Here is a 66,483-nt window from a genome sequence, read left to right as displayed (position 1 = left end):
CCTAAATGTATGCAGTTTTGCAGCCTAAAATTAATTTCAAAATCTTAATCCAATTTGCCTTTGACAGCTTCCAACACAAAGCAATTTACCGACATCAAACTGACTCAATTGCATTTATTTCAGTCTAATTACCTCGATTTTTTTAATTTTTTTGCCTTCTTATTACACCTGCTTCATATTTGCATTGTGCATTTTCAAACCTTTTTTCAACTCTACATCGCAAATCAACAGTCAAAGACTTTTCAGAAAAAGCTATAAGTAATAAAATTATTATTATATTACTCATAAATCACATTAAAGCATTATTCACAGTTTGTGTTTGTTCATTTTAACTCTACATATTTACTTATACCGATTCCGTTTCATGTCTCGTTCACATTTTCTTTTGACTTTAATTCAAGTCATAATAATGCGACAGAATGTAAAAATAAAAGAAAAAAAAATTATGAAATGTGAATGTTTGAATGAAAAGGTGATAATAATTGAATAAATAATTATTTTATGCATGGTAAAATAGGATGTACAGCAGAAGCTTTTCCATTTTTTTTTTTGAAGTTTTGATCTTTTTTGTGGAAGTCCCAGGAATGCAATAACTACAATACTTTGTAGTGCTATGATCAAGCAATGATTTTATATTGAGTTTTTTGAGTCAGCAGAAAGAAGAGATTTGGAATTGGACATTAAGCATAAGATTTTTGATAGGTAATTTGGTCGTTCGTCTGATTTGTCTCATCCAAGTAGCAATAGAGAACGACGCAAATGAAGAAGACTGTGTCATGGATTCTTTAAGGCTCCATTAGTAGAGAATTTGGGATGGTACAACAGATCATCGATCGCAGTGTCGTTTCTATAAGCAAACCCAACATTGTATTCTATTCTATTCCATTAAACCTCTTTTGTTAACATCAAATCGAACCCGTTCCCATGTGGCATCATAATGCCCTAAAAGCTCCTTGACAGATCTGAGCAGAGCATTATTTATTTGTGTCGCTAGGACAATGTAATAGCTAGTTGACTTCAGATCCTTATTAGAGTTTTACAGAGTTTTAGAGAAGGAAATACACATTTCCTTACAAAAATAGCTCGAGTGAGACTCGAACGCTCGTCCTGTTATTTATATTTCAAGTGCTGATACCAATTGAGCTACCGGGGGTTATTAGTGAGCTTGACACAATGCATACTTAAACCTACTTCTTTTAACAGTGCTTATTGCACAGCTCTAATCATTGCATTGGATTAGACCACAAATACAACATCATGTAATAGAAAACTTGTCGATCATCAACGATAACTCCAATGATATTGTTTAAAGTAGATTATAAGTTTAAATACTCATTATATCGTGCGTCAGAGCTGTCATCATTAGTTTTGCTGTGAGAGCTTACGACTGTAGATCGTAAAGACACGAGTTCAGAATATAAATCTTTAGAATTTAATATTTTCCTGATTAAAAATTGGATACAATGATTCAGAATTATTGGATTAAATTTCCAAACAGATGTTCGCCAAATAATCAGTTTCTTCATCAATCCAAACCAACAATAATCAACAATTAAGTATTTCAATCATTCCATCGTTCAGAAAAGCTAATCTATCTACTTTCAATCTACCATAATCTGGGTTGCATACAATAAAAGAAGAATGCAATATTAAAATGATATAAAGCAAACCAAGAAAAGCCTTCATAAATGCAAATCAAATTCCATTCATATTTCAAATTCCAACAATAAGTAGTTCCTTAACTCATTTTTTTACTTTTTCTTTCATACACCATATAATTTCTCGACTATTCGTTTCCTTATGTTTATTGCAAAAACACTAATATTATTCATGTACGGCTTCTGACCATAATATTTATGAATATTATAATCCTAGCGAAAAGTGAACAAAGCCAAAAATAATAAGCAACAAAATAGGATTACAATGAATAGCCATTTCAACAAATATAAAAAAAAGTCTTTAAAAAAAATGCAAAACACGAGTCATGCAAAGTTATGCATTTGCATGTAAGAAGACAGTTAAGGTCGCATACATGCTTGAAGAAGAAGAAAATTTGGTTTTGAAGGAATGTAAAAAGTTGTTGTGTCTAGTCTCATAGGCTGGCGTTCGATTTATTTCTTCAGCTAAGAATTTCCTTTCATTTTGCTTTTCTAGAACAAGAGAAAATTGTTTTCCCTTCAAAGTCTCAATTTACATTTTTGTTTATGCTCATTTTAAAGGATGTATTGATTGTGGGAAGTGGGTTTGTGAGTTAATTGTGTCAGATTGACTGAATTGTAGGGGGCAAGACTGTATGAGACAATTTGATAAATTCAAAATAGGGAAATCAATTTTGGTACAAAAATGTTAGTGATCTAGGGATCTCCGAACAACACATTGTGTCAAAACTTCGCATCTCACCGTTAATACGGCGACGCAGCGGTGTCCTAGTCAACACGGTGTGTTGATGGAGATCAAAACCAAAATACGATACATTTTGATCCTTGGATTGAAAACCCTAGTTCAAAAAACAAATTGAACCGATCGGTACATGCTTAAATGCAGTCCACATGCAATCAGGTAGACAGAAAAGTTAAATGTGTGCTCTACTTAGCAATGAGATCTACTTTGAAGTTACTGCTAAATAGATACTTAGGTCTAATTGCAATGTCCCTTTAATTGCCATTTGGACAACATTTGAGTATGTGTCGATCGGATCAAGGTTGGTTTAGTGAGTCTGTGACAGATCCTTTTACATTTGTGTCGTTCGGATCTATGACTATAAACTACCCAAAACAACTTGCTTACAACAAGTTTCCTTACTCATTTTCTTTCTGTCTTCTTTATTGCTGTAATATGGCAATATTTTTCAAATAAACATCATCAATTTTGGCAGTTTTCTGATTTTACTATTTTCATGGAAGGAATTTTTCATATGTAAACAAGACATTAAAACATAAAACTATGGAAATATTTGCTTATTTGTTTATTATTTACTTACAATATAAATATTCATATTGGAGAAACATTTTCATTTAAAATAAACATTTTTGCCAATAATTTCCACAAGACTGAACATAGAGTTTGTGCTGCCAAAGATTTTTTTCTGATGAGTTACTTGATTTTCTATTTAAATTGATACAGTTAGGGGCTATTTTGTTGATTTTGCAATTTTTTGGAAGAATTTTTGAGAATATTTGTGGAATTATGCTTAAATTATGTCGATTGAGTTTAGGCATATCCTGGATAGAATTAATTACTTACTTCCCTGGCCGTACAGGTCAATTGTTATTCACGGCGTCTCCCGGATTTCGCCCGAATTTATAGGCCAAAATACCCAAGAAGTCAGTCCCTTATTGACGCACAGCTTTAAAACAGCCCAACTGTTGGATATCACACATAGTTGATACCTGTTAAAGAGTATGAAGAGTTAAATTAGCAATAACTTCCTCCAAATTCCAACCAAGTTCCTTGTATAAGCTCTTCAACATTATTGACTCAATATTAATCAATAAAACCTCTTTAATCAGCACTTTAAACAATCAACATCAATTCACGCTTTTAATTTAATCATCAATACTCAAAACTTTCACATTCAATTTCTTCATCAACATTCATCTCGTACGAAATTTCTCCTTTAAAGTCAGAAAATTCTCTTTCTTTTCCATCTCATCTTCACTCAATTCCACACAAGATTGATGATTGTTTTCATCTTGTTTCAATACATATAATGTGAAAAAAGCTTGAAAAACAACAAAAAAAGTAAATAAACTTGAACAGCGAAGCTTGCAAAGAATCCACAACGGCAGCGATCAATTAATTTACGTACGAATTTTTGTTGCTGAATGAAAAAGTTTTTTTTTGTTCTTATCGAAAATGCACAAACAAGTTGATGACTTTTATGTGTTTTATAGACTTATTTGGCATGTGTTGAGGAGGATAATGGCTGTGGAGAAAGGTTTTTTGAAGTTGTGGTGTTTTTGCTCTTGAAAAGCATTTTGATGTTTATAAGTGCATGTTTTGGAATGGATGGAGTTCATTGGAGCTCAGATAATTGATTATTTTCTGTTGCAATCTGCTCAGTTTTTGGCCGTCAGTTTTCTCAAAGAATACTGTTAAGTCTCCATAACTTTGAACTGTACTTAAAGGACAGGCTTAAGTTTGAATAATTGTATGTTCAGCTCAAAATTAGCTCTTGGGATGACTTTTGTCGACATAAGAGGTTTTAAAAATCATTTCAAGAAAAGCCGGAATTTTACAGACTTACCACAACTCGCTTGAACCTTGTTTATCTTAAAACTAGCCTTAAAACCAGTCATGTCCATTTGAAGTAAGTGCTGCGACTTACCATGGGTTTTAAGTTGCACCATGAAGCTTTTAAGGCTTTGGTAAAGCTTCTTGATTGTCAAACATCGCCAAATGGAAGCTGCTTCCATGTTGATGCCATAAGGAGCCTTTTTCCACCTTTTTCATTTGTGTTGCTCGGCCAACAAAGGATACTTATTGACTTAACAGTAAATACCGTAATAATCAATCTTACAGCTCATCTGATACCTAATTAAACTCAAATAAGTCACCAATTACTCATTACCATACCTGAAATCACAAATTCACCCATAAACTTCACCTCAATTTTCTCCCCCCATTTCCATCACCTTCACATTTATTTACCAAAGGATAGCCAAAATGGCATATTAATTTTCCACATACATATATGACATAAATTAGAAGATGTAAATTGAGTCTTAAAGTTGATTGAAAATTTGAATAAGAAAACCATAAACGACAACCCACAAGACATTAATGTGGAATCAATTAGATCCAACATTAAGGGCAACAAAATGCAAATTTTAAGTTAAATTTAATTTTCTTTGAACAAAGAACGGGAAACTTTTGCCATGCCTTTATTTGTGGCCTTCACGTGTCACAATGAAAATGGATTCTTCTTGTTGTAATTTGCATAAAGTTTTTCCTGAATTTTCACGCAAAATTATGTTTATTGGGAAATTATTTTGGATGTATGGTAAATTACCTTTGTAATTATTTCTTCATTTGTGAATTTACTAATTGTTGAAAAATTTGTGAAAGAAGTTTTTTTTGGGGTTGATTGGAAAAGTTTGGAGGTATTTGATGGGTTTTTGATTTGGTTGTTTTGTTGTTTTGGACTAGTTTGTGAATTAAGGTGCTGAAACTAGTCTGTAGCGCTAGTTTCTAGTAGATTAGTATTTGGAACTTCATGTAGATCAATTATGATCCACGACTTCCTAATATGGCACCTGGAGTTAGCCCTTTCATTGGCTACTGCTTGTAAATTGTCAATATCCTGTCTCTGCCAACGAATTGCGACTTCTTTAATGAATTATTTGGCCGTGTACTTGATCCTTTGCAACCTTATTTTTAAGCACTATATCTTAAACATGAACAATAGCTTCCCAATGCAGACACAGAATTCAAATTAATCAGAACTAGACTAACTTAATATACAATTTTCACTTAAATTAAAGATCAAACCTGCTCTTAATTCAATTGGACTTTAATAACTTCACTAACTAACATTACGTATCACTTAATTAGTAAAACTCAACAATACGTGCTTCAATTTCCGTACGCACTGCATTCACTTGAACATTCATGCGGAAAATTATTGAAGTACTTGTAGCAGACTGTCTGTGAACTTGATTTTGTTTCATTACCTTTAGTGCTGTATGGCTAATTGATTCTTGTTATTTTTTGCGTCATGAAATTACACATGTACTTATAAATGTTTTAAAAAGTTATGAACAAAATGGGAAATGCAGTGATGTCTGAAAATGTGTAATACTTTTGCAATGTTAATGTATTTTCAATTTGCGGATTTATCATTCATAAATATGCAACCTTATGTAGATTATTTGTGATCCATAACTTCCTACTATCACTAGATACCACTTGAAGACATTCTGTCTAGGCAAAAATTTTACAGACTACCCTCCCAAGTGGACCTACGAACTATACATCAACTGAACATTGAACATAAACTAGCCATTTACTTGTTATAACGTATCATTATCCACTTGGGACACAAGTCTGCTTAGTTCTGTTAGTTAAAATATGTTCTATTCAAATATCTTCAATCTGGATGTATTTGGACGTTCTGATCTACACGTACCATGATCAAAATGTAATGAAAATCAAAAAACTGTAATAAAAAAATAATATATCTTGAACTTGATCGAGACATTGATCAGTTTTTTTACACTTTAATCCGATGCAATAAAAGTTGCTGTTTATAATTCCATTAAAAACATATAAAAGAAGATGCACAAAAAACAACAAGTGCAGTCAAGTTTTTAGTGTTAAGTCGATAAATTCAATTCAAATTTTAAATCTGCGGATTGCTGAATAACAAAATTTAGTTAAAAACTAAAACTTCTGTGAACTTTATGTGATTCAAGAACCAAAAACATTAAAAATATTTTAAATATTATCAAAGAAACTTGAAATAAACCAAAAATATAGTTAGAGCATTTAAATATATTTAAAAAGTTTTCAAAACACAGAGCAAAAGTTCAGTAAACTGTGAATAACTTTATCATATCTAATAAGTCATAGTACCAAAATTAGAATATCATTAAAGGTTCCACCTTGTCAACAACCTCCGAAAATTCAATGCAAATTTTAAGTAATTAAAGTAATTACTTCAACAAAAGACAATCTAAACATCTATATCAAGCTACTATTAACACTATACAACTCAGTGAATCAACAAATTTCCTCCAAAATATCTCAAACCTCATCTTCACATTCTCGCGTGGAAGTCAAATTTTACTCAAATCTCTTTGAACCCCATCAATGCAAATAGGAGCAGATGTGAGAATTATAACTGGTTCATCACTTAGAATGCGATAACCTTTATGGTCAGATTATAAAATACTCACGAAAAAAAGAGGAATTGCGATAAAAATACACTCAGTTGTATTTAAAATGTTGACAGAAGCGTACGGAATTTTAATTATTTTGATTCTCGATGTGAATTTTATAGCCGCAAGGCAATCAGAGGAATTATTAGTGAATACAACAAATGGAGCTGTACTTGGACGGTACATGAAGTCAGATACTGGTAGAACAATCCGGGCATTTATGGGAATTCCATATGCAGAGCCGCCAGTTGAAAATTTAAGGTTTCGTCCATCACAGCCAAAGAAATCATGGAATCCAAATATTATTGCAACTCAAAATGAGCCACCCAAATGTGCACAATTGCATTTCCAGACAAGTGAATTTATAGGCCAGGAAGACTGTCTATACCTAAATGTTTACGCACCACAACATCGGAATCATGAAATACATACAAAATTCCCAGTTATGGTTTGGATTCACGGAGGAAGTTTCCTCTCTGGACATGGTGGCATTAGTGAATTTGGACCTGATTATATCCTAGACACAGATGTTATTCTTGTTACTGGAAACTACAGACTAAGTGTTTTTGGATTTCTGTCAACAGAAGATGAGAATATGCCTGGAAATTATGGATTAAAGGATCAAACAGCAATTTTAAGATGGGTTAATGAAAATATTGAGGCTTTTGGTGGGGATAAAGATATGGTGACTATATTTGGAGAGTCGGTGAGTTTATTCAGTGTTGTCCAAACTGTATGTCTAACATGCCGTCAAAATTCCTTTTAAATGCCATAAACAGCATGTCGTAACCGTTTTGGTTGTGTAGTACCACCTAAATGTGCCATGGTACACAATCTAAACTTACTAAATAGTATCAAATTGAAATTATTCTCTTTCCAGTCTGGCAGTGTATCCGTCAACTATCATATGATCTCACCGATGTCGCAAAATCTTTTTAATCGAGCAATTTCACAATCGGGAACTTTACAAAACTTCTGGGCTGATCCAGACTTTGCTGGTGTGGCATGGGAAAGAGCTATGCTTGTTGCCGACCATTTGAACTGCACGAATAATACTGAAAATACAAGGTATATTGTTGAATGCTTAAGATCGAAGGAAGCTAAGGATCTTGCTAAAACATTGATGAATTTGTTTGTAAGTTGAGCTATTTTAGTGCTACAATTAGTTTCCAGTGATTATCATGCATATTTATTTATTTGTAGTCCGATTTCCTTGAATACACAACACCTTTCCTACCCGTCATGGAGAACACATCCAAAACCACAGAAGCACCATTCATCACACCTGAATCATTCACGTACAACCAACGCGCAAAAGAAATTCCTTGGTTGGTCGGCATCAATAGTGAAGAAGGTGCGATGATTACTGTTAATTTATATTCTGATGATGGCATTAAAATGTTTGAATGGAACGACCGTCTTCCAAAGTATACAGGATATGATCACTTAGAAGAGGACGAACAAGATGAGATTACAGCTGAGATTAAAGACTTTTATTTTAATAATGATGATATGACTTTAAAGAGGATTGATAATATGACGAATGTGAGTATTTGGCAGGGCTTAGAAGCTTAGCAAGACTGGCAAGTCACCAAGGAATTAATTCCAACTTACTAATTAAAACTTTCAATTAAACCCAACAGCTCTTTACCGATGGTGGCGGTTACTTTGGAATGTTTGACGTCCTCAACTCTCGCTTCCATAACAGCACATACGACAACACTTACATCTACTTATATTCTCATAAAGGTGCTGCAAGCTATACTGAAATATTCGGACGAAAAAATTTCTATGGAACATGTCATATGGATGAACTGTTGAGTCTATTTCCATTGTATGAGAGTAAACAATTTTATACATCAATTCCAACAGATTTTGATAGAGCATTACATCGTATAATGCCACATTTGTGGGCTAATTTTGCAAGGACAGGGTGAGAAAATTTTGTTAATAAAATTTGAAATTAACATGAAATTGAAATCCTTTTGTTTACAGTAATCCAAATAATGGACATATAAATCCATCAATACATTCAGACCAATTTTGGCCATCGGCAAAAAAGTTTCCACTAAACTACATGAGAATAGGAAATGAGAATGGAAATGCAAGAACATTGCTTGAGGCAAAAGTGGACTTGTATCCGGATAGAGTTGCATTTTGGAGGAAATTGAAGGACAAATATAAGATAATTAAATGGAAATTGTAGATTTAAAGCTGATTATAATGTTAAATTATAAACAAAAGACTTTAAGGAACTTTAAGGTTAGGATTTAATTCAATCATAGATTCTGAACAATCATTGTCAATGTTCAGCCATTAAATCGTTTAAATTCCCTAATATAATCAAAAATCAGTTAAATTCCTCATCCCAAAACAACCAAAATCTTAAAACCTCAACTCCCCCACCTCCTTGTATCAATCTAACCTCAAAACCATTCAGCATAAAAATTCATTTAACAATTCAAAAATTGTCATTCAAAAATACTCACATCTGTATCATGACAAAAAAAAGGTAGCAATAAAAGAGCTCAAATTTATCAAACTGTTGCGAACATTAATTGAAATTTCGCATTCACAACTTTTTTTTCTCTCTCTCTTCCTCTATTTTTCCTCTTCCTTCCTCCTTCTTTATTGTGTCAATATGAACATTTGTATTGTCTCAATTTCTATGTGTCATGATATTCAAAAAGCACTCTTTTTTATCGTCAGCGGCACAACGTACGTGATGTGTAGGCTAAATGCTGAGAGTAGGAGTGGAGGTGATTTTGAATTTTGGATTGTGCAGGCGCATTTCTATTCTGTGGTTAAGTTTTTGAGTTTTGTTTGAAAATAACGGATTTTTGTAATTCTAAATTTATTTTCTAGAACAAATTGTTTAATCCGAAATGAAAATCCGTCCACCTCGAAAAGTTTTTCTTGATTAAATTGAAGATTAAGAATTAAATCTTCAGGTTAATTATGTAATGTGACGTAAAAAAGTGGCAAGCATCAAAAAGTAGCAGTTTAAAGACATATAACCAGCTAATATTAGTAAAATTAAAATATTCCGGATTCTCTGTTCGGATAATCGAACAAAATAGCATAGAACCTGCAATTTACTTAGAAAACAAGCTAAAAAATCCTAAAAATGCTGAAAGAACGAATCAAATTTTCAAGTTTAGAGCTTTTTTTATTTACCAATTCAAAACAAAACAAAAAAAAAAATCCTCTCATATGTGTGTGAATGAATCAGAATATTGATTGAATTAAAATCGACTCAACTCTTTCACATATTGAATTTCAGAATTTTTATATGCACCTACTACATATGTCAGTGAGAGATGATAGAGGAAAATATTGACTCACATTTATTTTGTGTGATATTTTTTAGCGCATTTTTGAAATTTTTTTCAAAAAGGTAGCTTAATAAGACACTATGTTCGTTCGTTCGTTCGTTCGTTCGTTCGGCTGACGTTAAAAACTTTTTAACTAGACATCGTAGAGAGCTCGGAATGGTTTTAAAAGATCAGTTCCATAAAGTTATTGCGGCGCCGGGCATTTAAAAGTTTCAAATCAAAGTATAAATACTATAATTAACAATTTTTCATTTTCATAACAACAAAAACACGTTTTTTCGTTGTTTTACAGTGTTTTTCAATGTTCCTAAAATTTTTAACAGTGTACAAAATTTAAATTTGTCATAACCGTTATGTGGTTTGAATTATAAAAATCCGTTAAATTATATGGAAGTGACATGGATCCTACTGGATCTTGCTTTGTTGATCTGGAATTGACCTGGATCCTACTGGATCTTGTTTTGTGGGTTTGGAAGTGACCTGGATCCTACTGGATCTTGTTTTGTAGATCTGGAAGTGACCTGGATCCTCCTGGATCTCGTTTTATAGATCTAGAAGTGACTTATTAACCAATTACTGATCGCTGGGACAAAAATGCGCTTAAGTCCCTCGATCAATAATACGAGGACTTTTGTAATTTTTTTTATGTATGTTTGTATCCTGGCATGCGACAATGTTGATACATGATGCGTGCTGTTTATTTTGTGTTAAATCGCGAAATGAAACAATTTTTTTTGAGGTTTTTTCTCTCGTGCCTGTGATTGAAGTGGAATTAAATGTGAAAAAAATAACAAAAAAAATTGAAAATTAATTTAATTAGTTTTGAAAGCTTTTGAATTCTTTTGAGAATACATTTGAGGCTATGTTTGGAGAAAATTGGGTTAAAATTGAATCAATTTTGCAATGAAATTCAATTGAGTGGCATTGAACAGGATCAATTGACGTACTCGACATCAAATCCATCGGAACAAAGCCAATTATAAGCAAAACAATTCTCAAAAAATCCCAAACAATCTCCTTCAATTCCACTTAAAGCACTAACACAATACCAATTTCCATTTTATCGCACATAACAACATTAATTGCATTAATTATCAGTCATAATTATCAATTCTAATTAGCTTGAGCAATATTTCAATTAGCAGTGAACTTTATCTGATGAAAATTACAATTTTCCATTCACAATTGAATTTTGACACACTTTTTTTTTGCGGTTCCGTTTCTAATTTCTCTCATAAATATCGATTTTTATATTTGTGAATGAAAACAGAATTTTTTGGATTTGGAATTTTTTATTTTAATGCTAACGACCCCAAAAATACAAATGTAAACGAATGATTAATGAATTTTGAAGTTACATCTAAATGAATTAATAAATCCATCAAAGGAACTAATTAATGTATTGTTTACTATTTGAAGGAAAAGAAACAATCTTGGGGTCAATTGGTTGTTACGTACCCTTACAGGCAAAGAGATCGCTTTTAAGGTATCGCTTGGTCCGTGGTCTCTGTGTAATATGAAAGCATACTCTTTGCTTCTTAGGTTTAGTGCTTTATATAACTTTTGACAATTATTCATGAAAATTTTGTCAAATTTATCAATTTTGCAGAGCGTTCTAAAGTAGCACTATCTACTTATACCTAATAATGCTATTGAGAAAGTCAATATTGTTCCTAACAGAGCCAAAAGTCAACTTTGATTTTGTATGAAAAAGTCGATACAAGACGACTCGACTCCGCATGCAATTTAATCTCTGGTACTAACTTTTGTTATTTGGCAAGCGGTAGTCACCTTCAAGTGTAATCTAAAGGAGGCAATGCATGACCAGCGAATTAAGTAACTAATGATACCTAATATCCGAACAACTCCCAATTCATAATTACATAAGGACAATATCACAAGCGACAAATCTTACAACTTGACAAAAGAAAATGAAACTTTCACACATTTTTTTAATTCCATTTATTATTTTTTTCAGTTGGCTTGTTTGTTTTCTCTTCCTTTCCTGCTTAATATTGTCAAAAACTCAGGAAGTAAATGAGGGAATTTTTGGATAGGAAGTAAGGGTTAGTTCAGGTCACTGGATTTCGTTGTTGATTATGTTTGTGATTTTTAGAAATTTGAATTAATAGCTGAGTTTTTGATAGATGAGAAAGGAATGATTTTGGTGGGAGTTAGCAGGACTTGATTAGTGAAGGTGCCTTCACGGGAGTCTGAACTCCATTGGAGAGAATCTAAGGTGGAGAAGGCTTTTTTGGACTTTAGATTCCAAAGTCCTGCTAATTTTGGGTTTGGTCAGAGGTCCTCAAACTATATAGTACAGAATAGTGATGAAAGAATGTCAGGTTAACGTGTGGACAGAGATTTTGAACATAGCAGGCAACAGAGCCAACAATAGAGTTAGATGGTAAGCCTTTTGTTACCAACAACCTGCAACCTAAGCTCCACATAAGAGCTTAGGCCCAGAAAGTAAGTAAGTACTCAAACTACGCTTCGCAACACATTGCTCTGCTTGGATGCTTAGGACGCGATCTTAGGAGTTTCGTGAAGGAATTAAGGATTATGAGTATAAGAACCACAGTGCTAAGGTCTATAAATCAATGTTTGTTGAATTTGGCTAACTATTTGTCCTTGCAGCTTTGTTGTCTTAGCTATGTCAAGCACATATCCTTAATATCGTATGACAAATCCATCAACCTACCAGACATGAAAGAATCAAATTTATTTTTCATACACAAAAAATTCAATTTTTATTAAATTTTTGTTTCCTAAAAACTATAATCAAAAAAGTTTTTTCAAGCTAATTTCACAACCAAATCAAAAAATTTTCCTGCTTGCTTTGGCATAAAATTCATAACTTTGTAATTCTCGTGCCCCCAACTCATAAGACATAAATGGGCGAAAACTATGAGTGTGCAACATTTCCTAATGTGGATTTCGCGTGAAATCTACGATTATGATAAATTTCTAATGCCACTTTTCCTGACACTCATACACACAGACATCCGCACATTCACACTCACAATGGCAAAAACTAAATAAATTAATGGTAAGGAATCTAAAAATTATAATTTCTATTTCCTTGTACCTTATTCACTCTTTTTTTTCGTCAAATGTTTGTTTTTGTTCATTTCTTTTTGTGTATGGCCACCAAACAAAAGCCGTGTACAATCACTTATTGATTGTAATTATAATAAGGTCTGTTAATGGTCAAGGAAATGAATATTAATTGGTGGGAGTAACGCACAACACAATAAGACTAGAATTTTCTTTTTTTGCTGTTTCCTTTCTTTATTTAGATGTTTACTTTTTTTGTACTCTCTTTTCAATGGTCGGGGGAGATTTGATTCCATAGAAATTATAGAGTTTGGTAGCTTGTAGCCATTAATGTATTCCCTATACAATAATTTCTGAAGAAAATTCTTTTTTTTTGGTTTTTGGGGGAGGTTGTGCAGGAATGACGTCTAACTTGGTTGCATAAATTGTAACCATGCACTAGATACCGACTGTTACAATTTATGTGTGCGACCAAAGGACTTAAGCATTGGAAATTATCAAATAGGGCTAGTTTCAGCGATAACCAGCATCAAGCGTCATCTAAAGGAGATCATGGATCAGTTTGATCACCGTTGATCTATACAGCCCGCTAAGCAAGATCCTTGCAGTTATCAAAGGGGCAAATAACTCCAAAAAGCAAAAACCACCGCTGATCAGGCGTAATTCGAGTCTGGTGTAAATGCCGTATAGATATCATCTAGATCCCATGTCAGATTATTTCCATACTCGATCCAATCTGACTTACATAACTATTAGTTCTTTTGCCAAATCTGTAATGTGCGTCCTAATACACAGACGACACAAGGTTCTATTTGACAGCCATTTGAACGTCAACCTTAGTTTAGTGAATTCTGTTTGCACCTATTATGTCTGATTTTACTAACTTTGTTCATCCCCATAATAATTCTAATAACACAGATTACTCAATTTCGCACTGATTAATCGATGGATCTTCATACCCTTCCCGCAACAAAACCCAGTTTTGCTAATTCTCTAAACCAAAGTATTGATATGGACATCATAAGCGATTTCCCTCTTACCTTTTTTCTATCCAAAAAAAAAAATTGATAACCGCCCTCCGAGCATATAAAATTTCGGTATATGGACACAGACTTTGAATGCTGCTTACTTGCTTTTTCATTTACGTGATGATAAACATTTACATAATACACCAATGCTGAATACATTTTATTCATGTTTCTCTTTTTCATTTTTTTCTATTTTTTTCCTACTTGTTCCTACTTGTTATTTTGTAAATAAAAATTTCTGCTTCCAAAAATTAATCATGAATATTTTTTTTTTCATCCTCTGTTCATATTTAGCTCTCATTTTTATTTCGGAATAATATTAAATATTATTTGCTGGTGTGAAACATTGAATCATTTTTCATATTTTTTGTTTATGGAGAGATAGATGTTGAGGAAGTTTTTTTTTTGTATTTTGTATAGAGTCTGTTTGGATACTGAATAAAGTGTGTATGGAAATGTAGGATAAATGTTTATTCAAATATTGATGAGGCGTTTGAAGATTATATTTGGATGTATTTAAAATAGGATTTTAATGATTTAGGGTCAGCTTTATGTAGAAAAAACATTCATAATTTATCTAAATTGGTGAGAAAATAATCAAAATTAACTTTAAATGGTGAGAAATTAGTCAATGTTGAGAAATTTGTCTTAAGTGGTGAGATAACGTTCAAAATGTACCTTAAGTTGTTAGAAAACAATAAAAATTCACCTTAAATGGTAAGAAAACAATCAAATTTCACCTAAATGCTTAGAAAACAATATCAATTTATCTCATTGATAAGAAAACATTCAAAATTTAACTTAAGTGTTGAGAAAACAATCAGAATTCAGATTAAGTGATGAAAAAACAATCAAAATTTGTAGCAATACTGAGAAAACAATCAAATGTTGCCGTATTGCTAAGAAATCAATCAAAATTCACTTCAATGTTGATAAAACAATCCAATGATGCATCAATGTTGAGAAAACAATCAAAACTCACCACAATACTGACAAACCAATCAAATTCCGTCATAATGCCGAAAAAACAATCAAAATTCCCCAAAATAACATCCAAAAAATTCCAATCCACCCCACATAAACAGCTTCAATTCAATTATCATCATCATCTGACTATCTCTCAAGCTCGTTTATAGAAAATTTACAACTTAATTAATTATGACGAGTTACATTCATTAATTTTCGTCCATATTTTCTCGTTACTATTTCTATGATCATTTATTTACAAACATTTATCATAGACATAAGTTAATTAATTTAAGTGACTGCCAAAAAAAACAGCAAGAAAAAAAAAATTGTAAAATTTTCCTCTTTTCATCTCAAGTGACTGTATGTTAATGCGACTTCAAAAGTTCATGGACGTAAATAAGTTGCTGTGCTGTAAAGAAAATGAGTAGCAGCACAAAAAAAGGGGATCTTTTATGCTTCATAGCGTCTTTGAATATTGAATAAATAAATTTATTTGAATATAAATGACAAATTTACGATTATTTCATGAAGTAGGGGAGGCAAAGGCAGGCAAATTATGGATTCATATACAGCCGTTACGGCAATATTTTCCCACCATTATTACATTATCATTTTGATATCATATAAAAATCCTTTTAAGCTCGCGTGCCTTACTCTGAAAATCTTCATTTAATCATTTGTCTTTATGATTTTTTGAGCATCAACTGCATCAGGATTTCAAGTCACGACCATCAGATTTGCCCAAACAATTTATTCAACAATTCGATTTATATTCACTCCTTCTACGAATTCCTCTCTTTTTTGGCTTCTTCGACTTTGGTTCATTATTTGTCTTATAAAAATTGCTACATAAGCATATAATTTTCTTGATTTTATGCTTTTTGGAGAAGATGGAGATGAGTCTAGGGGGTTTAATGTTTTGAGATAAAATTGAGGTTTAGAACTAATTTTGAGTTTGAACTGTGTCTAGAACTTTGCAATTTAATTTGTGAGGGATCGTGTGCATTTTTGGAATCAAACTACGTCCTTACAAGGAATTTACAGATTTCCTGTTATTTGCTCAACCATACATAGGCGACTCTGAGATTTTGAGTCCTATATATGCAAATCTGTATCGCTCTTTTGTGAGTCCGTGGGTTCGATTCCCACCAGGGAGACCGGAATCTCAATCTTCTTCTAGAGTAATGCCGATATGACAAGGATTTGTGCGAATCTTCAATACATTACAAAATTCCTCTCTTAATATTCAACAATTTCATAAAAATGTACATCCAATAGTAACCCCTAATTCTAAATTCCTTTTCCATACCTTACGATTCTCATCTCTCATATTTTTCTCATGAGAGGCTTAGTATTTAAATGTTTTACGTGATTATTTTACACTTATCGTTATGTTCTCTTTTGCTTCCTTTTTTCGTTAAAGGTTTTTGCTGAGGTGAAGATAATCTTCATGATATGGATATGTTGTACAAGGTAAGAAATGTGTTTATGGTATGCTTTCCCGATACCGGGACCGGGACCGGGAAATCCCGGGACTGTCCCGTCCCGGTCCCGTCCCGAGTCCCGAAAATCTTCCGGGACTGGTCCCGCGGGACCAGGTTTTAAAAAAAATTCTATAAACTCTTAAAAAATACAAGGAATAAAAATAAAAGACGTTTAATTTGGAACCAAAAGTTTAAAATCAATATAAATTATATAATTTTATCAAAAATCATGAGAAATATGGAGTTATAAACTTGTATTTTGAACGTTTTTGAGTTAAAAATTTATTTCGGACTTCTCATTTTTGTTCTGAAATATGCCACTGCATTATATAATAATATAAATCCAAATCAAAACCCTTTTAAATAAACGATCATCAATCGATTTTCAGCTAATTTAAGGTTGTTCAAAAATTAAAAGGTTCAATGCTTTTTAAATTGATTACAAATATTAGAGATTATTTCTCATAACTAAGATTTGTTTCTTCATAATCATATAAACGGTGAATATGATAGTTAAACTCAGAATTTTTTAGTGTTATTCTATTTTAAAATAATTTAAAACTAGTCAGGTTCAAGAGTTCTGAATATTTAAATCCATCATTAAATTTTTGAAAGTACATATTAAGCTTAAAAACACTGAAAAAACATTAAAATACTGTACTTATTAGCACATATTTTTTTTCGGGAAATCCCGGGATTTCCCGGTCCCGTCCCGATCCCGGGATTTCGGGAAAGCATAGTTTATGGCTTGTAAATGTAATGAAGAGAGAGAAAAAAAAAATGAAAATGAAAAAGTGTTGCTCATAATTTTGAACTTCCGTTTTAAGTTTTTATGTAAATGTTGTCTGGAGGAAGGGTTATTTTTGCTCTCGGGGTCAATTGGTGGAATTGAATTCGATTTTTTGGATTTTGTGATTGCTTACGTAGGTCGTGGACTTTCATTGTTATGTCCTTTGTCTACTTACATTCTTATTGTTCTCATGCTGTCATGTGGAGCTTAGACTTCAACATAAGGTCTTTGATATGGCGGTTGATGTCTCTGTCATCTGAAATGTACTAATTCACTGTCCGCAAGTAGCTTTTGGAGCTTCTGTCACTAGCGTATTCTAGCCAATATCAATGCAACTTGTAAGAACTTGTATTTATCAAGCATTTGTCAGCAGTTTCTCCGGCATTTTTCTTTCCAAATTTCTATCCAAGCTGTCCTTCCTTTTGTTACGGGTCCTAAGGACAGCTCGAAACCAGGAATTCCTGAAGAGCTCTTTTGACTTGCTGTCCTTTTTGAATTTTATGAAATTTTTAATTTTAACGGAATTTTAGAATTTGAAAGTTGACGTCCTCAAATACAGCTTCAAACTAAGAGTTGTTGAAGAATTCCTTCAACTTTCAAATTCTTAAATTCCGTTAAAATTTCAAAAATTTTAAAATTTCCTTATTTCAACATTGAACATTGAATTTGAAACAAAAATTCTAAAAAATTTCAGACGCTCAAAATTTCCACGTAAAGCTCAATTTAAATCCATCAAAATTTCATCTCTAACCGAGTTCTTTAACGGCTTCAAAATTTTCAACTTCAAGAAGAAAATGGATTTTTCAAAAATTCTCAAAGACATCTTCAAAGTGGACACAAAATTCATAATATTTTTGTTGTGCATGATAGTTGTGACTTATGTGGTAATGAAGATCTTCGTTAAGCTTGCCGATCTGCTGATTCTTCCAGTTTTGCTGTTTTTCATCGTTGCTGTCTACTTGAGTCCGGAACTCCAAGATTACACAAAGCGGACGATACTGACGAAACTTGAATATTTATCAAATAAACTTGGGATACAGTGATGGAACTGGAATCATTTTGGTCAATAAAAAAGTGAATTAAAAATTCTTAAAAATTTTACTTTCATTTCAGATTTCATGTCGTAATTAAACTACAAATCATTACGTTCCTTCCTCCTAGGTCAATTGCAGGCAATTAAAAAATATTAAAAATAACTTTATGTTAACATGAAATTTTCTTCTTTTTTCACCTTTGACTCTTTGTACTGATTCAACATTTTTTTTTATGTTGCATAAAAATTGTAATTTTGAACATAAAATTTAATTTAGATTAACATAAAAAAGTAAGTTTGCATACATAGGTGGTATTTATGTAGCATAAAATTCGTCTTTATGTGCTTTATTTAAGTCAAATGTTTTGAAATTGAATTAAATAAATTGGAAGGAAATTGAATTTTATGATTTGCTTTTAAGTTTATTTGTTAAGATTGTAGGTTTTTGTTTAATTTAGAGCAGTGGTGGGAAACTTGTGTGCTGCTATTATTTGATCGAGGCTTATCACCAAAGAATACCGCGAAATATATAAGGTTGCCTCACTGATTTAGGGCAATGATGACCAGTCTGTGGTGTACCTCAGTTTTTTGTCATGACAAGGATTACTTATGTCACATTTCTATAACTTTTTTTAATATTTTAGTCACTTGCCTAGTAACTTTTGTTTATCACTTGACACCAGAGTTGTCCGTCGTCGTGTCATGATGAGCCTTTAGATATTTAACAGTCTTTTCACCCAAACAGACAATGATCATACTCACTTAAAACAACGTGATCATGTGTTTACTCTTTCTTATGTACTTCGCTGACGGTGGAGATTATTTGGAATCGAAAGCCCACAGATGAGTCCAAAAGCTGACTCAATCGCTAGCTTTTGCCTGTTAATTTCTAATACCAAATGCAATACTGTTTCATGAATTTTACTTAAATAATACAATTGAGAATGCTAAATTTGTTGAGTAAAATCATAAGCATACCCGATATCTGTTCGAGTCAACCTTTAATCAAGGATTTTCAACTGAATGTTAGTACAGCAGATTTGCTGAGATCATGATCGAGTCCTTAGCAAAATCCTTAGCGTTACCTTTGCTTCTACATATACATAAATCTTAGAACTAGTTGCGAATCTAGCATAAAATTTCAAAGATTTTCCCCAAAAAACACAATTATTTCTAAAAATTCAAAATCCGTCATCATCCTCAACACTTTTATGTGAATATCGAAATTCTCATGATGAAGATTTTAATTTAAAATCATTCGAGCTGAGGAAAATACAACGAAGCCGCAGAGAGATTATAAACTTTATATTATATTAAATTAAAATCCACACAATTTTGTGTATGGAATATGATACGTTTAAAATTAAGTAAGTTATTCATCAACACTGTGCTGCTTTTTTACACTCAAAAGAGTTTTTTCAACATTTTTAGGACAGTCTGGAGGCAAGAGAAGTTCAAAGTTCATGCCTTTGTGTCGATTAAGTTTAAATGTTGTAGATTAAGCTGCAGACGTTCTTTAAACGCGGTAATGGGCTGCCATGCGTCCCTGCCAAGGAAGAACTTGAATTTAAGACTAAAAATCAGAAAATTCTTTTGAAATTTTCTAGATTTTTGAAACAAATTTTATTATTATAAATGTTTTCAGTGCTTATTTTTCCTGTATACATAATTCTCTCCCCCAACCACACACTCAATCCATAAAGAAAATTTCTCAACACATACTCGATATCAGTAAAGTTTTTTTGTTTTACACAGCGTAATGTAATGAAGGATTATGTGATTTATATCAACTGATATGATTTAAATGCCGTAATTAATCCAATTATGTTCTTTTCCATTGTTTCCTATACACAAAATGTGTGTGTGTGTCTGTAAAAATACAATTTTCACACTAACACATATGCATGCATAAATATAGGCAGCAAAATATTTTGACGTTCTAATTTTTTTTAAGAATGCATTAAACATAAATAAAAAGGCCGAGAAGAGAAGAAAGCTAAAAAATTTGCATATTTTTCACATCCATTTAAGAATTATTACACATAGAAAATTTCACATGTCTTACGAAGTTTTGCTTTATGTTGTGTGATGTGACTATAGTTTTCAAAATTTGCATCAGTTTTTAACAACTTGTACAAAATTTTTGTAGGATTTTGTATCATTTTCAAAATTTTTAAATTAATTTTAGAAGTATTTTGCATTATTTTTGGTAAATTTTTTCAATTTTTGTATTTTTATGCATCACTCATGCAAGTTTTGTTAGTTTTTGCATCAAATCTGAAAATTTTTGAATCAATTTTCTAAATTTTTGTAAGTTTTGGGTCACTTTTGTATCAATTTAGTAACTCTCTGAATCATTTTTGTAACTTTCTGCATCAATTTTTTAAGTTTTTCATCAATTTCATAAGTTTTGCATCAATTTTGTAAGATTTGCGTAACTTTTTGTAACTTTTCGAATCAATTTTGTAAATTTTTGCAAGTTTTGAATCGCTTTTGTAAATTATATTATATATTGGATTAATTTTGTAAGTTTTTGCATCAATTTTGCAGGAATTGTATGTTTTTGCATCAGATTTGCATCTATTTTGTAAATATTTCCATCATTTGTAAGTTTTTGTATCAAATTCGCAACTTTTTCTTGTTAATTTTTCCATCATTTGTGTTTATTTTCAAAACTTTTTAAAATTCCCATAAAATTTTGATTATTACTTCCCAAACTCATCAAACCTGCCGCATCACCTCTCTATTATTCACCAATAATTTAATTCAACTTTAACTTTCGCACGTGCATAATGAAAGAAATAAGAACAAGACTACAACATACAACAATGAATAGACACAAGTTTAAAATAAAAAAGTAGAAGGTGAATGAAGACCCTTCAATAACATTAACATTAGTCTACCACTTAAATGCTCCTTTTTGCGGTCGCTTTTTTAGTCTTCATACCGGAAAAATTTGCATATTGTTTTAAATAAATTATTTCCTCATTTTAAAATGGATGTGAAATTTTTTTTAATGCATTGAAATGAAGAAGAATAATGAAGAGGAAGGTTGGTAAGGTTTGTGGGAATTTACTTGGGTTGTTTTAGCTGGTGGGGTGGTCAGTGGGGTTGAGTGAGGTGTGAATTGGAAGAATTTGAAGGATTAGTTGAGGAATAATGGGTTAAAATGTGGAGAAACTTGAAATTATGATGAAAATGTCCTAAAATGTCGATAAACGTCATTTGTGGATGTTCTGGATGTTCCCAAATTGTGAATTTTTGCAGCTACTTCAAATCAATTCAACAATTCCAAGTCCTTCATTAGCTTCAAAAAAAAAAATATTAATTACGATCCCATTAAACCCCTTATTGATAGATCATAATTGATAGCAAATAGCAGATAATCCAAACTAATCAATTAATCAATTTTCCTCTTAAAAAAATTTCCATTGTAATTAAAAACTCATCCAATTCAAACAATTTTAATTCACTTTAATCTACAGCAGTAATTTTGCTCCATCTCTCTCTCTCCCAACAAACAGTAACAATAACTAGAATGATGATAAAATAAATGAAATAATGAAGAACATGTGCTGTGTGTAATGAATCCATCTATCTACTCATATTACATCAAATGATTTTTTGAATTGTTAGAAAAGTAAATAAAATTGAATAAAGGATGAGTGGGGAAATAGAGAGAAGAGATTACATGCAATTATAATGTAAATCAAGAAGTGATTTCCATGATGAATTTATGTGTCTGTGTATGAATGAGGGATTTACAGTTTGTAAGGTGGGAAAACAATGGGATATGAGAACATTGAAGCAGTTGAGCATGAAGAAGTGATTCTTTGTATGATTTTGAAGAATTGTTGTAAAGGATGAAGAGGAATTGAGGGTCTGGGGGTAAAAACTTTTGACGATCTTTATGATTTGAATCGTAAAAGGCCAAAATGAAAATGAAATGAAGCAAAAATCTACAAAATTGTAACTTCCAAAATTGAAACAAAAATTTACAAAATTGAAGAAAAATTTACAAAATTGAAGCAAAAGTATACAAAATTGAAGCAAAAGTTTACAAAATTAAAGAAAAATTTACAAAATTGAAGCAAAAGTTTACAAAATTGAATAAAAATCTACAAAATTTAAGCAAGAGTCTACAAAATTGAATTAAAATTCTACAAATTAAAGTAAAAAATCTCCAAAATTGAAGCAAAATAATCAAAAATTGAAGCAAAAATCAACAAAATCGAAAAAAAAATCAACAAAATTCAGGCAAAAATTTTCAAAATTGAAAGAAAACTTTATAAATTGGAGCCAAATTTAAGCAAAAGTCTACAAAAATTGAAACAAAATCTTCATAAATTTAAAAATTTAAACAAATTGAATCAAATTGTCAGATTTAAATATTTTTCTCAAAATTTCTTCGAAATTTAAAGTCAAAACAAAAGTCATAAATTTCAATTATCTTTTAAATCTCAAAAATTCTCCCGCTCTAGACTCGAGCATTGTTGCTTATCATCAACAAAGCATCATCGTGCCTCTTTTGTTTACGAGACAATGTTTACCGTACTTCTGTTCACTCAATTTCTTCCTCGTTTTTTCTCTCCTTTTCTTTTTTCGTCATAATTAATAAACAAAGCGTGATTCTCAACCGACTTAATTGTTTCGAAGGTAAAAAAAACTGTATGAGAAACTCATTTGCGGAATTAAATCGCTTGCATGCATACAAATGTTTGTGTAATGAAGCTTTTGTGTCTTTAAACTTTTTGTATGATTTTTACCTGATTGTTGTGTCGCGTCTTCGTTGTCATTTCTCTTCCGCTTTGATGCTTTTAAATAATTTTTTTTTGTAAATTTTTTAATGCATTTTTTGTTTAAGTCCATAACAAAATAAGAAGAACCCGATTCGTGCTGTCGTGCTTCAAATTTCGACAATTTTAACATCCTGCGCATGCCTGAGATAAAAATTATTTTAGAAATAAAAAAAAAAAACAATTTTTTATGTTAATTTTTTCCGATTCTACGACAACAGCACGTGTGTTTTCGACTGCACGTGAATTTTCAATTTTCTCTCTCAATTTTCCTTTTTTTTTTTTTGAAAAAATTATAAAGTTTTCATGAATTTTAAAGTTTTTAAAACAAACAAAAAATCGATATTTTTATTTTGAGTTTTGTTTGTAAATTCTTTTCGTCATGCCTCATATTTTTCTCGGTTTGTAGGCTTGACAATGAATGTAGGTCGTATGGCAAAAAACTAGACTTTAATGTGGGGAGTTAAATGAATGTTTTTCTTAATAATTTTTGTGAAATTGTTGAGTTTTGTGAGGGGTTTTTTGAATATTTTTATTTTTGGTAATTTTCGAATCTTTATTATAATAATTTATGAATTTAAATTTAAATTATTTTGTTACTTTCTCAAGCGACACGATGCATGTCACAACTTTAAGTGACACAAATGAACAAGCTATCACGTCACTTTAAAGGCTCCAATGACGTCTATATGACTGCCAAATTTAAACAACTTCAATTGAGTGCCAATAAAAAAACGTTTGCGGAGCTCTAAAGGCAAAACAGTGAAGACTTCTTCATTTATGTCGCTCGGGCTCATCTTACTTACTAAAGCATGGAGATGTTTACCATAATTTACTAAAAAAGGTTGAAAAAAGGCTTACAATCTGACTCATTTGCAAGACTTTTCACAAAGTTTTTGCATCTAACTGATATTTTCCGGCTCGTTTTTTATGCCGTTAACGCATGGAACCGATAAGACCAAAAATCTGACAAAAAGAGACATTGTCGAGCCTACTTTGAACCATTTCTGAGCCTAATTCAAATTCACACCAAGGTAACCTCGCTTTTGGTCAAATAAAAAGCCTATTGTTGTAGCCTAAGCTCCACATACATAGGAATATGGTTGCAGTAAGTAGTAAGGAGTAAATCCTCCATTTATTCTGTTTTGTTCCACTTAAAACACACAAACTTGACTATTTGATTAGTTCTTGGAAGGAGGCTATTGATAGACAGTGTAGCATCTAGTGATAAAGCCAATTTCAGAAGCCAACTGAGAGAAGACATAGTTCACAGCTCTGAACTGTATGGCCAGCGAAGTAAGTAACTAACTAACTAGTTTTGAGGTAGAAATATGAAAAATTTATAAAATTTAAACAAAATTGACATCTCCCACTCTTATCTTCACCCCCAACACGTCCTTAAATTGTATGAAATCTTTATGAGATTCACATAATCTAATCCAAATTATATGCTTATAATGAAACAATATTATCATTGATATCATCATTACAATTGACATTCTTATCATTACATATCCTTACAGCAGAGCATGTACAATAATTTTCCAATTATTACAAATTATCGATAAAATTCCGACACATGCTGTGAATGTCAAAGAGCGTGAACAAAATTTTCAATACTCGATGGTTAAATAAAAAATTTGACATGAATCGCAGAAAATGTGTGAGAAAAAAAGAAAAATTTTAATAAAAATATTGCGGAATGGAAAAAAAAAATTATCATTTAGGCACAGATTATCGCGTAGCGTGAATAAATATGAAAACAATTGGGAGATAAGTGAGGCGAGAAATTAATTTTTTTTTCACACACATTCTCAAATATCGATAAAAATTCAATGATGAATTGAGGATGGAAGGAATTTTGTTAGTGATGTGAAGCATGTGGCGCAGTTTTGGGGTTCATAAAGAAAGGGGTTGAGGGCTTAGGACTGAGGACTGAGGACTGAGAACTGTGACTGTGGCTGTAATTGTGACTGTGACTGTGACTGTGTCTGTGATTGTGACTGTGACTGTGACTGTGACTGTGACTGTGACTGTGACTGTGACTGTGACTGTGACTGTTACTGTGACTGTGACTGTGACTGTGACTGTGACTGTGACTGTGACTGTGACTGTGACTGTGACTGTGACTGTGACTGTGACTGTGACTGTGACTGTGACTGTGACTGTGACTGTGACTGTGGCTGTGACAATAACTGTGACTATAACTGTGACTATAACTGGGACTGTAACTGTGACTATAACTGTGACTGTGATTCTGTGACTGTGACTGTGACTGTGACTGTGACTGTGACTGTGGCTGTGATTGTGACTGTGGCTGTGACTGTGACTGTAAATATTTCTGTGACTGAGAACTGTGACTATGACTGTGACTGTGACTGTGATTGTGACTGTGATTATGACTGTGATTGTGATTTTGATTGTGATTGTGATTGTGATTGTGATTGTGATTGTTAATGTGATTGTTAATGTGACTGTGACTGTGACACTAAACCGAGACTGACTGCGACTGAAACAAAGTCTACAAGAGAAACTTCAATTTATCCAATAAAAATTCAATTTTATCCCATATCTTTTTTTAATTATCAATTGCGGATTATTTTTCCGCTTTTACTCAAATATATTTATAATTTTTATATGTGAATGGCAATGAAGGTATGCAAATAAAAAGCCTGTACAAATATTGATGCATGCCATGCAACTGTGATAATATTCACAACATTTTTTAACTGCTTGCGCTTATAACAATTTTTTATGTATTATAAAAAAAAAGTTATTGTCACATGGATTATGTCTGTGTTGATTCAGTTTTAAAGGTTGAGAAGGATCGAGCAGTTATTAATTTTTTGATGGATTGAGGATCGACATGTCTCAGTAATATGACAATTGGCTTCAATTTTCTGAGACCCTTTTTCTAGCTTAAAGCTTGACATTTCTGGAACTTGTCATGAAATGTCACACGACTACTCACTCCCGCTCCCTTACTAACTTCCTTACTTGCTTCATAATAAAGAATTTTGTTTTTAAATCTTGATACAAGCATGTAAACTTTTAATGTACACACATAAATAATAAGAACAACACCAAGAATATTAGCATAGATGAACACACATACATACATCCACACCCACACACACTTATAAATTCACATATTTGTTGCGAATGAATAAATTTAATTACTAAAGAGATTTGTCGCACGACAACAACACTGACGACGATGTTAAAAGTAATTTGTGCGATACTTAATGCCTTCCTATTAAGTTTAATAATTTTTTTATATATGTATATATAAATTTCCACCAGCAAAAGCGATTTGTGATAAGCTCAGTCGTATAGTAAATTAAGTTTTGAGCTTTAAATAAATTTTTCATGTCTGAAAAATTGTTATTTTATTTTTTTTTTTTGAGGTGTCTGAAGAGCACATGAGCTGTTTACAATGAAGAATGATAAATTTTAATCTTATAACTTAATGCATGAGAGATTCCTAATTACACTTTAATACGATTTTTGATGCGAATGTGAATTTGAATCAAATTTTTGTAACCACAGAATTAAGTTGAGGGGTTGTACGATAGTGAAGGGAAATGATAAGAAGGAATAGTTGTGTTGTTGTCTTAATTAAGGGATTTTTAGTAATTTATAAAGAATTTAGAGGAATATACATGAATTGGGAGCACTTTTTGATAATTTCAAATTTAAAATTCAATGCACATTAGAATATATTAAGCAAAATTAAGTATTTAGCTCAGATCTTGATCCATTGAACTCATCCTAAAAGCAAACTTCGTGAAAAAGCGAAAATTAATGTTGCCAAGTCTAAACGAAGGCGCAATATGACAAAATCCGACCATGCTCCACGGTCACATTGGCTTGAGAACACCATAGCATTTCATACGCCGTTTGCCTGCCTTTCAGTTTAAAGTAAGTTCAAAACTAATCTATGGACGATATTTGAACCCAGACTGTTTATTTTGGTTCTAAATTTTCAGGACGAAAGTCTTAAAAATCTAACTTTATATGTGTCAAAAGATCACGAAGGTAGTCAAAGATCTCAAAGAAGGAAAGCTATTGATTGAGACTATATTGCACTTGGTACTGTAAATTGTCAGTTAGGAATCAATCAAAAAACCATTGATAGAACCAATGAATCATTGTAAAAGCCAATTTTTAGTACCAGGGGATTTTGGTATTACAGCTAATTTCGAGTATTAAGATACGTTTGACCACAATTGATAATGGAATGTCATCGAAGTAAGGAAAAGAAACTATGCTTTGAGATAAGAAAAGTTGCCTTCATCGATTCTGGGTCTTCAGAAGATGGGTAAATCGTTCTTATTTTAATACCAAAAGGTCATATGAGCTATCTCGAACAAACTTATTTGTTCGTATTTTAGCACCGCTCGCTCCGTCAGCGTATTAACATTAAGAAACGAAGTTGCCGGATACAAATAGTCGATATGAAAATTATCAGATAAGTTAGCTTAAAAAATTAATAATGACATAGAACTATTATATAATCCCAATCAATAAAAGCTTTAATTTACCTTGAACACCCAAAAACAATAAATCCTTCCAAAATATCCTCAAAAAAAAAAAACAATCTCCTTAAAAATTCCACAATCCTATTACCAAATCGACCAGACAATTTTTGTTCCTTCCTCTTTTTTCACGTTATTCAATAATTTTCCACTTGTCATTTTCATTTTTAATCCATTCGAGTAACGGTCAAAGATCCTTCACCATTAAACACTCGATAATCATCTTTTAATGTCCATTTTCTCACGACCCCAAAAAAATAGAACATTTTTGTGCTTCTTATGCCTTTCCACTCCATAATTCTAATTACCTTACATAATGAATGACATTGCGTAAAAGATTTATTTCCAATATTTCCAACATTTACTGAAAATCGCTGTTATTATTTAGGATTGGATATCCTATACGTGCAATAATCCAAGCCTATAAGTGTGACTAGGAAAAAAAAATCTCTGCGTGACATCGAACAATTATTAAATAGTAATGTAATAAATGACTATGCCTCACTTATCATTTTCACACACCGGCAAGATGTACAATATCCATCGACGATATTCTGAATGTGGGCTGGATTATAGAGTCGAGAATGAATTGTGCTCTATGTGTCTATTACTGTCAATAATTAATTGATAAATGAGAGGTGATTGTTGTTGGTAAATGAAGTAATGATATGATTGGAATGGACTTTTTTGGATAATTTTTGGGGTTTAGGCTTGATAGAGTCGAAAATAGGATTTTTGGTAGCGATTTCAGAATTTTTTGTGACTCCTAAGCCTACTTTTAGATAGGAATAAGCTTCTTTCCACTTAATTTAAGGGACTCTCTCTACTAAAATCTCTTGCTTAAAGATTCTGATCTTAATTCTCACTATTTGGATTGTCTCAAAGCGCCTTACTTAATTCCTTTGCTGACCGATCAGAACAATTATCAGAAAAATTGTGATCCACGGCTCCTTTCAGATACTGGAGATCTGATCCTTCAGAGAGAGACTCAAACTAGCTTTATCGTTGTCCACAGCTTGCCAATTTTAAAGTTCTAACTGCCATTACAGAACCAAAACCTCACATATCTCCAGAGGTCGAAGTTGGTGAAGTGAAGTCGATATGACTTCGCTTCACTTCGCTAAAATTTCAATCGGTTTCAAGTCGACTAAAGTGAACACGAAAAAATCAATTCGGTTCCGCCTCGACTAAAGTGAACACGAAAAACGGATTCGGTTTCGCCTCGGTTAAAGTGAACACGTTTTTTTCGTGTTCACTCGAGCTGACTTGAAACCGATTGAAATTTTAGCGAAGTGAAGTGAACTTTTCGCATCGACTTCGACCTCTGCTTAATTCTAAAAATCATAAGTGAATGATCCCCGAAGTTAGTTCACTTACTTACTGCAAACAAGCTCTTATGTGCAATTTAGACTACAACCAAATGCTTTCCATCTAACTCTGTCACCTTACTTACTTACTTACTTCACTGGCTGTACAGATCAATTGTGGTAAATAACCTCCCTTAGATGTTGACTGAAACTGACCCTTTCGCTGCCTTTCGTTTGGCTCTGTCACCTAGTGCATCCAAATTCTCTGGTCGCACGTTTAAGCTCACATTCTTTCATCATTGTCTGCACCATGTAGCTTTTGAAGCTCCAGGACGTCTTTTTCTTGCGGTTTCCAACCAAGGATTGTGTAACAAACTTGTGTTCCTGTCCCAGTGCTGACATAAAGTAAGTATAAAATCTGAGTATTATCTCATTTAAGGTGATGAATTTATACAATTCAACCCCAATTCAATTAGCAGATCTAAGTAAACATTGAAAATTTCCTAAAATTCTCTTATTTTTTCCCAAGTTAAACACAAAATCCCTCAAATCAAACATAAAAATTGTTGATAAATATAAAATAACATAATAATCATCATCCATAAACTGCTCTAATTCAATCATCATTTAACAAGACATCATCCACTTAAACCAAAATCAACAAGAAAATTTCACGTCAATTCAAGAATTTCAAAGTCAAAATTGATGAAATGTTGAGTGAAAAAAAATCGAAGAAATTGGGTAAGTAAGCAATTTACTTGTTAAGTTTTTCAACATGAAATGCCTCAGAACAGTAAATAAAATCAATTTTAAAAACAGCAAGTCAAAATATTTTATAAAACAAACAAAAAATCGATGATTTTTTTTTAAGTTCTTTCAAAAACTGCAAATTCATGTTTTGTGTTTTGTTGTTGTGAAAAATATAAAATTTTAATGCGGGCATTGAAATATGGGAAAAGGAATAGGAAGATATGCCAATGAATTGATTGAAATTAGACGTACACACAAATCAGGAAGTTAGTTTTTGAAAATGAAACATTGTGATTAGTTTATTTACTTTAATGGATTTTTGATGGGGTAATTTGAAGGGAATTCAAGTGAAGAATGGGAAGCTTAGGAGAAGCTCAAAAGGGTTACGTGAGAAGTTCGAAAAAATCCGATCATTTGCGAGAATGTCCAATTTGAGATTTATCCTTTGAAATCGAAAGTGGGTCTGATTTTGGATTTGCATTAGTTTGATGTGAAGCTAAAATTGACGTCAAATTGGAATCAAGCCAGCATGATGTTGGAAGTACGATTTGCATTAAGTATGACACAATGCCAAAGTCAAGTCGACTTAGTACTGGATTTTGGATTGATTAACCGACTAGTGATATTCAGGATTTTATGATCTAATCTGAAAGTTGACTTTTGTTCATTTTAGAGCAAGAACTTTAAATTGTTTCTAGAGCTTTTTGAAAAAGACAGCTTAATAAAACACTTTGTCCAGTCGGTCGGCTGCCGTTCAAATCTCGTTAAATAGTCATCGTAAAGTACCCAAATAAACTTTGTTAGATCAGTTATATTGAGCTTTTTGCATGAGCCTCTTGTAATTTTCTTTGTGCAGTTGAGTTTCGAATATAGCAAGTTGTAAACCTACTATACCTTGCCTGCTTGTGGGGTTGCCACCCTACAGGCGAGGAGTTTGAATAGGCTTATAATCTATTCTTCAAAGTACTTATTAAGCTTAGTTCTTAGTGAAAACACGAAGTACCACGGGAAGGTGAAACACTTGACGTTTGGTCAGCCACCGAGTCAGATCGACGGCCTCCCCAACTCCCCTTTTGTAATAGCCTAGGCTCTAAGTCTGAGCATGGTTCCAGTAAGTATGTAAGTATTGGCATGCGGCAGTAGTGACTAACTTGTGTGTCACACTACAATGCCGCCAACTTTTTGAGAAATGTCATAAACCGTACGTCGTGAGTTGTTTCTTTTAAGACATATCACTAAAATGTTCCGCTAAAATTGAAAGGTGACAAATCCCGGACACATTTTTTTTTATAAACATTAGAAAATTTGAATTCCAAAAAACCGTTGATTCAATTCCTGATCGTCAGGACAAAAATACCCTGAAGGCACTTGAGACAAGTATTTATCAGCGAGTATTTCTCTGCAACTGCCTTTTAAAGACAGTCTCAAAAACATAATTTCCATTTCCCATAAAGAGCAACAAGACAACAAACAATCATAATTCCAAACAACATCAACAAACTATTAAGTAATTTATCAATAAACTCAATTAAAAATTCATTCAACTTAAAAAAACATGAAAAAATTCGTCAATTTAAATATTCCCATCCAGCATAATCATCACACAGCATATCCCCACAACATCCAATTCACGACTAAACATATGAATGAATTTACAAGATTCGCAGAATTATTTATCACCAATTAGACGGCGCATGTCAATAGCTATAAAAACATCGAACATTAACATGCTCTCGGCATGGTAAAGTTTCTTCCATTCATTCAGTATCAGCACAAAGCAGTACACAAATTTGATTTTATATATTTTTTTTTCCATTTGTTGTTTCAAACACTTCAATACTTTTTGCAGCATTGAATTGAGTTAAACTCGACTTGACGATGAGGAAAAAAGGAAAAAAAAATTTTGTGTAGGACGAATTTTCTCAGGAATTTTATTCTAGTTGAGCGCGATAGTTTGCGTTTGAATGTTATTGCGATCGGAAGCAATTGAAGACACAAAAAAAAATTATTTTTTTTCGGGTCCGGGTTGAAAAATTTTTGAAAGTGAAAACAATTTTTGGAAAATTTAAAAAATATAAGTGAATTAAAATTAAATTTTGGAATTGCAGTTGCAGGCACAAGATAATAAAAAATAAAAAGTCCATAAAAAGAGGTTCGTTTCCTTCACTTTATCTCAATTCTTCCTTATCAGTGTAAAGTGAAAGTGAGAAAAAAAATGTGAACATTAAAAAAATGTTTGTTACGATGATGGAATTTATGTGATGAGAATGAACAAACTTAAAAGCTGATGATTTTATTTTGGATTTTAAAAAAGCTTGAAAGTATCAATAAATTGGTGGATGTTTTATTGGTTTTATTGGACTGTAATTTAAATGAGTTTTGAGTGGATTTCACTGTGAGAAAACAAAATTTAATAAGATCGTAGATTCATACATAAAATAATATTGAAGAAGATCGTAGATTCATATAATTTTTTAAGAAGTCAAAAAGAGACAAAAAAGCTTTGAAAAAGCAAGACAAAAAGATTTTAAATTTAAATTTGAATTATTATTTGAAATATTATTAATTTTAAAAATGTAGTGTTCTTTAAATTAACCATTTTTATTCAAAAGATTTGTAATTTGATGATTGAAAGACATCCATACTCTCGTAGTCTGTTCTCAAATCTATTTCTTTACTAAAATATTTGAATTAAGTGTGTAGAACAGTTTGTAAACTAAACAAGTTTTTTTGGAAAATTGCAAAAATAAAATTGAAACTTTAACAATTTTTCTAAAATTTTTGAAATTCGTTCACATTTTTTATGATTTTGTCTAAGAGTTCTCATCTTTAATCGAATTTTGTATGAAAAATTTGACTGAAATCAACTCAATTCCATATAAAATTTGAGTCAAATTGAAAATATTGTGAATCAATTTTTAAATTTTTTATGGGAATCAAAAGAATTCAGGGAAAACTTATGGTTACGGAATAACTGATGTTATTTTATATAAGCTACTGCTAATGTGATTGTTAATGGTGCTCTAAGTTATAACCAATTCTTACCTTAAGTTAAACACTAAGCAACCAAAAATTATTAGAGTGTCTTTAGAAATTGTGTTTGAGGAACAAAAAATTGATTGTTTTTTCTCGAAATCCCGGTCCCAATAAATTTTTGGGGATCGGAATCTGGATTGAAATTTTCGGGATTTTCCGGGATTTTTCGGGATCGGGATATCCTGGGAAATCCCAAACCCGATCCTGATCCCGATATTGAGAAAGCATAGTGCTAATGTCTTAAACTCCCTACAATTCTAAGTGGATTCCCCAACTGACAAAGAGCATGTTTTTATGGTACAGATAGACCACTAAGTTACCTAAAAACGGTCTTTTTGCCTGTTAGGGGTGGATCAATAGGAAAAAATGTCTCAAAACACAATAATAATTTCTTCTGAGTGTTCTTTATCAATCGATTCCTTATTCCTAAAATTTGATCTCGATCTCGTCTTTAAATTCTAAACGATGCCAATGAAAAATGCATTAAAAAGTTAAAAAGATAAGAGCACAAAAAATTACATTTTTTTGTCTATAACACGTCAATTGAGTTGTAAGCTTTACGACATTCATCCAATGTGCTCAACCGAATGAGATGTGGATGTATAAATAAATATTTTTTTTATGTACCAAATTGAAATTGAGTGGAGAACATGAAGAGAGTAATCAAATATGTATAAATAAAAGTGTGCTCGATGCTTTTATAGCTTTTTTGTGTATGACCAAAATAAGATGGAATTGAGATCGTATTGAAGACATGATAAAATTGCTGGATGAAGAAGTCAATTGAAAAGTCTATAAAAAATTATTTGTTTTTATATTTTCAAGTGTTTTGGGTCAAGTTAATGGTTGTCGACAGTTTAATTGAGAATTTTGTGTAATTAAAAATTTATTGAGTTAGTTCTTTGGTCTAATAGCTCACAGAACTGTTAGTTGTCGTAGGTTTTGAAGTATTTTAAAATGTCAAAGCTTTAATTAAAATTGACATAATAAATCAGTGGTTTGCAACCTTTTATTTATCATGGCCCACCTTGGTATTAAGTCTCGACTTAAACCGCACATGACATATGCATGCTTCCCTTTTTCGGGGCCGGAATTTCCCGGGAAAGTCCGGTTATCGAAATCCTCCCGGACCGGGAAGTCGGAAAGCATGGACATACAGTTAATGGCAATTTCCACAATTTTTGGACACCCCACCAGTATACCGTACCACACAGGTTGTCCACAACTCTAATAAACTATCAAAATACCACAAAATTTTTATTTATTGGACATTCTGTTCCACCTATTTTATGACAATAATTTAATTTTATAACAAAAATTTATGATGCAACTTATAAATCCACTTCCCGTTGCATCGTCAGATAAAAGACACAGTTATTGGATTAAATCATCCAATTGTGAGAATTTGATCTTATTTCCGTGCACAAAAGTTCATCTCATAAGACAATACTGCCATAACAACTATCATCAGCACTATTATTGCTATTGGGGGTTGTTTGAGGATTTGGTGACGGTGGAATGTTATTTTAAGTCATTTAAATTCACTGAGTGGACAAAAATTCGTTAGAACTGGTCATCAACTGGACATTAACTTGCCATCAATTAGTTATAACTTATTATTGTCTTAACGGGTTCTAATAATGATAATTATTCATTGAACAGTCTCAAGAACTAGTTTGTAATGTGATTGAAGCTTCAAGACTATTGAAGCCTTAAAAGACAAGTATCCTCACCTAAATGAGCGTTCTCTTGATTATACTCAATCAAAATAAGTGACCGTGTGCCTTATCTATTCATGAACCTCCATTTTGGACTTAAATGTTAGATTTTGTTCAGTTTGTCGAGACAAGGATCTGAAAGTTCCAGAGTTTTACGCTGTATGCGGCTCAGGAATAATGACAGTTTTAACGAACGAGGACTCGAATTTAACTGCCGCACTCTAACTTAGACCTAGAGCTTAAAGTGGGATCCGAACTACTCCATCCAGCAGTTTTCAAGATGGATTCCTTTTAGGAAGAGATTCTTAAAATTTCTATGGTTTTAAATGAACATTATCGTCTACATCTCTACATCCAAACAATTTTTGGCTTCATTCCTGACTCTACATCCATCATTTCATGTCACATAACATTCAAACAACCCCTCATTGTTCCTTCTTGTTGTGGCTTAGAAAAAAAGACATTTTATGGTGCTGTAAATTTTCACTAAATAATTTTTTTCCTCTTCGTTTTTTTGGAAAAACAGAAGAAGTCGTAAAAAAGGAGCAAAAAAAAAAATCGAAAAGTAGTCGAACGTGTGAGTTAAAAAGCACATGTTCGATGTTTATGAAATAAAAATGCAATAAAAAATTAATAGGAATTTTGTAACTAAATGAAAATTTTATGGAAAAAAAGGGGAAAGAAAAAAGTTCAACAAAATACGTTTTGGATGTGATAATGTTTTGTGTCATTTAGTGGACGAAATGTACATTTTTGAGTTGTTGGATTGAAATGGTTCTGAGAAATTTGTTGGGAAGTTTCTTGGAAGTTTGTGAAAATATCTATGAAGGGTTCATTAGAATAGGAGCTTAAAGGTAATAAACCCGAGTGACAAGGTTCTTGGAAGCCTCCACTTCTGACATGCCGTGAGAATTATGCAAATCCTTGTTACATTGATAGCAATCTATATAATGAAAAGAAGAATCGGGTTTGCTGATGGGAATCGAGCTCACGAACTCTCAAAACAATGATACAGTTATCCGGTCTGTTCCCTAACCACTCGACCACACAGGCTTTACTCTCGCAATGGCCGATTAGCTTACATATGACTCAATACCCCAAATTCCACTCTGCTCATTCACCACATTCAGTTACTAACCCTTCTTCATTCATGTCTCTCGGGTAACCTCAATCAAATTACATATGAAATCAATTCCATTTACAATTCAGACTTTTAATGAGATTTTTCACTTTTACACATTCTTTTTTACTGAAAAAAGTAAGTGCAATTTCAAAGAAAACAATGAAAAATCCTTAAATAGAAATCCTCTTAGAAAAATACAAATAGAATTGCATTTATGTGCAGCAATTCAATTGAACTAGCTTAATGCATATTGAAGAGGATATTTAGGTACTTGAAATAAGTGTTATTACTATTGCTGAAAATTTTGTTAGGTTTTTTAAAGAATTCTTCAGAAGAATTCAATTTTACTTTCTTCCTTGCTTACTAGCTTAGATGGCTGTATAGATCAACTGTGATCCATGGTGTCTTTTAGTTGACGTCTGAAGCTGGCTCTATTGCTGCCTGTCATTTTACAGTTTCTATTACAAAATGAAATTCAATTTTAGACCAATTTTGTTCAAACTTTGTGCCACGACACAATAGTGTGCAGTCGAAATGTTTAGAAAATGCCATGAACTGCCATGTCATGTGTGATTTACCACCTAGATGTAATGATCAGTTCCTATTGATCCACAATTTATCGTAGGACGTTAAAAAAACGGTTGAAAATGTTTCTTAAGCTAGCTTGATCATCAAAGTTTGAACAACACTGACTTAGACAGTCGAAAGTTGTTGATTTAGAACATAGATTTTTGAATTTTACCCAAATCGACTTTAGTTGACAAATACGAACTGACAAGAATTATTTTAAATTCGATAGTTAAGGGTCCGTTCACGTACTACGTTCTGGGAGGGAGAGGGGTTATTTTTGAACATGGTTCGTCGTCTTGTAATGAAATAAGCAGAGCTCGAAGTCGACTCGGATTTTCGATGGAGTCGAGTCGACTTTAATCGACTTTTTCATCCAAAATTTGAGTGGATTTCGAGCTCTAGTAATAAGTGAACGATCTCAGACTAAAAATTCATCTAAAATCTCCTCAAAGACCACAAAAGCATTTCAAATTCCAAGAAACCTAAAAAAGAACTCAATTTTAATTTTCCAGAGTGTCTGTGAAACCCAAAAAAAGGGCTGATTGATTTCCAGTAAAGTACTTTCACCCATCAATAAAATCCACTTTGAACCCATCATCATGTGTTGTGTAGTGCTCGTAAAGGTGGAAATAAGGCACATAGTGAAGTGAAATAGAACAAAAAAAGAAGAAAAAAAAAATAGTGGAATTTTTTTTGTTGCCGTTTGCGTGTTAAGTGCTTTTTTCAAATAGAGAGAGCAGCAAAAAATAGAGGCAATGCAACCCACGAATGTGCAGAAAAGTATATTTCAATAATAATACACTTAAAATACCATATTGGATGTGGAAAGAAAGCAGCACATAAAAGAAGTTGAAGAATTTCCCGCAAAAAATACAAAAAAAATAAAAAATCGTAAAAAAAACTTTTCTATGAATTTTAAAACACAACGAAAGCGATTCTTGCAACTGCAAAAGTGTAGTAATTTAAAATGTTTTTTAAGTTAAGAGTTGTAATTTTGATTTTTAACTCATATCTGCATATCGCTTTGAGTGCCGTTTCGTCGGAAGTTTCAGGTGAGATAGAAGAAATATTTTTGATTTATTTTTTATTTTTTATAGTTTGAAGAACTTTAAGTTCTACTGATGTTTGATTTATGTCTGTGAGAAAAAAAATGGATATAAATAATGATAGTGTGAGATATATTATGGAAATAGACTACAAGAATACTAGCATTAAGGTGGTGGTTAAGAAAGGCGTTGAATAGATTACTAATTCTATAGCTCAAGGTACCATATAGACCGTGTAGTGGCAAATTATATGCAATCGTCGGAATATAATGTCATTAGTCGATCGTATGTCAAGTTATTTACTAGCCAAGCTAGTTTTGTATGAAAAAGACGACTCGACCATATAAAAAATCTGAGTCGACTTTTAGCTCTGCTTACTAGATATTATGTCTAGCTGTCTACTTCGATGCTTTGACTTCGATCAAGCTTAAAAGAAGAATATTTAAATTCTTTTTTTATCCTAAATCAAATCAATAAACCTGAAGGCTCATAAAAGCCCTGTAAAAGCCCTGATTGACCGGTTTGAGTTTAGCCGAATCTGCTGTTTTTATTCTCCGGCGTAAAATTCGGTGAAATCTAGCCTCATGCTAAACTCATGTCAGTATGGGATCAAATTTAATCTTTTCTTCGTTCCTTGCTTTCCAGATTAGCTGTAAAAAAGTCTAATTTGAACAAATTCAGTATTATTTGCTTGAGGTGGCTTTGTGTTGTGGAAAAAGAGTCTTTTAGATACCACAAACTAAAACATTCAAATGGATCAGAATCCATCTGAACTCGTCATCAACTAGACATTAACTTGCCATCAATTAGTTGATTGAACGCATATTGAACTAGTTGATGGTAAGTTAATGCCCAGTTGATGACTAGTTCTAACATATTTTTGTCCATTCGGGTATGATCGGTTCCAATATATTAGAGGATCCCTATTACTTTGCAAAAAATACTTGAGTTCCAAATCAGTTTTTAATTAAATCATTGAATTATTAGATATCGAGTGAAACAGTCTGCGATTAGTCGACCATATGTCTAGATCCTCTCAATTTCACAATATAATATCAAAAATCTAAAACCCTAACAAACAGTTCACACTAACTATATAACCATAAACATAAGTACCATCAACCATTGCTTTTTTGAATGAGCGAGTGAAAAGGGAAGTGCATTAAATCTATTTTATTACATGTTGCAATAAAAATATGAATTTCATATACTTTTCCACTTATATTATTGCCCCGCATAAATATCGATGTACGAGTGAATTAATGTTATTGAAATATTACACCGGCATATGAGAATGATAATTGTTATTTTGCATTTAACATATTGCAAAAAATGAGGGGTAATTTTTGAACTTTTTTTGGAGGTTAAGAAATGCTGAAAATTGAACTTAAAATTGTTAATTTTGGACTTAACATTTTAATTTTATGAAATTCTAATTTTTTAAAATTTTTAAATATTTTAAAAATAATTCAAATTCTAAAAATGTTGAAATTTTGAATTTTAAAAACTTTAATTTTAATATTCAAGAAAATTTTAGTTTCAGAACATAAAAAAAGTTATTTTAAAAAATATCTAAAAATTAAAAAATTTTAAATTTTAAAAAAGTTGACAATTTGTATAAAAATTAGATCAGATTTCTTTAAAAAAAATTTTTAAAAATTTTAAAAATATCAACATTTCCTAAATCTTAAAAATCTTTAAAATCAACTCAAAATATAATTATTAAATTACAAATCGAATGTCCGTGCAGGATAAAATTAACATTTTCGTGTCAAAAGGAAGTCATTTGCATAATTAAAGTTCACAACTGTCCAACAATGTTGTAATAATTGCAATAAATATCAAGTAATTCGAGATTTGGCATATTAAATTAACAGATTGTATTTAAATATTCAATAAATTGCGGACTGTGTGGTGAATTAAGCATATGTTTTGTAAAGTTCAAAGGTTGGTGAATTGTGAATCTTTGGAAGGTTTTGGGATTTGTGTTAAGTTCGGAATTTGTTAAGGAATTTTGGAGAATTTCAGGAAAATTGGATATTTTCAAATTTAAAGTTTTAATTTTTTTAAATTTCAAAATTCATTTTAATTTAAAAACTCAAAATTTAACAAAATTCAAGCTTCAAAACATCAAAAACATTAAAAATTACATCAAAATCTGTTGAACATCCACAATAAAATTCAAAATTATCAACAGCAACATTGTATTTACATGCAATGCCTTCCCATCCCACCTTATATATACGTAAAAGCACGGAAGTTATTAATTATTTAGTTTTTTAACAAGTTCAAAGAGAGAAACAAAGTTTGTCAATTTAATTAGCGTGTAATTAAGGAAAACTAGCTGAAAATCATGACAAGTTTCAAGTTTAAAAGTTTTTTTTTGACTTTAATTAAAAATATTTACTTGGCAGTTTTCCTTCTCAAATTATCAAAATTAGTGTTTAGAGGCGTAATTTGACTTTTAAAGATTCATATTTGTGTTTGTTGATCAATTTTTTGCTGTAAATTCTTCAATGATTCTCAAAAATATCAATAAATACCAAGAAATTTTTAAAATGTTGATGACAATTTACTAGGAAATGTTATAAAGCTTTAATTGATATCAACAGTTACATTCAATTTTTAACCACATGCGATGAAAAATTAATTTTTGTTATTTACCGCAAAGTTTGAGATTGTTGTTGGTAAATGATTCATGGAAGCGCATGTGATCTATGGTGATTCACATTGAATGATGCAGGTTCTAGAGTTATGATAGTTTAAAATCTTGTTCAAGCTTTTAAAATTGAAGTCATGAAATGCTTAGCTATCCCTAAATACATTTTTTAGCAAATAAGGACGACTTACAAACGCCTTAATTTTCCAAACTAGAATCATGTAGCACATACTATCTTTATTTTATCCAACCTTAACTTCCTGCCCTACCGTAACGTTTTTTTATAAAATTATGAACCAATTTTTATACTTCGTAGCCAAATTTTAAGCTAAAAACCTCCTTCATCCCTCCCTAAGCGTTACATAAGAGTTGGAACCTTAAACGAGCTCTTAGCCTAAAATTACTTAAGCAAGCTATCAAATCAGCCGAGATTCAATTAACTCTAATATACTTGCTTCTTTTGAAGTCATGATTGTCCAACCACAGCCTTCATACTGCTGCCAATACACCTAAAGGTCTTTTTAATGTTATGTCATCGATACAGCAACGAAAGAGTGCCTTAGCAGCTCATATTGGTCTCTAGCACCTCAAATTGTTTCCTAGTACCTCTTCTTGGTCCATAACTGCTCTTATCGTTGCTATGTTTGTCATCTCTTATTAAACTCCACAAAAAACCTCTTGAAACTCTTCAATTTTCTCCAATTTCCCTCCGAAACATTCCATCAATAACCGATATATTTTCCATTTAAATTTTTCATCCACTACAATCTCAATTTAAATAATTTAAAATTGAAATTAGTTATATTTGTTGTCGTTCGATTGTTTTATTTTTTTGTTGCTGTTCCGACAAGCTTGGCATGTAAAAGAGAGACACATCACATACCAAAATTGAGTTCGAGTTGTACTCGATACAATTTTCCAATCATGGTCAGAAAATACAAATAAAAAAAAACATAAATATACATGCATGCATGTTCGATGAATTAAAAGTACACTAAATGTACTTAGTGCTCTGTTTTTCCCATTCATTCACAGCTCGCGAGCCTCTTCAGTCCATCAATGATTTTTTACTCATGCATGTGAATGTACTCGTGTGTATGTGTGTGTGTGTGTGTTAGTGAATATGTTTATGCATCACACAACAAATATCTGAATTGCATGTTTGTTTTATAATGTTTTTTGGTTTAATTACATTCTCGAGATATGCATACCTACAAAATTTTCCATTAACTCACCCATTGCTCTATGCTCATTGCTATGCTATTCAGCTATTGTGTCTCCATCTCACTCACGTTCTACCTTCGTTTTTTTTTGTGATTCGTTCCTTTAAAACTTGATGGATTTGTTGAAAAATTGTTTGAAAATTGAACTTTTTTTTATTTGTTCTCGTCGATATAAATCGGGCACATTTTTATGCGCTGTTAAGTGAGATCAGATGGGGAGGTTGGATTGTTGAATTGTTTCTTTAATCACATTATTTATGCTGGATTGTAATTGATAGTGAAATTTATTGTGTTGTTTGATGATTTTTGTGAGAGAATAAAAATGGTTTTAGGAATTTTTAAATGGAATTTTTGGAAGTTTTTAATGGGTTAACATAGAGGATCTCCTGGTAGGAGGGTAGTGGGGATCAAAAATTAAGTAGATGTATCCCAAAAAGCACACGGTGCAGAAATTATCAAAAATTCGCTCTCAAGTCAATGTGACTTTGACCCCATTCCAGAATTCATGAAATCCAGAATCAAGTCTGAGTCGAGTGGACTTGGAAACGGATTTTTGATCATTTCCACGTCGTATGCTTCCCGTGTATTTTGATGGTAGTTCTTCATAGGACATCTATTTGTAATGATGCCAATGTCAAAGAATACATCAATCTGGTGTCTTTGTATGGGAAGGTCAAACGTAATAGACCCATCTATGGCTCAAAATTTCGCACAGTTAAGCGTTGGAGTTAAATAATTTGGAGGTAGGATATAAAATAGCAGAGCTTGATGTCGACACAGATTTTGTATGAAAAAGTGGACTCAAGTCAACTCGACTCCATACAAAATTCGATTCGACTTCGAGCTCTGTAAAACATCAATTAAATACAATTTATCAGCTAATGTGATCTTCAACAGGTTAATAGTCAAGAGATAAGGGATGATATACCTATCTGTAGGTTCGGTTGCCTTCTGCATACCAAGCAACCGTCCATATACCCTAATTTCTATCAAAATTCCATTCATTATATTTCTAAAGACCCCAAAAACATTCTGTGTCCATGATTGTAAATATTTCAAGATTTTTATTTTATTTTTTCCCCCCTAGTACATTATTTTTGCTATTCTTTTGCATCTCATTGAACTATTTCACTCAAAAAACATCCATGTTTGATATTTGAATTTGTATAGACAGAAGGAACAGTATAAAAAAATATATATATTCAACATTTTACTATTTAACATCAAAAGTACGCATTTTGAATAATCAATGAGAATGTGAGAATTGCAATTGAAAATAACATGTTACTGATACACATTCCTGTTTTGATGGACTTGAGTGGAGTTAGGAATAAATTTTGAATATATACGGTTGATTTATTTAAGGGATGGAAGGTTGAAGGGATGACAGGTCGGGGGCTGATTCGAATAATTTAGTGGTGGTTTAGCTTTACAAACCTTTGCAAACCTTGGACACAAGCCTTGACCAAAACCAACCCTGACATTACCAACATTTTTTGTCAGCACATTAGTGTGCTGTGGGACACAAGTTGCCCTTAACTGTAATGGTTTTTAGGCATTATTAACTGAATTATTAAGAAAATTTTAAATTTATTCCTTACTCACTGACTTACTTCCAAGGCTGAAGCGAATGCAGGTCCATTAGCAAGTCTAAAACAGACTCTATCAATCGAGAACTTCTGTCAGTTATGAATTTTAAGCGTATTCTTTAGATGCCTTATATTTGATCCAGGTTAGACTCTTTTCCACTATTTTACGACACACTAGTGCAGTAATGGGCAACCTGTGCCATGGGACACAAGTATGTTGCCATATTTATTTAGAAATGTTATGAATCGGATGCCGTATGTAATTTCGATCGTTGCTTATCAATAAGGTGTGCAGTGTCACAATATAGATTGCCTACCACTCCACTAGATTGTCTGCTGCTCCTAGGGTAATTACAGGGATGCAGGAATAATGTTTAAGGAAGTGTAGACAGAATCAAACTTAATTCTATGCATCTAGAACCATATCTCGTGAAAAAAAAATCCCTTTCAATCCCCCAAAAAACCAACCAATCTTCACCCTAGTCCCTACCTATTTTGCAAATATTGCCTGCGTATGTTGATATTTCATCATGTTTTGTGTCTCTCATTCTCATCGAGTGCATTCAGTCGAAGTAAAAATATATATAAAAATTTTTCCCATTGATATATATGTTTGAGTTTTATAGAGCCAAAACGTTGGTACGAAAAAGAAGTGAAAAAAAGTTTCTCATTCCATGCTCTATTTCTCATGCATTCAGTCAGCCAGCCGTACTCAATAAACATACATTGAAGTACTAAAAAAGATTACTTAATTATGTAATTACTTTCAATTTGATTCTTATTTTTCCTTTTCCTTTTTGTGTCTATTTTTCCATTCACCACAAACGCACATACGTTCAGACATAACAAGCTGCTGCTGCTGCTGCTGCTTTTTTAATTATCACATTGCCTAGCGTTTAACCCAGAAAATGGGAGGATATTCCTTTTTTTTTTGGTGTTTGATGAAAAGCAGACATAATAACGATCATGATTATATGCTTAAACATAAGAGAGAGGAATGGATGGTGGGAGTGTAAGAGTGGCTTTTCAACTGCAAATTGAATTTAGGATAATTAAAGAAAATATTTTGTATGTGAATTAGAGATGTTAAGGCATTAAGGCATCGACGACTTTTCGACCATAAAAATGTTTATGGGAGGAAGTAAAATTTTTGAATTATTTTCTTTTTGGGAATAAATTAAGATACGTAATTAGGAAATTGGTTAGTTCTGAAATTTATTTGAGGATGTGCAATGGATTTATGGGGGTATTTGGTGGGAATGGTGGATTCTGAGGTTCAGATTCATCTGGATTTGAAGCTGTTTCTACTTCCAGTCATGGATCTAACACTGTAATATAAGCAGAGCTTAAATTCAACTCAGATTTTGTATGAAAAAGTCGATTTGAGTAGACTTGACTTCAAGCAAAATTCAAGTCGATTTTGAGCTCCGGATATAAGTTTTGATATAATTCATATAGAAGATAGGACCTGGATTAGAAAAAATGGAAGTTAAACCATTTTTTGGGTTCTTTAATCATCCTCCTTTTGGACAAAACTACTGATTATCTTGTTACGTCCAAACTAGAAGAGAATGCAGTCGATTTATTGAAGTTATTCGATTCTAATCCCGAATAGCACAAATCGTTTACAAGATCAAAAGTTCGACTTCTGTACAATGTGACTCTGACTTGATTCCGACACAATCTCTACCCTATCTGACTTGATCCAACTCCATGCCGAAGTCACGCTTACCTGAAACCGAATTTTAGATCGATTAATCGACTTGTGGCATTCGGCAGGAATCGATCACGAAATTCAGTTACAATTTTTCAATTTTCCCACAGATATAAATCAGTTATATAGATCACTTACTGTAAATCAACCTCCAAATCGCCCAAAACTAATCAAATATCCTTCAATTTCAGATCCAAAATTCTCAGCACCAATAACAAACGTCACAGCGGCAGTCGGTCGAGAAGCAGTATTAACGTGCCAAGTGCTAGATCTAGGTTCATATAAAGTAAGTATTAACCCTTAATATCCTCATTTTATTACAATAAATTCCATCTAATAAGACCATCATAAACAATAAAAATATGAAGAAAAAATTAGAACAAAAAATTAATTTTCGTAAGAAACAAAAGAATGCCGTTAAAAATAGCAATGTAAATCGTATGAATTATGAAGCTCAAAATGCGAGACCTTAAAGACGTCTAATTTCAAAATCCATAATTTATTTCTCCAGGAATTTCAATACTCAACACGAAAGGCTCCATTTGGTGTGGAAATTTATGTGTGTATGTGGATGTATGGCTTTGTGGACGTCTTTTGCAGCCATATTTGCAAAGTTAGGAAGTATGTGCCGTCAGTTTGAGGATGGTTTTAGAATATGTTTGTTGTATAAAGCTTCTTGGACCCCCCTCTCAGGGGCGAGGTCAATTTACTTTCAATTTAGGGCGTTTTGGAGGGAGTTGACCCCAAAAATCCCTCTTTGGCTACTCCGTGCCTCCACACGAGCCTAAGTTTTACCACATAATCAACGATCCAAATTTAAAGGCTTATAGAAACCAGAATCAGACACTTAAATTTACATCAGTTCAATAAATGCGCCCCCAACACCTCAAACCCCAATTACTCCCCAACTTGAACCTTTATTATTACTATTTTTCGAAATGTTTAGCAATTTCCATCATAAAAACGTCAAAAAAATTTCATGCTTAGCTGCCCATTTCTTGTTGTACGAGTATTTAGTCACTTTTAAGTACTTTCTTTTCTTTCCTTCATGTTCTTTACCTATTCTATTTTCTTATGTATATCCGTCTTAGAAATAATTCGCATTTATGCATTCAAATGTCTCAGTAATTCATATCGCATTGAATATAAAGTGTCTTTAATGTGAAGTCACGAGGAAGGTTTTGTGGTTTTTGTGATTTTTTATTGAGGCTTTTTGGTTTAGTTGTGGTGGAGTTAAGTGACGTCTTGGGTGTTGAGGGATGTATGGGTAAAGTTGTGGATAGTTAAGTCGAGCATTAGTTCGATTCTCAGTGTTAGAGATGGAAAAAACTGAATTATACCTAAATAAGTCAAGTAAACCTTAGTTTTGAAGCTCATATTCCTAAGTTCTACCATTTTAGGGACCTTTTAATACTCAACAGCCTTAAGACATATCCCAGGAGTCCATATCAAGCCCTCTGCTATTCCAAACCATACAAACACAACTGCCATACAGAAATAATTTACAATTTTGCATCGACAGCAAAAAATGGCAATAAAAACATTAATAAAACACAAGAACAAGCCTTAAAGAATTTCTACAATTTTTTTTTTATTTCCTTTAAGAATGAAAAACATTACAAAACGAATGAGTCAGACTTTAAGTGTAATTTTGATTTATGATTTGTCGAAATGTAAACTTTCCATCACTTCTTACATCCAGTCATAAATGAATTAAATTTTAAAATAATTTCTTTCTTTTTGTTTCAGGTTGCATGGTTGCGTGTTGATACACAAACAATATTAACAATACAAAATAATGTCATCACAAAGAATCATCGTGTTGGAATTAGCTTTACAGAGAAAAAGACATGGCAGTTGAGACTGAAGGATGTGAGGGAGTCGGATAAGGGATGGTATGGTGGATTGATGATTTTTGATGAGAGAATTGTTTGGGGAATTTGGGGTTTGACATGAGAGAGGTGGCAATTTGGTGTGAAAGGGGGTGCTGGAGTATTGTTGCTTAATATGCTGTAGTTTCACACCCCTTTAAAATCGAAATAGCATCATATCCAATCTCATAAATTCTAAAACCCCAATTATTGCCATAACTTCATTTAAGACCATTTCTAATTATTGTAGAATATATTTGGGTATAGTTGCATACCCCTTAAGTTTCAATAATATAGTTCTAAATGTTGTGTACCATTTTGATGTACAATAACATAGTAAATCTCTAGTCAAACTGTCGATTTTGAAGCTAAATTAAGTAAAAAGTTAGAAAACGTAGTTGCGTACCCCTTTTAATAATTAATTTGTGACAAAACATTGTCAATCTCCTGAATTAGACCACAATCTTAGAATCCTTTCTTAACCGGCAGTTAAACTGTCAAATTTAAAGCTAAATTCAGTAAAAAGTAATTCAACGTAGTTGCATGCCCCTTAAACTCCAAAATTACTTTATCTCCCACTCATAAATCACCCAACTTTTCTCACAACCTACCAATACAATATAATTAAAATTAATCCTCATTTCCACTTACATCATGCATACATAACGACATTGTCATGTGCAGGTACATGTGTCAGGTGAGATGATGTCAATAATATTTTTTTACAACTTCCGTTCCTCAGACAATGAACTTTACCTCAATTATATTACAGATCAATACTGACCCGATGAAAAGTCAAATGGGCTATCTTGATGTCGTAGGTAAAAATTGGAACTAGAAATTATATTCATGATTAATTTATACCGCAAGTTGTTGTTGTATGTCGCACTGACTCGACAGAGACTGAAAAGGTCACAAATACACATGAACAATTTTCTTGTGATTTTCTATGTCATTTTCAATTTTCTGTCGGTGACTTTTTATTGCCTTATTTATTGCTGATTTATTTTCTCTCCTCCGTACTTGTTAGGCTAGTTTGAAATAACAGTGGAAATAAAAAGTAGTCACACATTTCAAGTTTCTGCCGACTGTGCCAACTTTTATTTCCTTATTGTTAGCGGACATTTATGGTACGGATAAGTTTGGTTGCTACAAGGTGGTAATTGTAGAGGTTGAAGTAGAGGGAACAATTGGGATGGAGGTAATGTAAAGTTTAGTTTTTTGCATTTCTTGGAATTCAATTATATTTTGAAGCCGTGACATGAGTTATAAGGGGTTGTAGCTTAGCATAATGGATGTAATCACCATGTACAGAATGTGTCTTAATATTCTGAAATCGGTTTCTTGGGGATAAATAAGGGACAATTAAAGTGAACGAAGCAGAACTGGCAGGACTCAAATTTGGATGCTCTCAAAGTCCTGTCAACTCAGGAACAGAGTATACGGACCTAGTATTTTGGATATGAACAAGAGCTCGAAGTGGACTCGAATTTCATATGAAGTCGAGTCTATTTTGAGTTCTGGCATGAACGTTTATCGTGTGCAATTCCAGTCAAGGTTTGCTACCAATATGTGCCGTGACAAATGAAAGGTTGTCCATCACTGAACAAGTGTAACGATTGAAACATTTCATGTTGATGCATAGTTTGATATTTAAGGACTTGCTGAAAATATAGTAAACCGAATAACACACGTTGCCATAAATACTCAAATGTGACATATACTTACAGGCAAAGAGACTGCTTTTAGGTACAGTAACATTACTGTAATATTCCTGAAACACTGCTGTACCTAAAAGCGGTCTCTTTGCCTGCTAGAAATATCGTGCCAATTTATTTCCCGTTTCATGCAGAATACAGCATTACACTAACCATAGTGCTGAATTTTCAACAATTACCTATTTCCCAGTCCCCAACAATTCCCATCTAAATCAATAAATCCGTGAATTCAAAAAAAATTTGAAAAAAATACTATGTTTATGATTATTTCAACACAAAAACATTTCATTCCTTTCTCCCTATTTTAATTCAATTTTTGATTTTCTAGTGGTTGTGCTAAAGACAAAGCAAAGGCTGAAAATTGAAATAAATGAGAGAGAAAGAAAGAATATTCATATTGAGCTAAAAGTATATTATTAGATTTCTTTTCCATTCAAATTAGTAACAACTTTAAGTCACGATATAAATAAATTGCCCACCCCATACCATTATCATTGGCATTTATATTTACTACTAAGGACGTCAATAGGAGTTGAAGAGTTTTTGTGAATTTTGAGAAGTAGTGAGGATTTAGAGTTAGAGACTTTAAAGTTCACATGGTAAAGAAATGGTCCAAAATCTGGTTCCTGGACAACGTGACTCTGACTTCAGGTCAGATTAGATGAAATCCGGCATCATGCTAGGGTTAAGTAGGCCTTGGTACGGATTTTCAGTATTTTTTACGCATGAGCTTTCCGAGGCAGTCCTAAACTCATTAGGCACAGTTAGAACAGTGAGTTCAGTACTGTAATTTGGAGTATCTGACTCTCGATTCTCATTTAAATCCTAATATGAATTCAATAAGTTCAGTAAATACAGTACTGGATTTTTGGAGTGTCTGACCCTGGTTAAGGATGTATTGTTGACTTACTTACTCACTTACTTCGCTGGCCGTACAGATCAAATGTGATCCATGGCCTCCCTGGCTACCGCTTGCCAATTCCCAATTCCAAGTGTGATACTATCTCTATCAACAGCTTCCTTCCATGTGTTGACTGGATTGACTTAAAGTTGTACTTTTTGGAAAGAATCTAGCTTAATGTTGACTACATGAGCCTGACTGTTAAAAGAATTTTAACATAACTTCAAAATTTTAAAATTTTCTCAATTTAACTCAAAATCTTCAAAAAAATTCCTACATAACCTCACATTTCTTGACTATATTCCTTCTAATTTGCTTTTTTTAAAAACCTAAATATCCAGTTGGATAATGGCACCTCAAAATGAACCCAATGAGGTTCTCAATCCCAGGATTGATTTGCAAGTAATCCGAGGTTCAATTCCGATATTCTGCACATTTTAATCAGGCATTGACAACCCTAGAACCACTCATCATCACTAAAACCCATTAAAAATGAATAACTTGAAATGAACCAATAAAACTTTCAGGACTTAACTACCAACACCATAAATCCTTACAATCCTTTATTTTCCCTTCCATCCCATTTCAATTATTTATATTAAAAACTAAATTATTTGCATTTTATTCCTTCAATATTGCTGCTTTTTTATTCACAAAAAGGCACCGACAATGTTGACGACATAGAAAAAACAGAAACTTTCAGTCACAAGAATGTGTGTAAAAAAATAGGCAATAATAATAATAATTTTTACTCAACTTGCTGGCTTATTTCTATATTGACTGCTGATTTATGCAGTGGCGGAACTCTTTAACATTCCTAATTTTTTGTATATTTTTCTACAACCATTTTCAGTGCCACCTGACATTCTTGACTTTCCAACAAGCACCGATATGATTGTACGCGAAGGAAGTAATGTGACATTAAAGTGTGCAGCTACAGGCTCACCGGCACCTATTATCACGTGGAGGCGGGAGCATGGTGAAAAAATTATGTTAGCCAACGATAGTGAAGGTTAGTTCCTTTTTGTTGTTGTTGTAATTTTTGAGGCTACTCTGTGTGAGATAATGAGGGTTAGTTGTGATTTAATGGACAGAAATTTGAATTGTTTGGTGACCTAAAGAATGTAAGAATGTGAATTGAGTGTTGTTTTATGACGACTGATATGATTAAATGGATGTATTGTTGTTGAATGAGGGGTGAGTTATTACATTGATTGGATTGATAAGGAGGGGTATGAAGTCATTGTTGGAATGGGGATAATTATTACTTTTGGTGCTGTTTTTCTTTTGGTTGGAGTTATTTGGTATCAGGTTTGGTATTGAAAAGGTTTTGATTGTTTCTCATAAGTTACGGGATACGAGATGGACTTAGCAACTCTCGGAAAAGCCGCCGGCGACAAAGGCCGCATATGGAAGCCTGCTGCGGTGGTCAACGATTGCTGTTTCGGCGATACCCGTCAACGGCATTCCAACTCTGCTACGAACAACTTTACCACAACCAATGCACGAAATTAACTAGATATCATAAAAATTTAAGTCTTTTTCGATTTTCGATCAACATCTTCACTACGAAGACTTTATTAAAGCTGACTTTTATAGTTTGAACGGTGAAAAGCTGCTCAATTGAGACTAGACAAATTCTTAGGAATCGAACCTATGTCTTACGAGCTAGAAGCAAACTATATCCTCTAATTCACTGTTCATCTTGCAAGAACAATTACCGAATTGCAAAAGTCGATTAATCAATTCAAAATCCAGGATGGCAAGTTGTAGGGCTGACGTGACTCTGTCAAGGTATCGGTTTCAAACTATTCCGAAATTAGAGCTAGGCTGACCATAGGGCCGCATTTTTGATCGATTAACCAATTTGTGCTTTTCGGGGATTAATTTAATTTGTTGATTTGAGGCTTTATTGTTTAAGATTCGCACCATGATTCGATGACGAAACCATGACTGTCGATTTGTTAGAACTCAAGACCAAATTCAATTTTAGTCTTCAAATTCAGCAACCATTCCAACACATTGATCTTTTTCTGGCTCAGAAATACTCATTAAAAAATCAATAAAAATCTTATTAATCTAATGAACTTCAATAATAATATTTTCTTCTAAAAAAACTTCCTCAATCCACAAAAAAATTCCTCCAAACCCCACAAAACCCCCTCGAACCAACAACTTTGTAGTCTGGACTTCAACCATCGCTGCATAAAAAGCATCAACAAATTTTTTTCATCTCCTTTCTTTTTATAGATTAAAAATGATATTTTTGCTCAATTTTTATGATGGCCAATACACAGCATTTGAGTATTTTTTTTAAATATCCATTTAGAAAATTGAATTCATTTGAATTTTTTATTTCTGAAGCTTCTGTGCTGGCTGCTTCCAGTCTATCATCTTTCAATGAACAAAAAAAATCCCGCAGGACTTTAGTAATTAGATCTTTTAGTGAAATGAAATGAGATATTTGGCATTCGAAATGGCAATTGCAATTTTATTGTGTCAATTTATGGAAGTTGGATTGGGGAGTTTGGATGGAAAGCTTGGCAAGGAAGGAAGGCATGAGGAAGATGTAACATGGAGAGCATTTTTTGGAAGATTTTGGTTGGGTATTGAGGATTTTAGGAACAATCAGGTTGAAGTGAAGGTTAAAGTAAGGAAGTCACCAAGAAGAGGAGGATAGAGCGCATTTACCGGAATTTTTAAGCTGGGTTTAGGAGATTTAGGGATAATCAGATTTTTAGTGAAGCAGGATGACTTGAAAAGCAAGAAATTCTTGTTAAAAGGTAGATTAGTACTCAATTTTAAGTACCTGCTTATTTAATTCGCTGGACGTACAGATCTATTGCCATCCACGACATCCCTTGGGCATCTCTTAAATCAGGCTCTATAAATGGCTTTCGTCTGCCAATTGCCGATACCAAGTGCAATGCTGTATTTATCAACTGCTTCTTTCCATGAGTTCTTAAGCCCTCCTGATTGTTTTAGGTACAGAACATCAAAATCTTATAGTTTAGGATCTCAAAGGATCATCTAAACTCCGACGTTGGTTTCGCGGAAGCCTTAAAACTCTGTAACGGACCCTTCTTCATGTGTGCTGCTTGAAACATATAGCCTCTTAGACAGTCAGCCAAATCCTCATCAAATCACTTCATTGTCTAACACTCCTCCCCTCCCCCCAGTTCCAACTAAAACCTCATAAATATTCACTTCAAAAATTGACTCACTTGTCCTATCCGCACAAAAATTTATATACTCTTATTGGCATATGCTAATGCCTAATGCAAATCAAATGCAATTATAAAATTGAAATGTTTCCAAATTAATATTTAAATGCCCATTTTGTGTCACAACGCTGTCTGTGCTGTCTCGTTTTTATTAATTCAATAAATTTTTACCCCCTTTTATTGCTTTGCTTGCTTGCTGCTGCTCATAATAAACAATATTTCAGAGTTTATTGAATTTTTTTTTATTTTGTTTCTTTTTTCAATTTTCAGAACTGGCAATAGAAAATTAGTTTAAGTTTTGTGCCTTTTTAAATGTCGTAAAATTGGAAATTCGCTTATTTATGTTTCATTTCATCTCAATTTGTTTGTGGGTCAGACAATTTTTTCGTCTTGGTCTTTTTTGGGTACTTCAAGTGTCAGATCACTTTTATTATTTTCCTCGTAAAATTTTATTGCCAGCAAGTTGATCGTGATGAACATTATTTAATGTGAATTGTGGTTATTCTTGAATCATGTTAAGATGCATGAGTCATGGTTCGATGTATGAGACATTTGTGACATTTGTAGGTTTTTGGTGTGGAAAAAGAATGTGGAAACATTCACCACTATTTTATAAGGACCTTCAGCTTAAAGTAAGGTCCGGAACAGCGCTTATGGTGTAATTTTTGTATATAATGGAAGGTTTTTAGCTTCATTTTTAACACATAAGATATTGATAAGGTACGAATAAGCAACAAACGAGAAACTTATCCTGCAAAGTCTCGAATTCATGATCGCCGTGCAGGAATTGTGTACCAAAATGCAAAACCACTTCATTATAAAGCTCGAGGCTTGTCTAAACATTGCAGACCTGATACTTTCAGCGTTTTATATGCCTCGAGTGTAAAAACTACATATTTTTAAAAGTATTCTATTTAAAAACCTTCGGCATGCAGTTTTTGGGGTTAATTTTACTAAGGCCATTTCATCTTAAGCAATTGCGTCTTTTATCTTTGGCAATATGAGTTAAAAATGAGAGGATGTTAAGGATAAATTATATAAAAGTTCAGTTAGGGGCTTTTTACTTATTACACCCAGGAGAAGAGGGAAGGGATAGGTTTGATTAACCCATTTGAAATTTTGAGAGTTCCATATCCATTATCAAAAAAGCCGTATTTTGTAACGTATTAAAGTGACATAGAAAACAGAATGCACAGAAATTGCTTTAAACCCGACCCCAGAACAACTTGACTCTAGCCTCATCTCAGATTCAATGAAATTAGCCGATCTAGGACCGCTTTCCGGGCGAATGCTCTTAGAATCTATGTTCAAAATCTCAAGATCAGGATCTCAATATCTCTGGTTCATCATATTTAAATTAACATTAAGCGGCACTGAAAAATTTTTCTTCAAAAATCTTTCAATCATGATTCAAAAATTTTCCTATTATTTCTTTCCAAAAAAGCAATAAAAAGGTCATGATCCCAAAAATAGTTAACATAATTTGCCATTCTTCTTCCTTCACCTCCAAAAAAGACTAGCACTAAATATATAAAAACACAACAAAACTATCATAATAAAAGAATGAATGAAAAGAAATGAGACATAAGCAAATTTTCATTTTCCCTTCTATTGTTACTGCTGCCTTGATTTTTTCTTTCCCTTTTTCACTTGGTTCAAAGTTTGGCACAAACTATGTACGTTAACCACACACACACAATATGAAAATGAATTTTTGTCTTGGGAAAAGTGGCGTATGTTTGGCAATAGAAAGCAGTAGAAAAAAAGACATCAGAAATTGAAAAAGGAAAGAAAACCAATTGTGAGGCACAAAAGTAGCAGTCCAACATACAATTTTCAATACGCACGTAAAGGAACGACATTTTACGACATTTCGATCGTTATTTTTATGTGATTTTGATACAATTTGAATTGTTTTTATTTTTATTTCTTCAGCTTGTGTGTGAACAATGCTCATGAATATATTTATGGTCGGGATGTCTATTGGTTTTTGGATATGGGGAATGGGGATTTAAAATTGGAAGGGTAAGTCTTGTATTGATGAGTAGAGACTGCTTTAAGACATGACAAATTGTGACAAAATTATGGAGGTTGAATTTTGCAGGAGGGGAAATCAGCAGTGCCACTATGGTCTTCTTAAGCAATTGTGTCAGACTCGATCTAAGCTCAAGGGATGTTTAGTCGGTTTTAGGATCGTTTTGTTGCTCTATCCAAAAAATTAGATTTGTATGGTTTGCCAATTTCTAATTCCTAGTACCTTTCATTCTCAAAAAATACATATAAACTGCAAGAAATCATCACCACCAATTGATTTAAATTCATATTAATTTAAAATTTCACCTACTTTGTACGAGTTAAAGCACAATAATTAAATTACATGACTCTATACACAATCGAGTGTTCAATTAAATCCCTTAATTACACATCAACGCACTAACGATCAAATGATACAGAACAAAAAAAAAATCAACTTTTTTGCCTCATTAGAGGCTTATTTAAGGGTTTCATTGAATTATCATTAAAACATAAACAATAATTAAGTCTTACAATTACAATACAGCCTGTGCTATTATCATGTCGTGGTTTTGTGAACAGACACGCTTGTAATGCCTGAAGGGGTATGAAACTACTTTAAATTTTAAAATCATGACAGAATTTGAAATTTAAGCTAGACTTTAAATTGCTATAGTCGTGGCTGGTCACCTCCTTCCTAACATAACCTCAAAAAAAAAAATCCAATCAAATCCAACTAATTTGCCACCCCTTTCACTTGTGTACATACCTATCCATTTCCCATTGTTTACTAATTATAGACTCTCAAGTGTGCATGACAAAGGAGTCTCCTGTTGATGTCGATGATAAGAGGAAATGACTTCATTTAATGTGTTTTATATTTTTTTTACGTCTTCTAGTTGTTTTGCCTCGTCAAATCGTCATTATTATCATCGTCATCGTTGTCGATGGCATGCTGACTTTCTTTTGTTTTCGACTAGTTTTTTGAGACTTTTTGGTTGTATGGAAACAAAAATTAAGGCGAAGGTGAAATGAGATTTGTGAGAATTTTGTCAGAATTTATGGGAAATTTGCTGATTTTTCAACTTTTTGAAATTTTGAAAAAAGTTAAAATTTGAAATTTTGAAAACCGTTGAAATTTGAATTTTTGAAAACCGTTGAAATTTGAATTTTCGACAACTCTTAAAACTTGAATTCTTGAAAAACTTTAGTTTTGAATTTTTAAAAACCGTTAAATTTTGAATTTTTGATAGCCTCTGAAATTTGAATTTTTGAAAACCGGTAGAATTTGAAGTTTTGAAAACCGTTAAGTTTTGAATTTTTGAATTTTTGAAAATTGTTGAAATTTGAATCTGTAAAAACCGTTAAATTTTGAAATTTTGAAATTGAATTTTTAAATCAAAAATATCGAAAATTTCCCCCTAAAATCATAACAATGACTCCTCGCTAGACTAAAACATATCAGCATTATTGACAGTCGAGTTAAAAGCAAATTTTCTTCGCTCAACCAACAGAAAAGAAATGGAAAAATATTGAGGAATTCCAAAAAAAAGTAAATGAACGTAGCAGCAGCAAAAACAAAATTATGGAGATTGGCACAAAAAGACACAAAAATTAACAATATTACAACGACGAAATGAACTTTTTTTCCAATTTTTTTTTTCGGTGTGTAATGAAATAAGCCCATGAAGGGGCAAAAAAAAATGCTTTCTTGACTGTTTATTGGAATTAAGGAAGGAAATTTTCTTTACTAAACAACAATATTAAGTGAAAACGAATGAAAATTGAGCTATAAATTTCTCTACATACATTTTTTTTCTTGTAATATTCAATATCAATGATGATAATCGGGGGATGAGTTATGAGTTGATTGGTAATGGGTGAGGTTGGGGATTTTTTTGTGGGTTAATGAGATTTTTTTGGGAGCTTTAATATGGCTGTCTCGACTGTTAGTTCCCTGTGCAAAGTTGTGCACATTTTGAACATGATTCGGTTGTTATTTGACCAAAAAATTCAAAAAAATATACCAAAAACCTTGAAATTGCCCCAAAAGCTCATTAAAATTGCTTGGACGAGTGCTGAAATTTTTTAACATTAGTCGGAACCAAGTCGGAACTGACAGGTTCCGTTAATTTGATGTAGTTTACTGAGATAATGATCCAGCCTTAGGTGTCGCAGTGGTTTCTGTAAAGTATCCGAAATCGAAACATATGCAGTCACATACTGCACTTAGCCTTACCACATCAAGTACCAACTTCATCTCCTCGTGGTTGAGACAGCCACATAGTAGAACAGAGTCAAACGAGGCCCTGGTTAATACAGGGTGCGTTGGCATACGAATCCGCCAATACTAAGCGACCCAAAGAGAGAGCCGGACTGGAACTAACAGAGAAGTAAGTAAGGTGTCGGAGGAGAATGGAATCTGGAATTTAAATCTTAATATGAGAGAATCGGTCAATGCCAGAGTAAAGACTCAGCAACCGAATGATTAGGGAACGAACCAAATTCTGCAACCCTTTCATTTGTGAAGGCTTGGGTTCGAATCCCACCTGATGCCGTTCTCTCAATTATTACACACAGTGCTGCCAATATGACAATGATTCACATAATACTCACTACATTTCACCATAATGTCCATTAAAAGCTCTAAAAAGCTTTTCAAAACCCATCCCCCAAAAAAAGAGTTCCAAACCATTGAAAATTCTATAAAATAACCCCAGCAATACAATAACACAACACAGCAAACAGCGATGATAATAGCAATAATAATTCCACACCATATCAGATTCATTCATTCATTGTCTATTAATATTCACTTTACCATGACGTTTTTATATCCCGTTACGAAAAAAATAAAATAAAATCAAATATGATTAAGATTCAATTTGTTATGGCACTATCTATCCTATTTATTGCTGCCACCTGATATTATTTCACTGATGTAATACAAGAAGGAATGGAAGGAAATGGTTATTGAACAATGAAAAGTTATGAAAATTGAATGTGTATGGCTGACTGTATGGTGGGTGAGAAAAAAAGTCAATGAATGGATGACTGAATAATGTGTTCTGTGTAACGAACAAATGAATTAATATGAATTGAATGAAGGCGATGAAAAGGCAAACTTTTTGGTGTTGTTGATTTAGTGGCTGGAAATGAAAATTGAAGATGGATGGATTTGTATTAGGAAGTAGCGTGGATAATTGAAGGATTGATGAGCTTTTTTGGAAGTTTATTCAAATTTGTTTTGGTTTTGTAAGTCGTTGCGATGGATTTTGAATTTTAAGTCGACGCTTTTAATTTTGAATTTTAAGTCGCCGCTTTTGATTTTGAATTTTAAATTGGAATTTAATTTGTTATTTCAAGTCGTCGCTTTAATTTTGAAATTGTTTTCGATAAACGATTCAAGCTCTTTTTTTTTAATAGTCGGAGACTTGTATTTTAAAATTAAGTCATCTTTAATCATCGCTTCAAATTTTGAATATTAAGTCAATTTTTTAATTTTGAAACTTTTTAACGACTTTTTTGCATTTAAGCGACGATGTAGTATTTAAAATAAAAATCGCCGTTATACATTTTAATCTTAAATCGTCGCTTTAATTAGAATTTTCAAGACCCGGTCTACATTTTGAAGAATGCTAAATCGCCGCTTTAAAATTCAATCTTAAACCGTTGCTTTATTTCGAATTTTCAAGATTCGTTAAAATGTAGTTTTGGACTTTAAATCTCAATTTTAAACTTGAATCCTAAGTCGCCGCTTTAAAATTCAAAGATAATTTATTTAATTTAAATTTTTAAACTCAAACTTCCTATAACTATAAATACTCATTTCCTGCTTTCATACTAATTTAATCTGATATTCTCATATTTTTTTCCGTCCACAACTCAATTAAAAACACTCGAAACGGATGTCCCCACCATCATCATCATCATAAAAAATAATCGATGAATAGTGCTTACAGTGGAAGGCGCAACACTGAACATTCCCCGAGTTAATCGTCTGCATATGGGATGTAAGTACACAGACTGCATTTATTGGACTAGATCCATCCAAAAAAAAACAAAATCAACAGGATTGAGCAACAACAATCGATGACAATTTCATCCTTTTATATCCATTCAATATCCCCTAAATAATTTCCAATTCAATAAACTGTGGAATTTTCTAAAAATTCTATTTTTTTTTTCTGTTATTTTTACATCAATGGTTAGCATATTTGTGCATTGCATCTAATGGCGTTCCACCCTCAGTATCTAAAAGGATCACACTCATTGTACATTGTATGTAAAATTTTACATTTAAATAATCTTAATTGAAATTTATATTATTTGTTATGATGCTGTACATGCTTCATATAATCTTTTAATTACATAATATTGTTGATTCTACTTCTATTCTTATTCCTATTTATAGTTCCACCGATGATATCTGTTGGTAAGTTAATTAATTTATTATTAGGTCGTTTTGAGTGACGTATTAGTTATTTATACTGTCATTTTCTAAATCAGTGGCATATTTAGGCTATATTTAGGGATTGTAATTTGAGTAAAGATGACATTATGAGTTGTAATCATGTAATTATGAACATTACAGTTAAATTATTGAGTAAATGTTGGCATTAACAATTAAAATTTAGTCTTATTTACATGTGTTGCTTGTCGATGCTAGACTGAAGGATTCAATCCGCAGCTAACATAGTTTGTTAAAGAAGTTAGGTAGAATTGATGGCTAATTCTTCTAGATTGTGTATCCATTAGAAGGGGCAATGGTCTAGTTCAGTGGTAGGCAACCTTTTATTCTTTGCGGCACACCTTGATGGTAAGCCTTGGGCAATATCATTGCATACGCTTCATGGAATTTTCAAGCAATTTTGGCGACACATTCAAGTGTGCCGTGGCACATAGGTTACCCAGCACTAGTCAAATAGTTAAGAAGTCAATCAATCAACTTAAAGGTCCCGTGTTCGATACCAAGGAACGTCTAGTTTAATTCAGATTCTTTTTCGATATTCTAAACTCAAACTCGATTTGTGTGATTCGTAATATACAAATTGGGACTAAATACATTCGATTGATATACCCTGGGTAATGTAGCATACAGAGTTGGGGAATATGGTGATGTATCGATGCCCTCTTGAATACTCTGTGCTGTTAGGGACCGAATATTTTGAGATGAATTTGCACAAATTCGCGGTAATGAACATTTCTTAAAAAGCACTGGTGTTGTTGATCCGGAAGGCACCTCTGCATGGGATCTACGCCATATGTCTTTTGAGTTTTTATTCCATAATTTTCTTCAGATTGATTACAATATATTCTCATTAATAAATCAAATTTCGTTTCTCCTCTTTAACAGCTAATCAACTAGTGGGCGCCTATGAAGGACAAAAAGTTACACTCGAGTGCCATTCGGAAGCATTTCCGAAATCAATCAATTATTTTATGAGGGAGAAAGGAGAAATAGTGCCGCAAGGTGAGTTATTAAATACGGTATTAAATTAGATACGGAACAGCTTTAATATTGTCTTTTGTTAAATTTTTAAATGTTTCATTCATTTTTGGGTATGAGTCAGAGTTGGTAGGATTTTGAAGGTTTGGACTGGAAGTCCAAGAAGACATCGTTGGTCGAAAAAGTTGCCAAATATTCAAGTGATATTGTAGTCTATGTTGTAAACATTGGGTCATAATATATCGGAAGAAGTACCTTCAACGACGCTTCCACTGGAGTCCACTTCCATTGGAGTTCGCCTCAACTTTGAAGTCCTGCCTAAAGTAAAGACGCAACTTACGCACGACCCTGCATCTTAATCCAATACTTATAACCATTCAAACTACAATTTGAGGCTCTAAACTTCCATAAAATCATCAATTAAATTAAATTGTCTCACTCAGTTGAGCTTCTTCCCTTCCAACTCCAACTCATATTCATATCCACATCCATATTCAAAACTTTAGTTCCTCATAACTCATTCATTTGAAAATAAATTTTCTGAAAATTTTCCAATCAATTTTCGTCCCTCCTCGTCGCTTCACTTAGTCAGATTAATATTTTTTTGGACATTTATTAAATGAATGCAAGTGTGAAGTTCAGTTGTTAGGAAAATTATAATGACCAAATTTTGTTATGTACGAGTGTTCATAAAATGATAAATTGAAACAATTGAATTAAAATGTTGTTCCTTGTTCTGGAGAATTAGAAAATTTTTCTTAAGAATCTTTATGTCAAATTTACTGCTTTGTTTGTGTCATTTTATGTGCTTAATTGATATTTAGAAGATTAAATTTGACAATAATAGGATTTGAAGTTTCAATAAATAAATTAAAGGGAAAATGGGAATAAAAGGAAGATTAGGCAATGCCTTTTGACATTTTGGAGTAACACGCATGAAGGAGGCTTCGGTAAGGAGCTTTTATTGGCGTCCTTTAGCTCGTTTATTAGCATCAAATGCAAGCCATCTCAATGTAAGATCCATATGGTTGGCATTTGGTATTAATCCATTTGGGGTTAATAAAGGACCATTAGAGGAGCCTTACTTGATGAGTTTAGTAGAATCCGATGAACTATCCATGTTTACTCACAATTTCAACTTATTTTTGTGGAATCCTTACCAATTTAAGTCAAATTTTAATCACATCACTGTCCAAGAATTTTCCGAACAGAACAAACCGATAAATGGAATAATAACCTGGCTTCTAGTCGGTGTGAATCTGATTTGGTGTCAGATTCGGTTTGATAGAGTCACACCGGCCGGCTTTTAGATTTTGGATCAATTAACCAACTTATGCAGTTTGCTCAAGTGACACAATACTGTGAATCACACTTTTACACCTTTTTTTTTAGCTATTCAGATCTTTAAGATCCAGAGCTGCGCTAGGGCGATTCGCGGTTAATGATTGTTTAACGAATGAGAGTGCGCCAGACCACTGCACTCAAAGAAGTTCTAAACCATTCCGCCACCGAGCCACTTCGACTCACTTTGAACACACTTATTTGTGAAATATACTGTGAAACACACTTATCACTGTGAAAACGGATCGAAATGCTCCAATACGGTCACGCCAGGATAGCTTCATGTCTTACCGTCAATACAGCAATATAGGGTAACCTAGCAAGCTCGGCTAGCGGTTCAGTTCGGCTTTAAACCCAACAAAAAAATTCAAAAAATAAGAAAAAAACTTCACGTCACAAATTGAATTGAAAATTGATTTTTTGTTTCCACTTCTTCATCCACATGCTCATTTTCTTATGTCACCACAAATGCTATTAAGACTGCTACTTCCTTCTTATTCCCTTCTTTCCCTTTATGCGCCTTTTTTTATATATTTTTTTCTCACCAACCAGCAACCACAAAGTGGAATAAAAAGGAAAATAAAAAGACATTGGAAATTTGATACTTTTCTTCAGCTTTTATTTTCTTTCAATTTAAGTCTTCAATACAATGTGTTTGTGGATAGACTGAAGCAATTCAAATGAATGAATATATCGGTCGTAATCAGTTCATGTAAATAGAAATTCGAACAAAAGGATTGGAAAAGACATGAAAATTTTGTCCAGCTTTTGTGCATGTCATTCAACCATGAAATTTATATTTTAAGTAATTTGGATGTCCTTAAGGGAATTTTGTGTCAAAATTTAAGAGCTTATCATCCCTAAACATTTGTGTCACCACATAAATCCACTACCAAATTAAAAACTTTCTTGCCATAGCTACACATCATAAAATAAATTTTCAATTTTCAATTCAATTTCCAAAAAAAAAAACTTTTCATTGTCAAAATTAGCATAATAGCTCTAAAGAGATGCAGAATGTAGACTAAATAGAATAAATATTATTCATACACACATGAGCATATGAGTTTATGTATGTATTTAAATATCTTCTCATCTATTTCTCTTTGGGAGACAACGGAACAAAAATAAAATAAACATCAGGACCAAAAAGTATCGGCAGCAGCAGTAGCTCAATACACACACCATCTACCGCTACTTCAATTGGACTCGAGAGAATTTTGTCGCTTTTTTGATGGTGTAGTGTTGGGGTTGGTGTGTTTGGGAGTGCTTTGGGGTATTTATGGTATTTAGTTATATTTTGTGGATTTGCTTAGGGTAATTTGGTTTTTGGTTCTTCTTACCCGAGCAACAGAATGCGGTTAACCAAATTTTTCGTATTAAAATGGGTCGAAAGCAGTCGTCATGGTGCACTTATGGCAAGTTAGTGTCATATCGTTAATATAGAGACTAGGGGTTTTCTATCCCAGGTATGAGTGCAAACACGCTGTGTCGGTGTCGTATTCAGGAGGGAGAGAAAAGCTACGTTTGTCAGTATTACTCCCCTCCTTGGATTCAATCCTACGCTGTAGTGGATATTGTTGCCCTAGCAAATACGCTGTGACAGTGGTTGGCATATTCAGGGGATTTAAGGGATATGAAGGCCAATATCCCACTCTCCCTTCTGGCTTGACAGCTGCGCTGTAGTGTCTGTCTGTGCCCTAGAAAATACATTGTGTTAATGGTCTACTTAAGAAGGAATAGTGGATATAAGAATCAATACTCCCTGTCCTCAAGCTTCACCCCTGCATTGTAGTGTGCAGCTTAGTCTGTAAAATTAAGAATCTTTTGCTAATGACTTTGACTGTCGTCGATAAAATCTAGTCTAAAATTAAAAAAAAAATGCGCTCCAATCCCTTAACCCCTTTATGCCTTCCTTACTTGCTTCCAGCTTTTATTTTTCACTCTCCTAACACTCGTTATATTACTTTTTATGATCATCGCAATGAAAACTCAGCAAGGACAATATCGTCAACAACAATGTTTTGTGAAATCCCATTGCAATTTTCACCTCAACGACTGCCATTATTATTTGGTTAATATTCAATCATCTATTTAAGCACATCCACTAACCTTATATCACATAACATTTCTATTTTATATTTTTAAATAAATTTTATTCTCACATTTAACATTTCAATTTTTATTTTTTGCGTGTCTGTTCCGTTTAAATGCTGACATTTTAGATGCATGTGAAATTTTTTATATTTTTTTATTTTCAGGTGGAAAATTTGAGACATCAATCAAGGATAATGCGTACAAGGTGCACATGAACTTAACGATAAAGTCAGTTAGTCAGAGTGATTTTGGCAGTTATATGTGTGTCGCTAAGAATTCACTTGGTGAAACTGACGGAACAATTAAACTATACAGTTGAGTATTGTTGATTTGGGGATGTTGTTGGGGTTTGGGTGTTCAATTTTGGGATCAGTCATCGGGGGTCTGGTGTATTGGTAGGATGGTATGGCATTGATTTGATAGCCAAACGTACGGTACAAGTGAACCAGTGGCTTGGTATAGTGTAAGACTATGCCATGCCATGTGCATCAATATACCGTGACAGTTTCGTCCCTATACCGCGCCATGCCATGCTACCATCCTCGAAACCGACCCCACTTCATTACAATCCCGAGATTGAAAACCCCACCTCAAGGTAGAAGACGTCAAAAATCTTCAAAAATTTCTAATTTCAATCAAACTTTTCATTTTGACAATAATTCCTTTTGTAGAACTTCCACATGATGATGGCAATTACAATAATTGGTTGGAAGGAAGACGAAGAAAAGGTAAGAAAGGTAAAATCAGAAGAATTTCTACTTCTAGGTGTGTTTTAGTGTAGAACTTCTGTTGTAGTATTTTGTTGGATGTACATAATGTAAATTGAAAGTTTTTGAAGCGTCTCGAGATAATCGGACTTGAGACTTAGATTTGAGATAGTTGGTGTGGTGCTGTGTATGAGGCAATATGTCAAAATGATGTGATGATGCCTTTAGAACAGTGGTTGGCAATCATACTAGTGTGCAACTAATGGGTGCTGCGAAACCCAAAGGGATGTTATCCACTGCTTGATCGCATTCCTGGGTTTGGACCAATTTGATTTAAAAATCTAAGAATCTGAAGTCGAAGTCGACTTGAATTCACTTCAGTTAACTAAAAAGAGATTGAAATTTTCCCTGAAATTATTTCTAGCTCTTGTGAAGTATAACATTTCATACAAATTACAATCAGTTTTTAATGAACTGTGGCGTGTTCAATAAAACTTCGACCTTTACTAATAATGGATGTAAAAGTGAAAATCTCAAATAACCTAGTTGCATGCCCCTCTTTTGTATAATTGTCTCTAAATTCACTCAATGTTGAGAATCCCCAGAATACCATAAATTAAATTGAATTAATTTCCAATCAACAAATCCCTAACTTTAATGTAAAATTCACTTTCTCCATCATCTTATCCTATTCTTAGTAGTCAGCACGACACTTTTTCTTCGAGTTTTAAATTACATCCGAACAATGCCACAATATCAAATTCTAATAATTTCATAATTTTTTCTCATTTTCCTCATTTTCAGCCAAACACAAAAAATTCAACAGTCAGATTGAGTCGAACAATATTGAAGATGATCCAGAAGGATCAAATAAACGGAAAGGTAGTAAATTGGAAATTAAATCAATTTTAATTAAATCAACAATTTTTCTCGTTTTTTTAGAACTCATGATCGGAAATCCCGATGACACTTACGACTATTCATGTTCGATGTCTGTTGCTTGTCAATATCAAGTCATCCTTACATCAATATCGATTGCTTCTCTTGTAATTTATTTGCTCAACTGATGATATAGAAAATATTAATTAATTTAATATCAATTATAGAGAATGTTATGTAGCTATTGTAAGATTATAAAAAAAAAACAGAGTAAAATAGAGGAGGAAATCTTGAGTGACATGAAAGGTTTTTTGTTGAGTTGTTCAATATCTATTTAATTTTTCTTTGAATTTTCATGACTTTATGTTTGAGGATTGATCTCAAGTTCATAATCAAGGCTCGAAATTGACTTGGAGTTCATTGAGTCAAGTCGACTCAAGTCGACTTTTTCATACAAATTTAAATCGACTTCAAGCTTTGTTCGTAATTTAACAAATGTTAGGATACTCCAGTCGTAGAATTGGTTGTTTTACTTTAGTTAAAGACGCATGATGATGTAGGATCGCTGGTCATTCAGATCAATTGTGATCCATGGAATCGATCAGATACAGTTATTCAACATGTTAAGTCTTATAAATCGATGTCTTGTATTTATTCTTTTTGGAACAAATATTCAGTTTTTAAAAAACTGTATCAATTATAATCCGAACAGCACTTATCGGCCAATCGATCAAATTTCTAACTCCACTCCTGTGTGGCTCTAACAGATTTTTCCAGATTAGGTTTAAATCTGGAATCCTTTTATAGTCATGCCACTCTGGTGTCTAATTTGGTATAGATTAATTTCGATTAATTAATCCACTTGTGCTATTTGAGTAGCTATTCGTCCTTAATAAGGATAGATAGGATTCCATTTTCATTTGTTAATCGGCAAATAAGAAGACTAGTTGGATCCAAAGCATTAAAATATGGAAATTACACACAAAAAACTTTCATGTCACTCAAGACAAAAAACTGAAGGAAATAGTATTAAAACTCTTATTATTAGAGGTTTCAATCCCGCGATTGAATTGTATGCTTGGATCAATCCCTAAATTCAGTACTTTTCAATCCCGAGACTGACAACCCTACTTATAATTAATTAAATTATGTTAGATAAAACAACAAAATGAAAGAATTTATTAGTAAAAAAAAATATTTAAATTTTTTTGTTCTATTGAGTAAGAATGGATATGATATAAAAGTATGGTTTAATGTTTAGGTTAGGTTTTAAGAACGTTGGTTGATAACCCTAATGCATTTGTTAATTTTTACAAAATATACAAAAAAAGGATTGTACTGAATTTTGAATTTGATTTTTTTTGGATCTTTTAATAGTAAAATTTTTAAAAATTAAAGTTTCTTAGTTTTTAAATCACGATATTTTCTAAATTTGTGAAATTTAGAATTTAGAAATTTCAAATTTTGAATTTCGAATTTAAAAGTTTTAAATTTAGAATTTAGAAACTTAAAATTTCCATAATTTATTTAAATTTAGGATTTTCAATCTTAATTTTAAAATTTCATATTTTTTTGCTTTTAATATATAATCATAAAAACACAGTATTGGTCAAATTTTAAAAATTCCAATTTAGTTCTAC

General features: G+C 32.5%; 2 protein-coding genes across 2 annotated transcripts; both read left to right on the top strand.

Annotated features, from left to right (window-relative positions):
• The first annotated feature begins 6,942 nt into the window (after window positions 1-6,942).
• On the top strand, window positions 6,943-9,442 carry LOC139085721 (juvenile hormone esterase-like). Its single transcript, XM_070633851.1, has 5 exons — window positions 6,943-7,584; window positions 7,759-8,013; window positions 8,082-8,423; window positions 8,522-8,811; window positions 8,874-9,442. The coding sequence occupies exons 1-5, from the start codon at window positions 6,943-6,945 to the stop codon at window positions 9,082-9,084; spliced, it is 1,740 nt and encodes a 579-aa protein (XP_070489952.1). The 3' UTR covers window positions 9,085-9,442.
• Window positions 9,443-36,911: 27,469 nt separating this feature from the next.
• Window positions 36,912-66,064, top strand: LOC139085687 (neurotrimin-like). The gene is made up of 14 exons (XM_070633801.1): window positions 36,912-37,464; window positions 44,835-44,929; window positions 46,393-46,538; window positions 47,199-47,211; window positions 47,287-47,335; window positions 49,987-50,145; window positions 58,324-58,383; window positions 58,583-58,651; window positions 58,785-58,805; window positions 59,727-59,843; window positions 63,422-63,571; window positions 63,929-63,994; window positions 64,769-64,846; window positions 64,907-66,064. The coding sequence occupies exons 1-14, from the start codon at window positions 37,380-37,382 to the stop codon at window positions 65,029-65,031; spliced, it is 1,233 nt and encodes a 410-aa protein (XP_070489902.1). The 5' UTR covers window positions 36,912-37,379; the 3' UTR covers window positions 65,032-66,064.
• The last annotated feature ends 419 nt before the right edge of the window (window positions 66,065-66,483 follow it).

Source organism: Chironomus tepperi, unplaced genomic scaffold (genome assembly GCF_022539635.2).
Source record: "Chironomus tepperi strain 1889 unplaced genomic scaffold, CSIRO-AGI_Ctep_v1 contig_81, whole genome shotgun sequence".
NCBI lineage: Eukaryota > Metazoa > Arthropoda > Insecta > Diptera > Chironomidae > Chironomus > Chironomus tepperi.
The sequence above is the reverse complement of the archived record's forward strand: the minus strand, read 5'-3'. Positions and strand labels throughout refer to the sequence as shown.

Excerpts from the sequence above, each read along its gene's own strand:
- LOC139085687 (XM_070633801.1), top strand. The coding sequence starts at position 37,380 with ATGTTTTTTAAGTTAAGAGTTGTAATTTTGATTTTTAACTCATATCTG. Across the intron at positions 50,146-58,323 it reads GTTAGCCAACGATAGTGAAG|TGCTTACAGTGGAAGGCGCA; the intron begins GTTAGTTCCTTT and ends ATCGATGAATAG. Across the intron at positions 63,995-64,768 it reads ACGAAGAAAAGGTAAGAAAG|CCAAACACAAAAAATTCAAC; the intron begins GTAAAATCAGAA and ends CCTCATTTTCAG.
- LOC139085721 (XM_070633851.1), top strand. The coding sequence starts at position 6,943 with ATGTTGACAGAAGCGTACGGAATTTTAATTATTTTGATTCTCGATGTG. Across the intron at positions 7,585-7,758 it reads TGACTATATTTGGAGAGTCG|TCTGGCAGTGTATCCGTCAA; the intron begins GTGAGTTTATTC and ends TTCTCTTTCCAG. Across the intron at positions 8,424-8,521 it reads GGATTGATAATATGACGAAT|CTCTTTACCGATGGTGGCGG; the intron begins GTGAGTATTTGG and ends TAAACCCAACAG.